Below are 61,547 nucleotides of genomic sequence, written 5' to 3'. Positions count from 1 at the left end.
AGAGACCCATGGCAGCCATACTTAGGGATATTCCCCTTATTCCTAGGATTAGACCGGGTGACACATTTTCCCTAAAGTGGGCTGAAGGAATGTCCAAAGCATAATGCCTTGTGAAGGTGTGTATCGATGACCAGGTAGCAGCCCGACATTTCTGTCATAGATGCTTGAGCCTTCCTAGCCCATTGTCGAGTGTGCTTTGACGACTTGAGGAGCTGGCTTTCCTTCTTGTTCATAAATGAAAGTAATGAGAATTCTTATCCATCTGGCAAGTGTCTGTTTAGATGGAACCATTCCTTTTCTTGGACCCTCTGGTATTATAAATAGATGCTTCGATTTTCTAATACCTTGTACTCTTTGAAGATATATAGAAATGGCCCTGACCAAATCTAGTGAGTGTAATTCTTCTTCTTCAGGAGTAGAAGGATCCGCATAGAACGCTGGTAGAATGATTTCTTGATTGAGATGGAACTTTGATACGACCTTAGGTAAGAAGTCTGGATGTGTTCTCAACAATACTCTGTTTGGAAAACAAATCAAGTACGGTTCTTCTGACCATAACGCCTGAATTTCACTAATTCTTCTGGCGGAGGTAATTGCGATTAAGAATACTTTCCAAGAAAAAAACTTCCAATCTGCTAATGACAATGGTTCAAAGGGTGGTCTCATCAGGCCATTGAGAACCACATTCAGATCCCAAGGCGCCACCATGGAATTCCTTGTGGGTCTGATCTTCTTAATAGCCTTACAGAATCTGATTACAATGTCTTCTTTGGCTAATCTTCTGTCAAGTAAAACACTAAGAGCTGCTATTTGACATTTTATAGTAGAAACTGCTAGTCCCATATGAAATCCTTCATAAAGGAAATGAAGTATCTTAGTAGAGACTTCTGCCATTGGGACCGAGATTCCATTCCAGGATAAGAACTTACACCAAGTTCTATAGTAAGCCATAGACGATACTTTCTTTCTAGCTCTCAATAGTATATCTATTACTTGTTCCGATACACCAGTCTGTCTTAGATGTTTCCTCTCAACTTCCAAGCCCTGAGACCAAATACGCCGGGAATTGGGATGACATATTGGCCCCTGTATCAGTAGATCCGATCTTATTGGTAATATCATAGGTTCTTCCACTGCCAATTTCAGGATCATCTGGAACCACGGCTTCCTGGGCCAGAATGGCAAGATTGCTATAACTGTTAACTTGTCTTCCAATATCTTCTTGAGTACTCTTCCTATCAGTGGGGTTGGAGGAAACAGATAACCTAGATGACAATCCCATTTGACTGAGAAGGCATCTGTCACTAGGGCTCCAGGTAGATAGAATCTCGCATAGAATTTTTCTACCTTGCAGTTCATGTGGGTAGCCATGAAGTCTATTTCTGGTCTCCCGAACCTCTTTGCTACCATCTGGAAAACTGCTGGATTGAGTGCCCACTCTCCCGGCAGAATCTCTCTCCTGCTTAGGTAATCTGCAATTTCGTTCTCCTTTCCTGGAACATATATTGCTGAGTGTGACTTCAGATTCTTTTCCGCCCAAGGAATAATCTGCTTCATTACTTCCATGATGGATCTGCTCTTGGTACCCCCTAGATGGTTCAGCTGTGCTACAACTGAGATATTGTCTGAGAAGACTTTTAAAATGTTGGTTCAAGTTTACTTTGAAGTGGCAAATTGCTCGCCACACTGCCAATGCTTCTCTGACATTTGAAGTTAGCTCGCTCTCATCTTCTGACCATCTTCCTTGTATTGTGAGTTCTCCCATATGAGCACCCCACCCTGATAGACTTGCATCGGTGGTAAGGTTGACATATTGGAACAGCTGCAGACTTGTCGACTTGACTTCTAGTTCTTGAGACCACCATCTCAGTGACTCCTTCACTTCTCATCCCAGAAACACTTTTACCTGATGTGTTCTTGACTTCTTCATATAAGGGAACATTTTCCATTGGAACACTTGCATCCTCCATTGTGCCCAAGGTATTATTCCAATTGTTGATGACATCATTCCCAGCAATTGTAACGCATCCCTGACCACTGTCTTTTGGTCTTGAATCGTCTTCTGTTCCAATTCTTGAATCCTTACACTCCTTTCTGGTGACAGAGATATCTGGAACTTGTAAGTGTCTATGATGACCCCCAGGAATTGTATTCTTTGAGATGGTATCATCTGACTTTTTTCAAAATTTATGATCCAGCCGTGTTTTGTCAGACACTTGATCACTTCTTTCAGATTGTATTTTACTTCTACGATTGAACTTCCTGCCATCAGGATATCGTCCAAGTATGGCCATACTTGGACTTTCCTTTCCCTTAATTGTGCTATGAGTGTAACCAGGACCTTTGAGAATACTCTGGGAGAGGATGTCAGGCCGAATGGCAGGCAAGCAAATTGAAAGTGACGGCCGAACAGATGGAATCTTAAGAATTTCCTGTGTTCCTGAAAGATCGGTATATGATAGTATGCATCTTTTAGATCCAAGGAGACTAGGTATTCGTTCTTTTTTTATTCCTATCAGTATAGCTAATAACGTCTCCATTCTGAAGCTTCTTATTTCTAGGTAAAAGTTCAGATTTCTTAAGTCTAGGATAGACCTGAACCCTCCTGTAGACTTTGTGACCAGGAATAGGTTTGAGTAGAAACCGGTCTTCCATTGACTTTCTGGAACCGGTTCTACTGCTTTGATCCGCATAAGATTTTTCAATATCTTCATTAGTTCTATTCTTTCTTCTTGGTTTGTTGGTGATCTTGATTTCATGAACTTGTTGTTTGATATTGTTGATTGGAACTCCAAACGATAACCTTCTTTTATAATTGATCAGACCCATTTGTCCTTCACTGACCTCTCCCACTGGTCTGCAAATTCTAAGAGTCTTGCTCCTACTTGCAGGTGATCTAAATAATCATTGCTTTCTATATCCTCTGGATGTGCCACGAAAGGAACCACGAAAAGAATTAGATCTTCTATTGTACTGTCTACCAGGACGATAGCTAGCCGCTTCTCTAAATTGGAACTGAAAACTTGTTCTTTTTATCTTGCGGAAGATGTAGGGACTTTCCACCGGTCATTCTATGGATAATTGTATCCAACTTTGTGCCAAAGAGAAAGTTTCCTTCAAATGGCAGAGAAACTAGTCTGTTCTTTGAGTTCGCATCTGCGCTCCAATTTCTTAGCCAGAGGGCTCTTCTGGCCACTATTCCTGCAGCCATAGCTCTGGAAGAAGACGATACCATATCAAGCGATGCTTCACATATGTAACTAATAGCCTTCTGCATAATCTCCAGATTTTTTATGGAGGTATTGGCGAGATATTTTCTCCTCCATATCTTTATGCATTTCCGTACTCCATAGTCTTAATGCTCTGGCTGAAGATGCTATTGCTATGCCCGCTTTTAAGGAAACATAAGATGCCAAATGAGATCTTTTTAATGAATTTTCTACTCTCTTGTCCATCGAATCCTTAAAGGATGCACAGTCTTCAAGAGGAATTGTTGTCTTAGATGTTACTTCAGCTACCGCTGCATCTACCTTCGGTATCTCACACCAACTTGTTAGTTGTTCATCCTTAAAGGGATACATCTTCTCCAACCTTGGGCTTCTACCAGTTCTCTTATCTATTGAAGACCACTCCTTGGATATTAGCTCTTTCATTACCTGATGTACTGGAAAGTGTCTTCCCAATTTTGCTCTATCTTCAAACAGAATATCTTGATTATCAACAGGTTTTTCTGGTTCCTTGAAATCAATTGCTTTATGAATGTTTTTCAATAGACTTTGTACCAATTCTAGGTCAAAAGGAACTAGCTTCTTTAATTTCTCCTGGTTCTTCTCCTGAAGATCCATCATCTATTTTTTCTTCAGCTGAAGCCACATTATCAAATCCAGACTAGTTAGAGATCTGGATCTTTTATTGGATTGTATAAACTCGTCTTTCGACACATACGATTTTCTCATCCATTCCATTAATTGGTTTAGAATCTCATTCTGAGGTGCTGCTGATGTCACAGGTTTAGCACATCCCTCACATGATGAGGCTTTATATTTGTCTGGCAAAACTTTGTCACGATACACATTTCTTTGTAGTATTTTTCTTCTTAGAAAGCTTCTTGCATGGTGATACAGGAAGCACACTAAAATATATATATTATTATACAAACTAAAAAAAATTCTAATCTAATCTCCCAAAAAAGAGAGCTTACCTCGGCAAGGGAGAACTTGGCTTATGGGGGGAAGGATCCATACTGCTCACAGGATCAGGGCTGCAGACTGAATGATTCTAGCCCAGCTACAGCCGGCCTATATATAGTATCAGCACCGGAAGTGACGTTTCTCTGGTCATGTGATCCGTGCCGGCTAAAACCCCCTTCATTGCGCCGCCCTCCGGGCGTCCCGGAAGTCTCCATATGCCGGAAGTACTGAGACACGCTGGATGCGTGTCTCACCCGGCGAGAACAGCGGCACAGTAACCAGGTCCAGCCGTCAGCAGGGACCGGACTGGTAGTTCCCGGCTCCACTACTCCCGCAACAGCAGTAACATACGTGAGTATCTCGGCTTCCTCCAGGCATGCTGACACGCTGAGTGAGTAAACTGACCGTCGCGCTCCCGTTTCTGCAACACTCTGCATGTATCTGTACATAACCAGGATGGAGCTTGTTTAAAGGCCAACCTGATTCCATTCCCCCCCGCGCAGCCAACCCTGAAGTAAGCTCTTTAAAAATAAAACAACACCCTACTCTGTCTAACCTTTTAGGAGACAGGAAAAAAAGACAGAGAGGAAGGCAAGGAGGTGGACCTATATACCCCAGGTGGGCAGAGCCTATTCAAAAAAATCACCCTGTCTAATCCTAGGAATAAGGGGAATATCCCCAAGTATGGCTGCCATGGGATCGTAGAAGAAAAATTGTTTTTACAAATGTCACTGTCCATCCACGGAAATCTAAAAAAATACATGAATGTATGTGTATATAATGTTCCTTCTATGAACAGGGCGGGAGCAGAAATAAAAGGGCGGACCTGGACCACCGACACCACCAAGACAGGGGATGGAAGCTGTACTGCACACCCTAATACTGAGCATAATGAGAGGATCTAAAATGTCGGTATCAAATATCCAGAGAGACAAATGCAGGTGCATACTTTAAGTACTAAACCCTGCTTATCAGAGTGATAAAAGCTCCAAGTTAAGTTAAACAGAGGTAGATAATTTCTGACCAAAAAGATTGCCCACCTACAGCAACAAGGTGACTTCATCAGGTGGGTTCCTAACATTCCTATAGTCCAGAGCACAGGGCCCAGTGGGCCCACACAACTTCCTGATGGCATTACACTAATCAGAAGTTACAAACATGCTGCATTAGTAAAAAGCAGCAGCTATGTGATGAGCGTTATATAGGGGATAGGTTATTATGCTGTTAAACAATGTTAATAAAAAAATTATTTAGAAGCTAAAAACTCCAAACCTCATCCTGACAGTATATATTTATCAACGGACATACTATTTCATAGTTCTTATTGCAACAGTCAGAGTTTATTACAATTATTCTGCTTAGCAGTGTTTAAGTACTTACAATTTGCAGTGCTTTTTTGGTATAGCCCCATTATATACCTACCTTTCCAGTTGAATAACAGACATCCTCTTTTTAAAGTAAACAGAGAGCGAATACATGCACCTTTCAGAATCAACAGACCTTTCCAAACAAAGATAATTATCAGCATAAACCTTTTTCCTGGCTTTAATAATAGTCCGGATCTTTGAATAAAAAAAAAAAGAAAGAAGAACTTGTTTCCCACAGCCCTAACAAAGAATTGTGCACTGGGACAGCAAATCCTGATGTAAAGGGAGTCTGACTCCCAGATCCACTATATCTGTGTAGCACACTCTTGGCCAGTTTGGAGCAGCTAATACTACTGGAATTTTCTCTTCAGAACTGCAGAAGCTTGTGGAAATAGCTATGCCAGCTGAAATTTATAAGGCACCACCATTGCATCTATTAGGAATGCTAAAGTATCCCAAATTCTTAAACAAAACTTGTTGTTGAAGAATGGTCTGCAACTATCATCTGCCTTCCTCTATCAGCCGCTCTAAAATAACATATCTACTGTCTATATCACACATACATACTATACGTCTATGTGTGTGTATGTATCAACCAAGCTAACGTGGTTGATACAGTACTGGATGAAAAACGGAGGGGGGTTGGAAGAGAGGAGCTATCATACCACTTAAAGAGGCAAAAAGAGATGGGGTCCCTCTGCTTGCTGTATAGCAAGGACGGAATCCCCTAGGGGCGCAAGGTGTGACCTGCTTTGCTCAAAAGCAGCTGCAGTACAATCAGGTGTGTCAAACCTGAGAATAAACAAGAGAGAAAAAAACAAATTTTGCAGCGCTAGTACAAATGAAAAACCAATAACTAGTTGGATTGACTTCACAATTTAATATTAAAATATTTAAAAGAAATATCACAATTTAATAGGCCCACATGGCCACACATGTATACATATACTAGTAAAAATGAAAATAAAATTGCATAGGTGCAATAAGCAGAAATCAGACCACTGTTTTCACTGTCCGTTCCTATAATGCCTGGAATTAAATGTATGGACCACCTCTGTAACCAGAGTGAATTTTATAGTTACCGTCCACCTTGCTCAATTGGGGGAGAATGGATCCTGATGGAATACAAATTTCCCTTGATGTGTCCAAAGTCCCTTTTGAGTAGAGAGTCCTTTAAGTAAGGAGTGGGGCTTGCCACTTGGTGTTTGACGGAGCTGGTATAGCAAATAGTAGGTCCTTTCAGGCTGGTTCGGGCAGTTAGAATGGCAGAGGATTGCTGGAGCCAGTAGTCCGCTTCTGTTTCTGAAGATAGGTATCCACCTAACGCGTTTCGCTTAGAACAAGCTTTGTCAAAGGTATAATCCATTATACCTTTGACAAAGCTTGTTCTAAGCGAAACGCGTTAGGTGGATACCTATCTTCAGAAACAGAAGCGGACTACTGGCTCCAGCAATCCTCTGCCATTCTAACTGCCCGAACCAGCCTGAAAGGACCTACTATTTGCTATACCAGCTCCGTCAAACACCAAGTGGCAAGCCCCACTCCTTACTTAAAGGACTCTCTACTCAAAAGGGACTTTGGACACATCAAGGGAAATTTGTATTCCATCAGGATCCATTCTCCCCCAATTGAGCAAGGTGGACGGTAACTATAAAATTCACTCTGGTTACAGAGGTGGTCCATACATTTAATTCCAGGCATTATAGGAACGGACAGTGAAAACAGTGGTCTGATTTCTGCTTATTGCACCTATGCAATTTTATTTTCATTTTTACTAGTATATGTATACATGTGTGGCCATGTGGGCCTATTAAATTGTGATATTTCTTTTAAATATTTTAATATAAAATTGTGAAGTCAATCCAACTAGTTATTGGTTTTTCATTTGTACTAGCGCTGCAAAATTTGTTTTTTTCTCTCTCACTTAAAGAGGTTAGCACATGGTGATGCCTCTAATCCTCCTTCACTACCCATGGTCATAAAGTGTCCCTCAGATGAAGGAAAGAGGACAAACTGAAAATAGATCACTCATAATAAAATAGTCCTTTTAAAATATGCATGCTTTGGCAGAAGTTTCCCTCAGGGCTTTTTGTGGTTGCCAGACGTGTGGATTTTATACTTTACATACTTTTGAATATGGTCACCAGCATTTACATCACTCAGCATAAGTATTAAATTCAGACAGGACCACTTCATTATAGAAGTAAAATAAGAGAATGCAAATAATAGGGTTTGACAGTAAAGCTAAAGTGGGTTTGATTATGGTACTTGTTTAGTTTCACTGATGCAGCGCGCACCACTTTCTGCTTGAATCTTGGCAGCTTGCCAAACTGCCTTACTTCTCTAAGCTATGTTATCAGCGTAGCGCTTGTTTGAATCCTGGCAGCTCGCCAGCTGCCTTACTTCTGTAATCTACGTTACCAGCGTCCTACGCTTACTCCGCGGCAGCCCATCGCTGACCGGTCATTGTGGCACTTGTAGTTCTCTCTAGCATCTAAATTTAGTTGGGTATAGGGGTACATAGGGGTGCAGTGTGCAAAACACTATTAAACCTGTTAACAATAACACTTGTCGATATAACAGCTGCCGACCTTGTTTATTCCACTATCCACGCCAGCCCGAAGCATTGCGAGCCCCGCTAGGGGACGTGGTACGCGTCACTCGTCCTACCGACCTTTTCATACCCCCACTATCCACGTCGGCGTGGAGTTGAATTTATATAGTGTGGCAAGCGCAGCGAGCCACTGAGCCCGAAGCGTGGTGAGCCCCGCAAGGGGACGCGGATAACTTCACATGTATTCTGCGTCCGCTCTCCATGCTTCGGGCTCATTGGCTCCCCATACTATATAAAATCAACTGGATGCCGACGTGAAAAGGTAGGTAGGTCGCGTACCGCTGCGCTCGCCACACTTCGGGTTGGCGTGTATAGTGGAATAAAACCAGGTCGACAGCTGTTACGTCGACAAGTGTAATTGTTAACAGGTTTAATAGTGTTTTGCACACTGCACCCCTATACCCAACTAAATTTAGATGCTAGAGCGTCTAAATTTAGATGCACCCTTTGTTAGCGTCTAAATTAAATTAAGATGCTACAGCGTCAAAATTTATCGTCTACTTTTTGACAACCTCTTTGTTAGCGCAGTGTGCCGGGGTGTCTATTTCTCTGTGGAACTACAAGTTCCACAATGACCGGTCAGCTCTGCCGGGGAGTCAGCGTAGGACGCTGATAACGTAGATTACAGAAGTAAGGCAGCTGGCGAGCTTCCAGGATTCAAACAGGCACTACAATGATAACATAGCTTAGAGAAGGCAATTTGGCAAGCTGCCAAGATTCAAGCAGAGTCGCGCGCTGCCGCAAAACTAAACAAGTACCTTGATTTGCTCTTAAATGCAAGCAAAACGTAGTCAAATTAAGAACAATACTAGTTTGACTGTATTGTGTTCTGAGGCCACTAAATTGAAGCATATTTCACTGTACAATAAACTGAATACAAGTAGTGGTGTTTGGAAACTTGCAATCCAATAAAAATGGTGGACATTAGTCGACGTGCATTGGATTGACCACGGATGGTCAACAGGCCTTTGATCAATACCTGAAATAGGTCAACAAGGGTAAAGTCAACAGGGTTGGAAGGTCAACACAAGCATTAGGTCGACAATGGAAAGGTTGACATGAGCTATTCACCTTTTTTATTTTTTAGAGCCGATAGGCGGTACGTCATGCCCTACTATCCACTGCAGCGACGAGGGAAAACAAAACCGTGTACCGAGTGCAGCAAGGGGATGCAAAGCACTTAGTGTCCAGGTCGACATTCAAGTAAAAAAAAAACGCATGTCAACCTTTCGACTGTTGACCTTATGCTTGCATCGACTTTCCGACTTTACCCTTGTCAACCTATTTCAGGTTTCAACCTCAGGCCTGTCGACCTTCAGTGGTTGACCCAATGCATGTTGACCTAAATTGGGTCTATCAAATGACCCATACCCGTCAAAATACACTTTAAGTAAATTGAGTAAAATGTTGGCAAGTCAAAAGGAAGCAGGCATTTCTGTCTGCATTAATACACTAATAATCATGCAAACCATACCGTGTCCGAGACCTGAAAATTGGTACATTGCTAAATGGGTCAAGGTGCCTACACATGGGGAGATTTGCTGAGCGTTCTGTACGATGCTAGATTTATGTAATATTTTGTTTTTTATATAGCTCAGCATATACCGTTGCACTGTACATTTAGAAACAGTGATAAAACAAACTGGGTAGTAACAAAGAGACAGAGGTAGGAGTGCCCTGCTCGTTAGCTTACAATCGCTCAGGATGTTCAGCAAGATTGCTCAGCACACAGCGATGTCTCAGAGCTGTGTGCTGAGCGACCTGTCAGGGACAGTGTTCTCCGGTGAGAACACTGGCCCTGACCGGTGATTAAGTAGATATATCCAGTAGCATCTGAGCGATGAAGGGGCATTAGAAATTGCTCTGAAATGGCAGAGAAAATGCCCTGAAAACACTCCGTTTGTAGGCCCCATAAGTTCTATTGGTTTCAGATCAGAATGCTATCTACAGAAAACATTTAAAAAGGTCTACATTTTAACAAGGCATTTTAGATTTTGTGGTGTTTGGGTATGACTCACAACAGCACAAAATGATCCATCACAAGTTGGGCCAGATGCACTAAGCCTCAAAAAGTGATAAAGTGGAGAGTGATAAACAGGCAACCAATCAGCTCCTAACCTATTTTTCAAACCTAGCCTGTGACAAGGCAGTTCGGAGCAGATGTCAACTACTTTATCACTCTCCACTTTATCACTATTTAAACTTTTGCAGTGCAATTGTTCTTTTTTGCAATTCAAAGTCTGGTTGAAATTAATTGTATTTTTTTTGCATAAAAAAATGGTCTACATTGAATGCTGAACAATGTTAATGTCCTTATTTAAAAGTGTCTCACCATTGGATCTGCTGTAGCGCTAGGGCTGTTGAGCCTGACTAGACGCTGGAGCTGAAAGGGTTAAAGCTTAGTGCATATGGCAATGTGTAGTAGGCACAACTCAAAATGAAGTAAAAACATTAAGCTACAGAAACATTGCCAATTCTGTTTCTCCTTTCAGCCCCGACATGGTTCATTTCCCTAAATACCCTGCTTTAGTTATTTCTACTTCTAATAAAGAATATAAGCCAATAAGAGATATGACATTAAAGTCTTAAAACTACATTTAGCTTTGGTTATAGCAAATGGAAAAATAATTGGGATAAACATGAGCAGTGCATTGTGTACCTGATGAAATAGGTCATGTGTAAATGCTGAGGTTTCATTAAAAGAATAACAAAAAATACAAGCTTGAGAAACATTGTTGGCACACCACAGCAGACACTTGCAAATCATTGAAATCTGTTCGATCTTCCAAATTCATGTATCCTATAACAAAATATGTGCTACATTGCTTCCATATTGAAGGGAGTAGAAACATTTCTGCTCACAGTAAGATGAAAAAAATGACAAATCTAGTTGTCTAAAAAGACAATTCACTGTACATGTTTTATTTACAGTTTTGTACACTGTCTTAATATGAATGGTGACTGCTTTGCTACTTGAGCCATTTTTCTTTTTTCCTTTTTTTTCTTTTTTTTTTTTTATAACCAAAAGCAAAAGTATAAGCTAATACAATGTGTTAAAATACGCCATAGCATACAAAATAAAAAATAAAATAAAACACGTACTATTTCTATTAAGGAATGTCATTATATGATGCACATAAAAAAAAAAAAAAAATCCACAACTGTGTTTAAGAAATCACAGAAACAGGTCACTGATTCTACTGAAATGCATAAACTTGCAGCAAAGCTCTGTAATGGCATACAAATTAAAAAAAAATTAAAGAATGGTTTCTAAACGCACAAAATAACACTTTTATTCAACCCATTAGTTTTTTCCCCTCCCACGGATTTATCACCAGTTACATGAGCTAAAAAAAGTAATCAGAATATCACTAATGTTATCAAGGAGGGAAACAAATAAATTAAACCTAGCAGCCAACATCAGCACAAAATACAGCCAGAACAAGCTGTTAAAATGAGAAAAAAAGCAAAAACAAAACCATGAATGAATCGCTAGAGAAGTTTGAATGCATTTTAATCCTCCGCCTTGCAAATTAGCAAACTACCGTAACTGCATACAATGCAAATGTGAAGATTCATATTCCTGCGGATAAATATTTCTGTAATAGTAAAGAACTTTATAAAAAAAAAAAAAAAACCTCTATTACAGAGATAACTTGGGAAACCACTGAGGATACTTGGAGGAAGGGCATTTGAGCATTGAAATGTTTTGATTGGATAACTTTTACCGAAAATGGGAGAAGAAACAAGAAAAAAAAAAAAAGTAAAATGTGAGTGAATTTGAACATAGCACAAGACAAAAAGGCGAATGACTTTTCACAAATCTTAGCAATATTGAGGTGGAAATCAAATTTAAATGCAGTCCACTCTGCTTTTGTAGAGGCTTTGGTACAGCTCCCAAGTCGCGATTGCTTGACGCAGTCTCCTCCTATGAAAGAATACTCAGAAGGCGTCTTCTTAAACAACAAACCTATTCTTAGTAGTGGAGCCGCTCTTAGTAGCCGTGTCTGCATGGGACTGATATCCAAGAACTACTTTCGGAGCAAGTCCTAACCTTTCCTTGTAAACTTTCCTATTAAAAAGAAAAATATTTAATTTAATTGAGAGCAGACATTTTATACAAAGTAAACATGTGACAATACAACATACTAGGATGACCTAATGCGCTATGCTATCAAGAACACTAAACTGTACTGTAAACCATACACTTTCCAGACAGGTCATCTGAGAGCAGGAAAAAACAAATATAATAAAAACCCATATACACTACAGATAAACTGTCAAATTATAATCCTCCTATTAAATAAGGTTCAGAAGTATTAGGTGTTGCTTTTAAATAAAGCTACTGATGGTATCATATAAATTACTGTGCAAAAGTTTTAGGCAGGTGTGGAAAAATGCTGCAATGCTAATGGTTTATTTTTATCAATTAACAAAATGCAAAGTGAATGAACAGATGACAAATCTAATTCAAATCAATATTTGGTGTGATCACACTGTGGGTGGTGGGGGGGGGATTCAATGTGGCCGGCTAAGGGGTTTGTACGACAAGGATGGCTTGTACAACGAGGATACTCACCTTCCCCTCGCCGTATTCAATGTAAGGGCCAAATCATCGGCGTGGGAGGATGGCGAGGATCCCCTTAAACGGCGAGGTTTGCCGCATTTACAGTGAGTCAGCCGTATTTTGTGGCGAATTCTGCTGCTTTAATGACCACATTCTCCATTTCCACCTTGCCTCAAGTAACAGGCGAGGTGAAAACATCAAGTTAAGGGGAGTGAATTGAATACGTGAAGGCGAGTTATCAGCACTTCTCGTTGCCACCAACTCGCCGTCAGAGCATTGAATATACCCCTTTTCCTTTAAACCATATCAATTATTTTACACATGCATAAAGTCTGGGATTTTGCAGAACTAAATGTATGATTCACCAATTGTACCAAACCTTTGATAATGACCATTTATGTAGTGTGAAACAGTGATTAAATTAGACAACCAGCTGTGTAGGAGGCTTAAAACTAAGGAACAGCCAAACTACTACAAAAGGTGAGATTTATTGCTACAGGTCACACACCATGGCAAAACTGAAGCTAGACACAAGTTAGTTAAACTGCATCAGCAAGGTCTCTCCCAGGCAAAGATTTCAAAACAGACTGTGCCAATCAAGTTCTTTTGAAGAAGCACAAAAAAAAAAAAAAAAAGTGCAACATTAAGGTTTGTAAAGGCAGTTGTCAGCCAAGGACACTTGCATCAGATGAAAAACACATCATTCTTACTTTTTTTTTTAAATCAGAAAAATGTCCATCATCTCAGAACTGCAGGTACATTCTTCTAATTTTTTGAGAAGTCTGACCAGAAGTGTTTTTCATGGAAAAAATGTGGCTAAAAAGCCATAACCTTCACGTGGAAACTAGGCCAGCAACTCAAAATGCACGAAAACATTGGAATTGGGGTGCAGAAATATAGCAGCAGGTGCTTTGGACTGAGGAGTCAAAATCTGAAATATTTGGCTGTAAAAGGAGGCAGTTTGCCAAAGGGCTACAATAATAAAGGGGGTAGTCAATGTTTGTCATGCTCCCGCAGCCATCTCCCAACAGGGGAGATGGCTGCGGGGCACTATTCAATGCTGTCTTCCCCGACAGCATTGAACAGGGGTTCTCGGCAGAACAAGCCCGACATCAGAAGCTGTCGGGCTCGTTCTGCAGAGAAAAGCCGGAAATAGGAGAGCTCCCAGCCGGAGCAGGTCTATTTCTGGCCTCAGCTCGCGGCCACGCCCCTTTCTAGCCGCTCGGCGGCCGGGACTTTGAATCCCGACCGCCGAGCTCACGTCGAGCAAAGAGAACGGGACAGGGGCATGGCTGTTGAGCTTGCTCGACAGCCGTGCCCCTGACATTGAATACCCCCCTAAGTGTTTACAGGCAACAGTGAAGCATGATGGTCCAATACAAGTCTGGGGCTGCATTTCAGCAAATGGAGTTCAGGATTTGGTCAGGATTAATGGTATCTTCAATACTGAGAAATACCTTCCTGTAGTTCTCAGTACTGATGATACATTAATAAATACATCATGTAATACTGTACTTTCAGGGATCTTCAGTCTGGCTTGGATAATGGGGGTTATTCTGATTCTCTCGGAAAAGCACAATCACTCTCTAATGGACAAAACCATATGCACTGCAGGTGGGGCAGATGTTACATGTGCAGAGAGAGTTAGATTTGGGTGGAGGTGTACTTCAAACGGATATCTGTATTGCAGCGTAAAAATAAAAGCAGCCAGTATCTACCCAGCACAGAAACAATAAAACACCCAAATCTAACTCTCTCTGCACGTTACATCAGCCCCACCTGCAGTGCACATGGTTTTGTCCATTAGAGAGTGATTGTGCTTTTCTGAGTGAACCAGACTAACCCCCACTGTATGCTCATTAGGGTATTCCAATGGTTCCCAACAGTTCACATTTCCCAGGTCACACTGCAGGTGCACAGGTGTACTCATTCACCTATACATTGTAAAAGATCCACAGATGGAGCTACTTATTTCACTTGCGATTCTACCTGGGAAATGGGAACTGATGGCTTGTATTGCTATTTTATATTCATATGTTTATAAGCTGTAAAAAGACTGGTTTGGGTAAATATATGCTCAGACTATCCTGGCCACTTAACCATTCATAAGCTTACAAACTGTGACTATCTTTAGATATTTAATTAAAGGACAAAAGCTGATGGCTTGTATTGCTATTTTATATTCATATGTTTATAAGCTGTAAAAAGACTGGTTTGGGTAAATATATGCTCAGACTATCCTGGCCATTAACCATTCATAAGCTTACAAACTGTGACTATCTTTAGATATTTAATTAAAGGACAAAAGCTGCAAATGTAAAGAAATGTATTTGAATACTTTTTCATATATTTTGTATTAGTGTATTTTATGTGATTTATATTGCTAAAATATTTAAACAAAACTTTAAGCATTAAGCCTAGGAGAAGCAGATACAGTATTTGTTTACAGCTACATTTATTTTTAGATACATTTTTTTTTATCTGAGAGCACCAAAGCACATTGATTGGGGGGTGGTGTTTGTAACTGTAATCAAAGTCTAGCAAAATGTGTTTACACACAGCTAAGTTCCCTCTCATATATTGAATTTTAAATATAGAATGTGAGGACAAAGGTGCTTGCACAACCTTCTCTATATAAACCATCAGGGAAGCGTCTCATTGCCCTGCTGCAGAATATATTTGTAGCGAATGACCCAAACATACAGCCAATGTTATTAAGAACTATGTTCAGCGTAAAGAACAACAAGTCCTGGAAGTGATGATATGTACCCCACAGAGACCTGCTCTCATCAAGTTTGTCTGGGATTACACAATGAAAGAACGATCTGAGCAAGCCCACATCCACAGTAGATGTAGTCAGTCATACAAGACTGGAACAACCTCCCTGCAGAGTTACTTCAAAAACTGTTTGCACGTGTACCTAGAGAAATCAATGCTCTTTTGAAGGAAAAGTATTGTCACACTAAATATTGATTTGATTTAAGGCCCCTTTACACTTGTCTGAGGGACAAGTTGGACCTGATTGACTCGAGATTTATCCTATGTGCAGGAGGATCAGGTGAACACACACCTGCAGATTTATCTTCAGATCTGGCTGGTTGGAACAAACACCTGGTAATATCTGTCAGTTTTCTAGCATTTCCAAGCAAATGGTCAACTGTCATTTGCTCTCATCCATAACCAGGTTGTTGTTCCAACCAGCCAGATCTGAAGATAAATCTGTAGGTGTATGGGCAGGTGTATTAGACCCAATGCGCACTGGGTCCTACAGCATCAGGCACATCAGATTTTGTCAGATAAATTGGCCAAATCCATCTGAATTGGGTAAAATCTGGCAAAATCTTACTAGTGTAAGGGCCCTTTAAATTTCTCTTCTGTTCATTCACTTGGCAGTTTGTTAATTTATCAAAATAACGGTACTTGTGTATTATCTGGGCACCAAATTTTTTCATTGCACGTTAAAAAAAATCGCATGCGACGCAATTGGACCCGATTTTTAATCGTACAGGCACCAAGACGCCTGATTCCTATGTTAAATGCCCACCCACCCCTCCCCCCGACCCGATTTTTGATTGTACACCGACCCTGATGGGTGATTACTATGTTAAATGGCCCCCCATTGTTAACGCCACCCCACTATCAACGCCACCCTGTAGTGTGGCGAGCGCAGCGAGCCCGCAAGGGGCGGCGGTACGCGTCCTCCGACCTTTTCATACCCCCACTATCCATGTCGGCGTGGAGTTGACTTTATATAGTGTGGCGAGCGCAGCAAGCCCCGCGAAATACATGTGAAGTAATACGCGTCCGCTTACCACGCTTCGGGCTCGGTGGCTCGCCACACTATATAAAATCAAGTCCACGCCTACGTGGATAGTGGGGGTATGAAAAGGTCGGAGGAAGCGTACCTCTACGCTCGCCACGCTTCAGGTTGGCGTTGATACTGGGGTGGCATTAACAATGGGGGGGGGCGCACATTTCACATTGTAATCAGGGTGCCTGTACAATGTAATATCGGGTAAAATCGCATCGCATGCCACTAGTTAAGGCATGCGATGCAACGCGATATAAAAATTGTACACTCCTCCCGGGAAAGGCTCAAAATCAGGTACAATCGCATGCATTAACTAGTGGCATGTGATGTGATATATCGGGCGCCCAGATAATACACAAGTACCAAAATAACCTTTGAATGCTGTATGACAAACTATCTGTGTGAGCGGTAAAACTTGCTAGGGATAGTCCAAAATCAAGGAAACCCCCAAAGTACAGTTGGTTCTTTTTCTTAAGGTGGCCATACATCAGCAAGATATTGTACCCAATCATACAATCTCAATTGATTGTATGATGGATTGTATGCAGTTTGTGTGCACATCTTGTATACACAACCATGCAGCAGATGGATTGTATGACTGATTGTATGATGGATTGTGTGTAGATTGTGTGTCCAAAAACCACCAAGGACTGCCAGGGATTTCAAGGGAAATTGTACACAATCATGAGCGCAATCGATCTTAAGATCGATCTTTCTGATGTATGGCCAGCTTTACAGGTACATTAGACACACAACATATGTATACAGAGGCACTTTTAGGAGCCAGGAAGGGTTGTTTCTGTATAAATTAACTGTGAATAGACCAGAATGGCACATTATATTGCATGCTGCATTTCATAAGGGTGAATTAACTTGGTATTGAGTGTACTCCTGCAAGTTGGTTTGGCCAATAAAAATTATGTCTGTGTTCATGGTAATTTCTCTCAAAAGCTCAATAATGGGCTAAATGTAGTAAATGTATGTACTGTAGGTGGTGCACTGATGGAAAAAGGGTTTTAGAACTTGCAGATTGGACCCATGTTTTCCAACACTTTTAAAACACTGAAGTGAAAGATTGACATTTTCATGTACCCTAAAATACTGTAGAATGTTATACTTGCTGAAGAATACTTTTTACCCACCATTATATACAAATTTAAATAAATGTTTAGCACCCTTCAAAATCTCTAACACTTTACTGGTCATTAACAACTTTCAATATGCTCCTGCAAATTCAGATGCCACTTTCTTGGGGCACAGGATGACTTTCCCACTTTTTGATGCACTTCTCCAAGTTCACCATTTGTAGTAAAGTCATGTGATCATGCCAAGTACTGCAAATTGCCATTTTGTGGACGCATGCATTGCAGTCATGTATCAGTTTTGCTCTTGCAAACTCATAATTGAATTAACCCCATAGTTACTCTAGAGCAGGCCTGGCCAACCTGTGGCTCTCCAGATGTTGTCAAACTACTGCCTTGCCACAGTTTTGCTATAAGGGAGTGTTAAAACTGTTGCAAGGCATACTGGGATTTGTAGGTTCACAACATCTGGAGAGCCACAGGTTGGCCTGTCCTGCTCTAGAGTATTTACCAATGGCATTGTATCTGTAGCATCAGTTCTGTGATTCCCACACAACAAAAATGCCATACATACTAAGCTTATTGAGCAGCTTTGCCATGGACACTTTTGTTTAAAGCAGGGATAATGAACCTCAAAGTTTACTCATGTTTTGAGGAATTCTGTCTGTGGATGCCAGTGGAATAAATACTAACCTGCACATAATTAAAAAGATCAATAAAACATGACTTTTTGGTGGAACTAAGGATCCTGGGTAAGAACCACTGGTTTATAGGTTTAAGTAAATTAGATGCATGTCTGTTGTAACTTTGTATTGGTAATGGCCCCAAAAAAATATTTCCAGAAAGATCAGTCCATAACAATGAGCTGGCGCATGTATAGCTATCGCAAGGTCCAGGAGTCACTAGACTGGCGGATCAAAAACTTGGAGGTCTACGTACTAAGCCTTGGAGATAAAGTAGTAAGAGATAAAGTACCAGCCAGATAGCTCCTGTCATTTTTCAAACAGCTTGCAACATAGCACATAGGAGCGGATTAGCTGGCATTTTATCTCCATTCACATTCTCTATCTCCAAGGCTTCGCACATCAACCAGTAACTGCATAGATGTTAAACCAAAATGACCCATACTAATTGAGTCACGTGCTCAAGCATGGATAGGCTTAAAAGCTGGACAGGTAGTTGGGTGCATTAACCTTTTGAGTGCTAACATCTGTGAGCGATGTGCAAAATATCAGTTAAAAATGCCAGCGTCGCTCACTTTTGTTATATAGATTCAAATAAAAAAAATGTGTAAAAAAAAAAGCTTATTTCCTGTATAAAAGGAAATCATTATAGGTCATTATGATTAATAAAAATGTTAGCTTGGCAAATTCCACACCAATTTTGCAAAATGTAATTGCCACTCAAACGGTTAATAGTTTGAGAGCCACTGAACTAGATGGTTTGTGTTTATGGTAAACTGGGAATGCTATTGCTTTCATTAATAATTCTCTGTTATTATAAAGCAGCAGGTATATATTAAATCTACAAAAACACAGAAAATGGTCAAAATAGGGAATTTGCTCCCATATTTCTCTACCATGTTGTTGATAATGGAATAATATGTAATTGTGGATGGCTGACATTCCATATTTTGGTCCGCTCCAATGCTGTGTAAACATAATTTATAATGAAATATCTTAAGCTATACGATTGTGGATTCTTAAAAATCCTCCTGGCCATATTTAAAAACAGGTATGTTTTGTATTGCAACATAATCCCCAATATTTTCTTAAGTTATATTTTTTATTGGGATATAAATAATAATAATAATAAAACCAGATAAACACATTTAACACTGAACAGTAATCTTCTATAGCTTATAGTCTTATGGTGTGTACACACTTGTACAATGTTCATGAGATTTTGACAATATAGTCAAAATCTAATCTGGATCTCATGCAGATTGTATGGGTTTTAACCCTTGTGATCCCGATGTGCGCTCCCGTATCGCAGCCAGAAAGTCTTGGCTGCAGAGACTATATAGTGCAGATCTGCACTATATAGTCTAAATTGTAATCTAGTCTAAATTGTACAAGCCCCGTACACACTGGTTGACTTGTGTGAAAGACGGTCAGTTTTCATGTCTGAGCGAGCGGATTTCAGCATGAAAGCCGCCCAATGTGTACAGGGTAGTGATGAGCACTGCTGCGTGCTCCTGCATCATTGTTGCCAGTTGCCGCTCATCTACTGGTATTACCAGCAAATGAGCGAGGATGGTTTTCCATAGCCTCCTGCTATGGAACGCTATCCATCCCGGGAAAAATGGCTGGTAAGGTTACTGAGCGTTTTTCAGTCCAGCTACCCTAAGCTGATCAATACTATATAATAAAATAATAAAAAGACCTGTCGAATCTGCAGCCCAATTTTAGCATGAATACGAGGCTGCTTTATGGTATTTTTTGTTGCCTGTTTCTGGCTGGTGAAAGAAAATCCTGTGTAAACCGCAGCACTCGTTGGCTTCTAAGGGCCCCTACAGTAATTTACTGTGAATAATTGGATACTCCCCTATATTGGAATGGTTTTAAAAAGGTTATTTATTTGGTCTGCAAATTCTATGATCATGTACACACTAGAAAGGAAAATAAGCTAAAATCACAGATCAAACGGTGTGATGTATACTTTTTTCAACAATGTTCAAAGTCTGATCACAACTTGCCTACCATGTACATAGTGATAATGGGGCAGATGTATTAAGCCGGGCGAAGAGATAAACTGGAGATAAAGTGGAAAGAGATAATGCACCAGCCAATCAACTCCCAACTGTCATATTTCAAACACAGCTGATTGGCTGGTGCATTATCTCCTTTCACTTTATCTCTTCGATAGGCTTAATACATCTGGCCCAATGCTCCTGAACTACTGAAATTAATCGGATCTAAAACTCATCAGAAAATATTTTTTTTTATTACCATCGGCAGTAAGATGTATTTAGAATGTTTTATTTCAATATGTATGCGCCCAACAGCGATAGCTGATGCCCATTTTTTCCTGCAGGTATGGAACCGCTGTATGAAAACCCCTAATATCCTGTGACCGGTGCAGGGAAAAACATGTAACATTTTCTACATCACTTATTTCATTCAGGTCCTTCTCATTTCACTAGACAATATCAAATCTATTTTAAGCTGCTTGAAATTAACCAAAAGTACAAGTATGTGTGGGCACTAAATAAACAAATTCAGACTAATCAGAAGCCTTAGGGCTTATTGTGGGTTACGGTATAGATCAGGGGTGGGGAACCTACGGCCCGGGGGCCGTATGCGCCCCCGTAGCCGATCTGAGTGGCCCACCCACTTGCCCAGAGGCTTTGCCGGGAGTCAAGTACAGGGGAATTCTCGCAAGAGGTTGGTAGTTATCATGAGATTCCTCTTAATCAACAGCAGCCGGAGACTGTCAGTCCTATCCAGCAGCAGCCGCTGGTGCGTGGGATGGCTGCAGCAGGACAATCTGTAAGAGAAATTTTTACATATGGCCCCCGAAGGATTTTTGTCCCATACAAACGGCCCTTGGCATAACAAGGTTCCCCACCCCTGGTATAGATGATAGACAATGTCTAGGTTGACACTCGAAACTAATGGTGGACAGGGACCAGGTCGACACCGAAAAATGGTCAACATACCCTAGGCTGACATGGTCATGGTCGACATGAGTATTTATGGTTTTTTTGTGTGCATGGTGACATGGGCACAGTATAAGTGTACCCTCGTATGGCTCGCTGCGCTCGGCACAATATTATATTTTCAAAATGCGCATTTGGATAATGAGATTAATGTCTTACCTGTTAAATCTCTTTCTTCGAGGACGCCAGGGGCCACAGGGCTAACGCTGGGTAGTGGAAGTGGTAAGAAAGGTTAAACTTCTTGCTGCCTCCAAGACAGCCAGGCTCCTCCCCTCATCTACCCCACCACCAGGCCAGGAAGCTCAGTTTTTAACAAGCCAAGGCCGGAGACGAGAAGGAAGAAAAACACCATACAGAAACACATTCTGAACATATGTTAGTTCACTCAACAGAGGAACTAATAACTTGAACATAAGCAGGCGCGCCAGGGAGGGATCCCTGTGGCCCCTGGCGTCCTTGAAGAAATATTTAACAGGTAAGACATAAATCTCCTTTTATTCTTCGGGACACGCCAGGGGCCACAGGGCTAACGCTGGGACATCCTAAAGCAGTCACCTAAGGGCAGGGCTATTTTTCTGCAGGCTCCAGCAGGAACTGTGGCCCTTATTCTGGTTCACTCTTTCTGACAAAATATTTCTTAGATTGACAAAACCATGTGCACTGCAGGTGAGGCAGGTGTAAAACCCCACCCAAATCTAATTATCTCTGCACAAGTAACACCTGCCCCACCTGCAGTGCACATGGTTTTGTCCATCTAAGAAATATTTTGTCAGAAAGAGTGAACTAGAATAAGGGCCACAGTTCCTGCTGGAGCCTGCAGAAAAATAGCCCTGCCTAAGGGTGAGGAGGTGCCTGTGCCGCAGCCAGTACACTCTGGCCGAAAGCCAAGTTCTGGGAGGCAAATCAATTAAATGTGTTAAAGCGCAGAAAGGTATTGGTGGTCGTCCAAGTTGCCGCCATGCAAAGTTGCTCTGATGTTGCTCCACCCCTAACAGCCCAAGACGGTCCCACAGGCCTCGTGGAATAAGCCCGGACCCCCGCTGGGACCGGGAGGGAGGTGCCAAAGTATGCCTGCTTGATAACAGATCTAAGCCAGCGGGCAATTATCTGCTTAGTAGTAGGCCAACTTGGCTTTTGAAATCCGTAGGGGACAAAAAAAAAAAGAGTCCAATATCCAAAGAACCTTAGTGCGATGCACATAGATGCGCAAAGCATGGGCCACATCTAGGGAAGACTTCAGGAAAGGCATCCGGTCGCCAAAAGGCAGGGACCACAATAACCTTGTTGACATGAAATTTAGACACCACCTTGGGAAGGTGTGAAGAAACCACCCTGTCAGGCTGGAAGATTAGGAAAGGGGAGTGACAGGACAGGGCCGACACCATCCGGGCCGAAGCAATTGCCAACAGGAAAACGGTTTTCCAGGTAAGCCAAGAAGGGTCCACCGACCTTAATGGTTAAAGCTGGGGGCCCTTAAGAGCCCAGAGATCCAGGAAAAGATCCCACTGAGCAACCGGGGGATGAAAGGGAAGTTGGATACATAGGAGACACTGCATGAAAGTGCAGACATCCAGCAATAATGTCAAACTCCTGCAGAACAGGATGGATACAGCCGAAACTTGTACTTTAAAGAAGACAAGCGCAATCCAGCCTCCAAACCCTTCTGCAAGAACGACAGAATCCTAGCCAAACGGTAAGTCCTGGGATTAAAGCGAAGAGTGCGACACCAGGAAAATTAAGCCCGCCAGATGCGATAAGCACCAGCCAAAGGCGGCTTGCGGGCCTTGAGCATAGTTGAGATGACCCTTGTGTTAAAGCCTTTGGCTCTTAAAAAGGAGGTCTCAGCCACCCCATCAAAGCCAGATGCTGCAGGTTCGGATGTAGACATGGACCTTGAGTGAGCAGGTATGGACATAGAAGCAGATGGGTCAGAGGTGCACTGTTAGTGCCTACAGATCCGAGAACCAAATCCGTCTGGACCAATGTGGAGCCGGCTGCCGGACGGGGTCCCGACAGTCGGGATCCCGACAGTCATTAACCCGACGTCGGGATCCCGACTGTTAAAACACTGACGGCCGGGTTCCCGACGGCTGTTGGCTAGTTTCCCTCGTGGGGGTCCACGACCCCCATAGAGGGAGAATAGAATAGGTGGCGATCGTAGCTCGCCACCGTGCCCGCAGCGTGGCGAGCGCAACGATCCCGCAAGGGGCTTTGTTGCACTGGCCACGCTGTCTGAGACCAGGCAGTCGGGATCCCGACGTCGGGATGACTGTCGGGATAATGACTGTCGGTGAATCATACCACACCATGTGGAGCCACCAGGATAAATGTGCCCCCATCAACTTGGGGATTACTCTGAGGAGCAGCGAGATCCGGGTAAAAGCGTACATCAGAGCAAGCGGCTACGGGACTGACGGGGCATCTACCATGCAAGCCCTCGGGGTCGTGAGACCTGGATCCATATAGAGTGACCTTGTGGTGTGATGTCATCATGTTCACCTTAGGTCTCCCCTCAACGATGTACCAACATCTGGACCACCTCCAGATGGAGAGCCCATTCGCCTGTCTGACTGCTTAGAAAGTCCACCTCCCAATTGAGGACCCCCGGTATAAAGAACGCTGCGAGATCAGGGATTTTCCCCTCCTACCATTGAAAAATGCAGAAGGTCTCTGCCATAGCTGCCCGACTGAGTGCCCCCCTAGTGGTTGATATAAGCCACCATCATCGCATTGTCTGACTGGGCCTGCACAGGGCGACCTCAGAGCCTTGGCCAAGGTTCTGCTAGGCCAAGGGCCTGCAAGACTGCCCAAAGTTCAAGGAAACTGATCGACAGCTGGGATTCTTGTGCATACCATAATCCCTCGAAAGATAATTGGCAAGTCACCACTCCCCAACCATGGAGGCTGGCTTTTTTTTTTATATATATATATATATATGTATATATATGTGTATATATATATATATATATATATATATATATATATATATATATATATATATATATATATATATATATATATATATATATATATATATATATACACACACACACACACACACACATACACACACACACACACACACACACACACTGATGAACAGTATCCAAATCTATCATCCAGCTGTGACGTTACAGGACTGTCACCACCGTGGCCAGATGAGCCTGGACAACCTCTGGCAATTGAGCCAGGATCAACAGGTTGCGCAGATATGGCAGTATCCAGATACCCCGATTGCGCAGTCTGATGCCCATCATAGCCATGACCTTCGTAAAACACCTGAGGTGCTGTGGACAGGCCGAAGCCTGAAACTGGTAATGACGGTCCTGCAGAGCAAACCGCATTAACCGATGTTCCAGTCTGATGGGGATATGCAGGTACGCGTCCTGGATGTCCAGGGACGCCATGTAGTCCCCTGGTTGTAAGGCCAGAACTATGGATCGCAAGGTCTCCATCCTGAACTTTGGGACTCAGGAATATGTCGAGCCCTTTTAAATTGAGGATGGGGCTGAATGACCAGTTGGGCTTCTGAATCAAGAAGAGGTTTGTGTAGAAACCTGTGCCTCACTGATGCGCAGGAACTAATGCTATGACCCGGACAACAGGAGCTTCTGTATGGCCTGCTCCAGAGCTCTGCGCTTTTTGGAAAATAATGAGCATGGTGGACGACGCCGAAAGATTATGGAGTAACCTCAGGAGAGACCACGTCCCGAACACATGCGTCTGTTGTGGATTCCAGTCAGACATCTGAAGCCGCAGCAGGTGGCACCCCCACCACCCTGGGATCCCCCAGGTGGAGCGCCACTCCGTATTGCTAAGGACTTATCCTCTGCCAGGAGCTTAGCCACAGAGACAGATGTGCCACCAAAGCAGATACGCGAGAGGTTAGGGTAGCTACATCAAGTGCAGCTTCTTCCAAATAGAGTGCGGCCTGATGCATGATGTCAATAGTAGGCAACAGGTCATCTGCACTCCCCACCTCTGCAGTAGTAGCCTCAAGGGCTTTCCAACAGGGCCTTAGCTACCTAAGCCGAAGCAAGGGCAGGCCTAGCCACCACCTCGGAAGTGGTATAAATGCGTTTTAAGAAGTTCTCCAACTTCTGATCCGCTGAGTCCTTAAGTGATGCGGTTGCAATGGGGAGTGTTAAGGATCGCACAATCTTAGCTACATGTGCGTCCACCCTGGCGGACGTTTTCCATCGGACCCCATCATCCTGAGGGAGGGAGTAAAGGGAGGCAAACCATCTAGTAAGTGTAAACTTCCTATTGGGTATCTCCCAGGCCTGTATTCTCCAGGAGTGTATCCTCCAATTCCTTAAACTTAGGAAATACAGCCAGGGTCCACTTTGGATGTTCAAATGTTGGGCCGGAGGACCCGGGCGGTTCAGCACCAACCCTCAATGCGTTCAGCACCAACCCTCACCCCCCCCCCCCCCGGGAGGGATCATCATCATAATCCTGGTCATCCACCAGTTGCCCCATCTCCTCCGAATCAGTATCCTGATGGAGGGGAAGGAAGGGCCCATCCTGACTGGAGGCTTGTGGCTATCAGTCCTACCCTGTAAGGTTTTCTGGATACCCTGGATAGAGGCAGATAAAGAACGCACCCAAGGGGGGCCCAATGCAAAAGATGAGGAAGGCCTCGCAGGCTGCAGGGACGGTGCAGAGAAGAGCTTATCTGCTAGCTGCGCCATAAAAGACTTGGCCCAAGCAGGCTCCTGAGAGGATGCTGTAGCTGTGGGCTGCGCCTGCACATAAACCCTTGTATACAGAGTCAAGTGGGGATAGGCCCGCATTATAGGATGTACAAGACATCAATGCAGGGGCCCCAGTGTCACTAATACTGCTATTACTGGAAGATATCAAAGTCGTTTTGCTAAGACAGGCAGCTAAAATGGACACAGTTAACACAACATACTTCTGACAGGCAGTGATCGTGTTAAAACAGTAAACAATATACAGCAAGGCAGACAATGTAAAGAAAAAATGACACTCAGCTCCTTTTGCAGCTATGGCAGACCAGAGCATTAAACTCTGTAACCTGTGTCTTTAGAGGAGAGGTACAGGGGGGATTTGCCCAAGTGTGCTGGCAGTGAAGGAATGGAACCCCGGATGGGTGTGAGCTGTCAGTGTCCCTCCACACGTGTCGGGAACCTGTCTGGGCACGCCTTCAAACTGTCTCTGGGGAGGGTCTGTGTGAGAGGAACCCAATCCCCCTGCTGACAAATGGCCACCAGGGAAGATGACCTCATCCGGTGCACGGACACTTACAGGCACCGCTGCCCACAAGACCCCAAGCGCTGCTGCCCTGCCGACACACAGTCAGTGTATAAAATAGAATGAAAAAATACAGATTTAAAAATTAGAAAGGCTGCATAATGCAGCACTCTCTAAGGTGCATGTTGGCTCCTGCCAGCACCGAAAAAACTGAGCATCCTGGCCTGGAGGCGGGTAGAGGAGGAGGAGCCTGGCTGTCTGGAAGGTAGCAAGAAGTTTAACCTTTCTGGTGCTGGAATACTCTCTCACCACTCCAACTACCCAGCGTTAGCCCTGTGGTCCCTGACGTGTCCCGAAGAATAAAGTATGAAATACCAGCAGCGTTTAAAAAAACAAAAAATATGGTGAAATACTCATTGACCTTAAGCTTGTGTCGACAGTCTGTCAATGTCGATCTAGGGCATTTCAACCATTCATAAGTGTCCACCTAGTTACAGTCACTAACTATTGGTTGACCTTGTGACTGTTATCCTAGACATTGTTGACCTTGGACCGGATAGTCTTCAAATGGTAGCACCACCTAATACTTTTAAAATTGTGTTAGTCCATATAAATGAAATTGTTTGGCTAAAGCCTTGTTGAATAAGATAAGGAGTCTGCTATTATATTTACTTCTAATATCCATGTCACACAGTATTCCCAGGTCATTGAACAGAGGTATTAATCCATGTCACTATGGCTTTAAACCTATTCACACTGCTGGGTGGACCTGGGATATTGCCTGGCTTCTCCAAGCACTGGCAGAGGAGGAGGAGAGGAAATCCTCATCAAGTGCCGGGGATGCAACATTGGACAGTAACCGGGTTACCCATTCCATTCCACTGCACTGTACCATAACCCAATCTAGGCCCTTACCACTTGGATTCCCGGGTCACAAGATGACAGTTTTTGCAGTGGTGTAAAAGGGGTCTTAGTGGTAGTATTGTAGGACAAAGACTAGCTGCATTTTAACACTTTTAAACAATTAGAGCAATTCCAGACGCCGAACACAAAATCCGTGTGATTCTCGAGAAACTTAAACGCATGATTAGTTGCTATAAAATTAAAACAAAACCTCCTTATAACCATCATCACAAATTGCAGAACTAATAAATGTAAAAGGAATGTTTTCATTAATGACCCTTGAAAACACAAAGCATCTTACCCTATATGTGTAACAGCGTCCCTGTTTTCACATTCAGTAGTCCAGATTGCTATTTTATCTCCTTTTGATCTAACATTTACAACAGCTCCACATACATCGTCACTGTAGTCATCAAAAGACTCTCCAATAAGGCACATGAGCTAAAAAGTTAAAAATAAAATCGTAAATGGAGCAATGTCATCTTGAACATATGAATGACGCCTTCTTCAAAGTGAAGGTATCCTAACCCCCACCCCCCCTTCCTCTGACTCTACCAAACCAATTTTCTGTAACACCTGGGTAAGAACTCCACAAAACAATCCCGGCATGGAGCTAAGGCATAGAATGGACATGTCCCAATCAAAAATGGAAATTAGGTAATATTGTATCTTTCTGATTTTTTTTTTTTTTTTACTTATAACCCCCTGTATAGTTTTGGCAGTCAGCCAGTGCATAGTAACCTAAATATCAAGTTGTATGTAAGGCTGCGTCTACACATTGCTTAACAGGGTCCGGTTCAACTGCATCCTGCTAAAAGGCAATGTGTAGACACAGCCTTAGATATGTGCTGGCTGCTTTACTATGGATCAGCAGCCACCACAGCTTTCCTATCTTGATGCTGCAGGACCTGACCCAGTGCTACAGGCAGCATCCCCCCGGCAGGCAATGTTGGAGGCAGGTTGGGCTCCTTTAAGGCAGCAGTGGCGGAGGGGACAGAAGGATGGCCACACAGTAGCTGCACCTACAGTATTATTATGCTGCCTTATTACAACTATAGCTTACAACACCTATTTTGCTGATTCTGTGAGCTGCATGTATTGAATGCAAACTGTTTGCATTCAATACATACAGTGCACAGAAAATACTGTAGATGCTGGTCCCGTGTGGCCAGGCTGCCGTCCTTCATGCTGCCCGCTTCCTCTGCTGCCAAGAGCCTGCCATCCCATCCAATGTTGCCATGGGGCATGACCTTTGTTTGATAAATTACCAGGCACTGTATCACTGCTTCATAAATCTACCCCAGTGTAACTGCACCTACAGTATTATTACGCACCTAACATATGCATTGGCCTCCAGCACTGCCCCAAGTTGTATTTACACTTATACCCCTCTTCCACCTACAGTACACATGCACCATTGCTAGGATAGTCTGATGTTGTATGGGGAACTCAGAAGCATAATGTGTGATGGGACCCAAAAACTTCTCAGTTACCCACACATTTTCATTGAGCAGGATTACTGACATACACACAAAAACAAATGGGTACTTGTGCACTAGCACGGCGCCCATAAGGCATACGATGGTATGTGATGCGATGTTACGCGATGGCATGCAATGTTATACAATTTTAAATTGTATACCATCGCATTGTATGCCATCGTCTCGCATATACAATGGTATGCGATTTTAAATTGTATAAGCACCCTAATGGGTTTTTCAATGTTAAAAGTGCCCCCCTATAAGATAATTAACCGTGATGGGTGCTTAGTATGTTAAAAGCACCCCCACTATGAACGCCAACCCGAAGCGCGGCGAGCCCGCGAGGAGCGGCGGTACGCGTCCTCCGACCTTTTCATACCCCCACTATCCACGTCGCTGCGCTCGCCACACTATATAAAATCAACTCCACGCCGACGTGGATAGTGGGGGTATGAAAAGGTCGGAGGACGCATACCGCGGCCCCTCGCAGGCTAGCTGCGCTCGCCACGCTTCGGGTTGGCGCTCATAGTGGGGGTGGCGTGGGGGTGCATTTAACATTGTAAGTCCCCATTAGGGTGCTTATACAATTAAAAATCATATAGGGAGGGCTTATACAATTTAAAATCGCATCGGGTGTATGGCATGCGATGCGATTATATATCGTACGACTTAATATCGTGGGCGCCGTGATAATACACAAGTACCAACAAATGCAATATGCACTATGAGGGTTATTTTGGTTCCCTCTTTCTGACAAATTCCTTCTTAGATGGACAAAACCATGTGCACTGCAGGGGGGCAGATGTAAAATGTGCCGAGAGAATTGGATTTAGGTGAGTTATTTTGTTTCTACTTCATTTTTACACTGCAATATAGATCTCACTTTGAAGTAAAACCCCACCCAAATCTAATTCTCTCTGCACAAGTTACATCTGCCCCCCTGTAGTGCACATGGTTTTGTCCATCTAAGAAGGAACTTGTCAGAAAGAGTGAACCAAAATAACCCCCTATATATTCTGATGTCATTTTAAGACTTTTTGTGCATGAAATGTGAACATTCCAGGTTTATGCTCTGCTCTAAGGTTTCAATAGTGTTGGTAGATTAAGTAGGTCTAACATACAACTTGTAATTCGACCTGTTCCTCTACCACTTTCTCTAGGAGGATAGTATCAGTAAAAGCCATAAAGCTTATATGGGTTTACTTTCTTAGTCCTCCAATTAGTGCAGCCAGCTCCAAATATATGCTGAATTTCAAATATCAGGACACACACATAAATACTTATGACATACATCCTATTATTGGTACACATCATTTTACTGCCATCTTATCAATGCCCTGTGTGCGGATTTGGAAAAGTGCATATGCGTAAGTGAACAAAACTTCTACAGAAATGTTCCAGCTGAACAGTTATTTTTTTCATGCTCTCTTGTATAAAACAAAAATACTTCAATTAACCAATTTACACTTATTTATCAAATAGATATTTCGGTACTTGTTTCCTAGCACGGCCACAAATCTTATGGATCGTGTACCTTTAGTTAAGGTACACGATCCATAAGATGGTCCATTTGGCCGGCTAGGATAAAATATCGGGGGCATCGCGTCGGTCGGGACCGTTAAGAATGGTCCCGACGCGACCGACGCGATGCCCGCGATTTCCCCATAGGCTTCAATGTTAAAAAATATTTTAACATTGAAATCGTGTCGGGAAAGGTAAAATATCGGGGGCATCGCGTCGGTCGGGACCATTAACAATGGTCACGACGCGATGCCCCCGATTTTCCATCGGGTTCAATGTTAAAATATTTTTTGACATTGAAATAGTGAAAAAATGTGAAAAATGTGAAATGGGCCAATATGACCCATTTCACATTATAGATGTCCCCGTCGTCACCCCACGATAGACGCCAACCCGAAGCGTGGCGAGCGAAGTGTGGCGAGCGCAGCGAGCCCGCGAGGGGCGGCGGTGCGCGTCCTTTTCATTCCCCTACTATCCACGTCGGCGTGGAGTTGAGAATAGAATAGTGTGGCGAGCGCAGCGAGCCACCGAGCCCGAAGCGTGGCGAGCGCAGCGAGCCCCGCGAGGGGACGCGGATACCTTCACAGTTATATGCGTCCCCTCGCGGGCTTCACAGGTGTCCGTGGCGACGCGGACACCTGTGAAGTCCGCGAAGGGACGCGTTTACCTGTGAAGGTATCCGCGTGCGCTCGCCACGCTTCGGGCTCGGTGGCTCGCCACACTATTCTATTCTATTCTCAACTCCACGCCGACGTGGATAGTAGGGGAATGAAAAGGTCGGAGGACGCGCGACGCGCACCGCCGCCCCTCGCGGGCTCGCTGCGCTCGCCACGCTTCGGGTTGGCGTCTATCGTGGGGTGCGGTGTACGCCGTTAAATTTGGGGGGGGGGGGGGGGGGGGGGGTTGGGAATATTTTTACATTGAATACAATGTAAAATCGGGTCCCAGGGACCCGATTTACATTTCATTAAAAAAAAAAATCGGGTCCAAAATCGGTCGGTCGCATCGATCGCATCGATCGACCCGATTTTTCCGACACGACCACCCCGATGTAAATCGGTGTGGCCGTGCTAGGAAACAAGTACCGATATTTCTTATACACAGTGTTATGCAAACGTTTATGGAGTTTCTCATTACTAATACATTTTTGGTTTGCTTAGAGCCTATTATTTTGACATCAAGCGCCCCAAGATGCTGGTTGGTAATCACTGACCTATGTTATCCTATGTTATATGTATAATCTCACATTATGCGGCAACAGCAAGCCTTAAACCTAGACTACAATAATTTTTAAGAGACATTTAAATAAAAGTATACTACATTATGAACAAATAAAGTGTTTATTAATCTGGAAACTGAAGTACAATTGCTACAACATATTATTGGAAAGCGTTAAAAACATACCGTCTCTAACCAAAACCGATCAAGGTCATTCTTTCTTTGTTGTTTGTTAAGAGTAATTAGCCATCTTCCTCCACGCTTATTCTTTTCATCTTCCCACATTGGCTCAATCCCATCCTGTCAAATAAAATCCATATAGCATCAACATCTACTTTGTGTTTTAAGTGTACTAGACACATACACACATCGGAGGTGTTTATTGTCTAGCATGAACTACTAATAATCCGCTAACTTCTAATGACAAGTGGGACTAGCTTTCGGCACAGTCAGGGGGTCAAATGGAAGGCAGGGGACCTACATAATCTGCTAAAGTATACAGATGTAGCTGATATTATTGCACTGGGCTGTGATATCATTGGGAGGGGTATTCAATCTGTGCCAATATTTCCTGAAATATCAGCACTCTCCTACCGTGTTTCCCCGATAAAAAAGACACTGTCTTATTTTTTTTTTTTTCGCTCAAAAAAGACCATAGGTCTTATTTTCGGGGGAGGGCTTATTTTAATAGACCTTGACAGCCCCACTGCTCCTTTAAAAATATGCCCTACTGCTCCTTTAAAAAAACGCCCCAGTCCACAATTCCCATCCCAGTCAACCAATCTTCCACATGCCCCCACCTGCACCACCTGTTTGTGTTTGTGTACCGGATCTCAGCCCCGCCGGCGCTGTGTGCACTGATCAGCAGCCGCGTGATGTGCGCAGCGTGACGTCACGCCGCGCCTACCGCAATGCATCCCTGGGAACGGGAGCCGCGGGATTACTGAACAGGCGAGGTGAGCGGAGGTGAGCGGGGCTGAGCGGGGCTACACTGACAAATGCAAAAAAATACATGGGAAATTTTATAGGTCTTAATTTCGGGGGAGGGCTTATTTTGGACAAATGGTCCAAATCTGGGGTAGGGCTTATTATCGGGGTAGGTCTAATTATCGGGGAAACACGGTATTCAATGCTGCCATTACCGACAACATCGAAGGCGGTCAGATCAGACTTTTTCTGTTCCGTCGGAAACGGTCATGGATTGACGAAGTCATGGCCGTTTTCACCGATTACAGGACATTCAGTCACTCAACTGTCTATACTTTGAATACCAACAGTCGAATTACTGACGGAAGTCGTCCGGAATTTCAACTGTCGGGACGTTCCAGCAGTCGGAATCCAGCAGAGAGAATCTGTTCAGAGATTCTAACAAACATGGTGGGGAACGGCGACACATAAGCCCCATCTCATGCACAACCTTGAACTAAAGCGGAGAGCCTCTTTCTATAAGTCAATGTTAGAAGTTATTTTTTATTGACCACAACACCATAAAATGCATTTCCTCCCAGAAGTTAATCGCGTGCAAAGCTATTCTGTCAGTCCTTCCCTTGGTTACCTGTATTCTATTAATAATTTTACTTACACACAAGGCCATAAAGCAAACTACACCAACGTACATCTCTTCTCTTAAAATATCTCCCTACTGGACCTCTTACCAAGATGTAAGTCTCTCATCCACACACATTACTAGCTCCCATTCATGGCTGCAGGACTTTCTTCAGGCTGCACCCACACAGCAGAATGCCCTCCCATGCACAATAAGAATCTCCCCTCCAGTCTCCAATCCTTTAAGCCAGGCATGTCCAAACTATGGCCCTCCAGCTGTTATGAAACTACAAATCCCATCATGCCTTACCATAGTTTTGCTATTCGGGAATGCTAAAACTATGGCAAGGCATGCTGGCATGTGTAGTTTCACAACAGCCGGAGGGCCACAGTTTGGACATGCCTGCTTTAAGCGTTTCCTGAAAACTCACCTATTCAGGTAAGCTCATCAGATACCAGAACCAGCCACATAACCTTCATATCCAATCACATCCCCACTGTACAGGCCACTCATATGCTATGTCTTTTTCCCATTTTTTATCCTCCTGACCTATGGCTAAACTGCTGGTCACACTATCATAAAGCCCACCAAGAACCTTTGCTTTCTGGTGGACTTTATGCAATAAAGAATGCATATCTTTTTGTATCAATGCATATTTCCCTATAGATTGTAAGCTTGCTAGCAGGGCCCCCTACCTTTTCTGACTATGTTCAAATACCCAGTTTGTTGCATCACTTTTTTCAATGGAATATACTCCGCTATATAAGAAACCGTTAATAAATAAACAATATAATTAAGAATGTGTTGAAACGTCCAGAGCTTGAAGATGTAGTGGTATAATGCCCAGATCGCCTCCTGGTATCAGTAAGCAAATACATCTGTACTTTTATTGTGGTGGGTTGACTACTGTATTTTCAAAATGCACTACATTGGGCTCGTGTTTTAGCTGAACAAACATGCACTATACTGCATATTTTACCCAAAATGGAGGACCGGGTACTCCCTTTTTCAGAATGGGTGTGTCAACAGTGACTTACTTCACTGGGATTGGCTAAAAATTTAATGATTGAGGTCTCACTTGCCTTCCTGCAGAGAGGGTTATAAAAGTGGAAGCGGAGCCAACTTTGTCACCTTTCCTGATGCAACTGGCACTACAGGGGCCTGGCAAAGCCAGCACTCGGCAGAGGATAATGCACTCCAGGAAGAAAGTGTATTAGCTGGGAGGGTAGGTGGGGATGCTTTGGTGCAGTGGCTTGTTCGGTTAGATTTTGGTGCAGTGTCTGCAGGTACAACCAATATAGGAGTGAGGGGTGAGGCACTGGCTAGGTCACTACACAATCAGGCCGTGTGGCTATGCTAGCAGGCAGGGGGAGGGTTGGTGCATTCGATCTAATAAGATTAGGGAAGAGGGTGAGGTTCAGGATGTAGCGAACTTTAGTGTCTCTAGAGCCAATTACAATGAAGACTGCTTACAGCAGGAAGGATCAAATAACTACTGCATGCAACATTGCCTGCCACTAGCCACCTCCTTGCCCCAGCTGCTTTCTGCCCTTGCCACTCCCAACCCATTAACTGCTGCCTGCCCCTAATTCCACTTCAACTCCTAAAACACTGCCTGCCCTTACTGCCAGGTCTAAAGCAACTTAACTTGTAGTAGTATCCACCACAGACACAAAACTATCAATAATAGCAATGGGAAACACCACAGGATGCCTACTGAAGTCCACTATTATTTCTACGGATTTTAATGGATTTAACTCCTTGTTTTTCCGACCGCACAAAACGGCCAACTGTGCTTTGGGCAAAATGGGCAAAACCATGTGCACTGCAGATGGGGCAGATGTAACATGCGCAGAGAGTTATATTTGTGCGAGTTATTTTGTTTCTGTCCAGGGTAAATACTGGCTGCATTATTTTTACACTGCAATTTAAATTACAGTTTCAACACACCCCACCGAAATTTAACTCTGCATGTGTTACATCTGCCCCACCTGCAGTGCACATGGTTTCGCCCAATTTCCAAACAAATTTGTACTGGGATCAGATCTGAATAAGGGCCTATCCGTAGAATCTGGCTTTTGCGATTTTGAAAGGTGGATTAATGCCAGACTAAAAAACAAAAAGTCTTTCTTGGAGATGGTGCTGCAGAAGACCAAAAACAAGCTACAGCTATTTTCTGGAAGTTCACTGAACAAAATGGATGCTGTCTTTGTACAAAGACAACAACAGATCTACTTTAAAATGCTCTCCAAGATTAGCCCAAAACTTACCTTAAAGAGCGAGTAGTCACAACCAGACATTAAGTTACTAGACAACTGGATATGATTGTAAAGCCTGAATGGAGAAAAAACAAAAAAAACAAACATTAAATAGGAGCCTTTATGATTACAAATGACATTTCAAATTAATGGAAAGAATTGACAAAATATGGTGATTGTGTGTTTAACATCCTACTATATTTTGGAAATATAAAGAAAGGCTACAGCTCTAACATGGTATGAGCATTGACACCTGCTCCAGGGGCATTATGATTTATTTCATCAAAACACCACTGTGCCGTTGCAAAAAAAAAAAAAAAAAAAAAAAAACAGGAGGTTCTCCTCTAACACAGAAGATATACTGCAAACCGCTGCAGAGAAGCAAATATATGGCAGAAGTATCTAGTATTTATAGTAGCTTTTCTAGTTAATTAAAATATAACCTGGAATTTTATACAGTAGCTCTAACGCGTCAAGCACAATGATCAGAAAGCAAAGGTATCTCAGTTGTGATCATAATATATTGGATTTCAGATAATATTTTGTATATGGGAGACTCAACACCGAATTAGATTACTTACGCCCAAAAATCTTCAACGGTGTCAACCTTTGAAATTAGACGAAGATTGGCCTGCCATGTTTTGCTTTTGTCATTTTTGAAGAACCACAGGGCCCATCTGAAATATAAATCAAATAAAAACAGGACAAAAAAAAAGTCAGTTTATATATCTTTATACACAAGGAAGTATATCATGTAATATACTGTATAGTATGTCTGGCTTTATAGTCCAGTATCAAGCAAAATACTTGGTACCATTGTAAAAAGGTCTTAAAATTCATTTTAAACTTCAGTCTATTAGAAAAAACATACAGCAGAAACATTACCACTACAGCACTGTGAGGGCTTTGCTTCCTAAAGTATATGCCTGATCTTAAGGTGCAAATACACTGTTCAATTCCTATTCGATATGGACTATTGGACCTGAAGTTTTTCTACTATTTTTTGATTTCCACTATTTTCTATTTGATTTTCCATTTGATTTGCTATTAGTGCAACACTGGCTTCAGGCAGGAGATGGACATCGAATCGAATGCTGCAGTGAACACATTAGATTTGCACTATATAGTATTGGCTGCCAAGACTATTTTTCGATTTGATTTACACTACACAGGAGCGTGCACTGGCATTGACTCTGCATCGAAGGTAAAGAAAGCATTCGATGCCCATTTGATTTTCTATTCGATTTTGCTTCTATAAGCAAAATCGAATAGAAAAAATAGTGCATCTCACTGTGTTTATGCTCTATTTGTCCAATCTATATGGTGGGGAAAAAAAAATCTGGTAATGTATGGGAGCATATGTGAATCTACCATTTGCTCCCCAGGGTGAAATACTGGCATTCAATGTCCACCAATTACCCATTAATATACCCCTATCACATTGCAAACGCCATGTCTCACCCAGGATTCGAACACATGTCCACAGCATGAGCGACCCGGCAATTAGCTGGGCCGCTTACATCAGAAAGAGGGCGAGGGAGGCGGCAGAACTTGGTGCAGACACTGCCTCCTCCCTATAGTGTGACAACCCGGGTTATTTGTACGATGTGAAAGGGGTATAAGAGGCATGGAACAAAATAGCAATAGAGTGAAATGTTGGCATTAACAGCTTTTAAAAGAACTGCAGAGAACCCCCAGTAGGAGATTTTATGTATACGTACAGTACATACAAGCTCCTGTACCCAAAATGGTATTTTTGGATTTTTCAATACTTTAATACCATCATATATAATGGGAATGAAAACCAAGTATACATAAAGATATATACATATACATCATATTTATCTGAGATTATATATATATATATATATATATATATATATATATATATATATATATATATATATATATATATATATATAGATATCTATAGATATCTATAGATATCTATATATATATATAGCCAGGTGGTATAGAAGTATATACTCTCAGACAGCGGCACTCAATGGGTGTTTGAAAAATGTGTATTCAAGCGGACCGCTTGAATACACATTTTTCAAACACCCATTGAGTGCCGCTGTCTGAGTATATACTTCTATACCACCTGGCTATCTATTGTATCTGGAGGGCACCTGGGGAGCTGTATCTGAAAGCTGGAGTGCCAAGCCGCAACACAACATACATACATACATACACACACACGCAGGGTAGAAATAAGCGGCACTCGGAGGCTGGAGTAACAGGTGAATTAGCGTGGAAATTTATTCCATGTGCAATTAGATTATTATTCTAATTGCACATGGAATAAATTTCCACGCTAATTCACCTGTTACTCCAGCCTCCGAGTGCCGCTTATTTCTACCCTGCATATAAATCTTTTTATCCACACTAAAAAGACACTGTAAAAAGACACTGGGGGGTATGCAATGTTGGATCACGGCTGTCGATAGCCGCCGACAGCCGTGATCCAGGCCCGTTTGCATTCAGATCGACCGCATAACGACAGACGGGATTCAATGTCCCGCCTGCCGATGGGCACAAAGGGGGCGTGGCCGCGAAAACGGCCGTGGATTGTCGATCTGCGGCCCAGATAAAGACAATCCATGGCCGTTATCGGCAGAACAGGCCCGACAGCTTCTCAAGTCATCCCGCATCAATGCTGTCGTCAATGACAGCATTGAATAGGGAGCCACCGCTATTTCCCACGTCGGAAATAGCGGTGGCAGATTGCATATCCCCCACTGTCTTCTGTCCACATCTAGTATCTGGTAAAAAGGTTTCCTATTCAGTGTTTTTAACAACTATGGTCACCAAACTGCTATCAAAATTGAGTGTATATGCAGAAATGTTTTGTACATTGAACGATCAGAAAGCAAAGGCGTCTCAGTTGTGATCATATTATATTGGATCTCAGATTATTTTTTGTATATGGGAGACAACACATTTCTGAATATCTTACTTGTTCTGTAGTGGATGTTTAATGTAGTGTTCAGGGTTTACAATCTCCTGACTAGTTTCTGTTTTCTCTTCTTCTGGAGGATTGACAGTTACAGTTTCCTAAAAAGAATATACAAGTTAAAACCCATACCAAAATGGAAAATGACAATGCTAAGGGCTCTGTAGAGATTTTATATATGAAAACAAACAGTCAGCACTCAACATGCTCGCTTATTTAACAGAAGGGGGCGCTTTAGATAATCTTGTTTTCTCATAACCCCCCCCCCCATTTTATACCTACCTCGTCCTTCGGTGTCCACGGCAGCCATCTGATTCCTCTTCAGCCGCATCCCCAGTCCCAAGGATGCATTGCGCCGGTGATATCACCAGCACACCCGCGCAATGAATCCTTGGGACGGAGATGCCACTGTAGAGAAAATAGGAATTTAATACCTACCGGTAATTCCTTTTCACGTAGTCCTTATGGGATACTGGGAATGGTCTTAAGACATTGGGTATTAGAGGGTATCCGCAGGAGACAGGCACATCTATAACTTTGAATCTGGGTGTACTGGCTCCTCCCCTCTGATTCCCCACCCAGGAACCAGTTAATGGAAAAACTGTGCCCGAAGGAGAATGTACATATGAGAGGAATAACTTATGTCACCTATGTAAACATAAGTGTGAATTGTGTGGCGAGATTCATGCCAGCACACCCGCATTCATCAAAATAATAAACAACTATAATACCACCAACTGGGTGGATTTTCTTTAACAAAGGTCACTGAACTAGACCTTAGAACCAGAAGACAATAAAGTGAACTTCTGAACTTTAAACAGCAGAATAAGCTGCAGCCAGACCCCCGCACAGGGCGGGCGCCCAGTATCCCATAAGGACTACGTGAAAAGGAATTACCGGTAGGTATTAAATTCCTATTTTCACTAACGTCCTTTATGGGATACTGGGAATGGTCTTAAGACATTGGGGATGTCCCAAAGCTTCCAGAAAGGGAGGGTACGTGCGGAGACTGCTGCAGTACTGCCTGCCCAAACTGGGTATCTTCTTTGGCCAAGGCATCAAACTTGTAAAATTTTACAAAGGTGTGTTGCCCCGACCATGTAGCAGCTCTACAGAGCTGCAGAGCTGACACACCCCGAGCAGCCGCCCAGGATGCGCCCACCGATCTGGTGGAATGAGCCTTTAAAACAGGAGGTGTCGGCATGCCTGCCGTCACATAGGCTTGTTGGATTGTAGTCCTAATCCATCTAGCAATGGATTGCTTAGATGCAGGGTGTCCCTTCTTTTGTGCGTCATACAGGATAAATAGACAATCTGTCTTCCTGATTCTTGAAGTCCTTTGGACATACACACGCAAGACACGCACCACATCCAGAGATACCGGAATATCCGGTGAACTAGACGCAGACGGGACTACAATTGGCTGATTAAGGTGAAAGGAAGAAATCACCTTAGGGAGAAATCGCGGGTTTGTTCTCAACTCCGCTCTGTCTGAGTGAAAAATTAAGATAGGGACTCTTACAGGAAAGAGCACCCAATTCAGACACTCTCCTAGCCGAGGCTAGGGCCAAAAGGACCACCGCCTTCCAGGTGATATACCGCATTTCTATCGACTCCAAAGGTTCAAACCAGGAGGATTGAAGGAAGTTTAGGACGACGTCCAAACTCCAAGGAGGTGTAGGAGGTACAAAGGGAGGCTGGATGTGAAGCACTCCCTGAAGGAATGTTTGTACTTCCGGGATGACAGCCAATTTTCTTTGGAAGAATATGGACAGGGCCGAAATCTGGACCTTTAGTGAGCCCAGACGGAGACCCAAATCCAATCCCGCTTGTAGGAAGCACAATAACCTGTTCAGGTTAAACTTTGCTGGAGGGACCTTCTGCTCCTCACACCAACCCACGTACTTTCTCCAGATCTTGTAGTAGTGGGTGTTTGTTACCGGCTTTCTGGCCTGAATTATCGTGGTGATTACTGATGAGTGCAGACCTTTCTGAGCTAAGATTTGCCGCTCAGCCTCCATGCCGACAAACGTAGCCGCCCTAAATCTTGGAAGACGCACGGGCCCTGTGTGAGTAGATCTCTCCTTAGAGGAAGAGGCCAAGGATCTTCGATCAGCAGGCTCTGTAGATCCGCGAACCAAGCCCTTCTTGGCCAGTCCGGAGCCACCAGAATGGCTTCCACTCCCTGACTTCGAACCCTTTTTAGCACCCTTGTCAGCAGTGGTATGGGTGGAAACAGGTACACCACGGGAAACACCCATGGAATTGTCAGGGCGTCTATCGCCAATGTGCAGGGATCCCTGGTCCTTGTGCAGTACCTGGGGACCTTGTGGTTTAACCGGGATGCCATCAGATCTATCGATGGCTGGCCCCAACGGTCCACGATTGCTGCAAAAACCTGTGAATTCAGGCTCCATTCCCCGGGGTGGAGGGCGTGACGGCTCAGAAAGTCCGCCTCCCAATTGTCCACACCCGGGATAAAGATGGCCGACAGAGCCACCACGTACATTTCCGCCCAAGCCAGGATCTTGAAAGCTTCCTTCATGCAAGTCCTGCTTTTCGTGCCTCCCTGGCGATTTATGTAGGCCACAGTTGTGGCGTTGTCGGACTGTATCTGGAGCGCCCGACCTTGGAGGAGATCCTGGGCTTGTAGCACTGCATAGTATACAGCTCTCAGCTCCAGGATATTGATGTGGAGTCTCGCTTCCCACCGAGTCCACTGACCTTGAAAGGTTCTGTCCATGGTCACAGCACCCCATCCCAGCAGACTCGCATCTGTCGTTAATCGCACCCAATCCTGGATGCCAAATCTCCGACCTGCAAGCAGGTTCGACTCCTGAGTCCACCATAGAAGGGACTGCCTGGACTGATGCGACAGAGAAATCCTCTTGAACATCAGGAGATGGGAGCCCGACCATTTTGACAACAGATGGAACACCCTGGTGTGAAAGCGTCCGAACTGAATGGCCTCGAAGGTGGCCACCATCCTGCCCAATAGCTGGATGCATTGGTGAACCGACACCTGAGGTTTTGCCAAAATCACCATCACCAGGGATTGTATGGCTTCCATCTTCTCCCGAGGGAGGAAAATCCTTTTCAACTCTGTGTGCAGGAACATTCCCAGAAAGAGGATGCGACGCGACGGCGTCAGGGAGGACTTGGGGATATTTAGGATCCACCCATGCTCGGATAAAACCTGTCTGGTTTTTGCTATATCCTGCAGCAGGACCTGTTCCGACCTTGCTTTGATCAGCAAGTCGTCCAGGTAGGGGATAATGTTGACACCCGACCTCCTGAGCAGTACCATCATTTCTGCCATCACCTTCGTGAACACACGCGGCGCTGATGACAGGCCGAATGGCAGCGCTCTGAATTGAAAGTGCAGATCTTTCAGCACAAACCTCAGGAAAGCCTGATTTGGACCCCAAATTGGTATGTGGAGATAGGCGTCCTTCACATCCAACGATGCTAAGAACTCTCCCTCCTCCAGGCTTGCTATTACTGCCCGGAGGGACTCCATCTTGAATTTGTGAACCCTTAAAAAGGGGTTTAGTGACTTTAAATTTAAAATGGGGCGTACCGAGCCGTTCGGCTTCGGCACGAGGAACAGGTTGGAGTAGTAACCCCTTCCTTGTTCCTCCAATGGGACAGGTGTGATAACCTGTGACGTCAGCAGGCGTTGTATAGCCTGTTGCAGGTTCACTCGATCTGCCTGTAGGGCCGGCAGACCTGATTTGAAGAACCTGTGAGGGGGAGGTTTTTCGAATTCCAACCTGTAGCCGTTGGTAATAAGATCCCTCACCCAGGAATCCAGGTGAGAGACTGACCATACTTGGCTGAAGGCTGACAGGCGACCCCCCACCTCGCAAGTGACTCCAGGGTCGGAACCCGAGTCACGCTGCAGGCTTAGAGGCGGAGGCATTAGCGGCACGATCCTGAGATCCTGTGCTGGCGGGCTTTCTGAACCTACCGCGGCCCCCTCTGGCGGCCGAGCTGGAGCCTCTCGCCCTCTGCCTGGGCCTGGAAGGCCGAAAGGACTGAGATGCCTGAAAGGACTGGGACATATGGCCCTGAAAGGGACGTTTAGCGTGAGTGGCAGCCGTCGGCAGAAAGGTCGACTTGCCGGCTGTAGCCTTGGATATAAGGTCGTCAAGTTCGCTACCAAATAACTTTTCTCCCTTAAAAGGCAAACTCTCCACACTACGCTTGGACTCTGGATCAGCTACCCATTGTCTTAACCAGAGGGCCCTGCGGCCTGAAACCGCCATTGCGGAAGAGCGAGCATTTATAGCTCCAAGCTCCTTTTGAGTGTCACATAGGATCTTTGCAGTATCCTGGATATGGCGAAGTCTCTCTCCAACTTGCGCCAGTGACATATCGGCCAGCATGCCTTCCTGGATTTGAGAAGCCCATGTATAAATGGACTTTGCCATCCAACAGCTGGCGAGGACAGGTCTCTGAGCTGCCCCACTCGCTGTGTACATGGACTTAAGGGTAGTATCCAGTTTTTTGTCTGTACTATCCTTTAGTGTTGCTGCCCCTGGAACGGGGAGAACCACCTTTTTGGACAGTCTGGACACTGATGCATCCACAACCGGAGGCTCTTCCCACACCCCTCTAGTGGCGGGATCAAAGGGAAAGTTGGACTTAAACCTTTTAGACATTTGGAAACGCTTTTCAGGTTGTTTCCAAGCCTCCTTAAACGTCTCATCAAGGTCAACTTGTTCAGGATAAACAATTTGCTGTTTCCTTTGGGACCCAAAAAACGGGTCACCTTCCTGCATGTCTGCTAAAGGAAGGTCTAAAACTTCTCTTATTGCTATAATAAGAGGTTCTGGGCCTCTAAGAGATGACTGTGAATCAGGGATCAGAGCCCCGTCGTCCACATTATCATCCGTGTCGTCACCCGCCTAAAGATCATCATCTGAATCAGGCAACATGGCGGTCGCAGCACGCTTCCGTGACTGGCCCGTGGTGGTATTCATATTATCCACCCGTGCGGCTAGAACTGACAAGTCCTGCTGCACCTGTTTGGTCTGCACTGTATTTGCAGCCAATTGCATTGACACAGCCTGCAGCATGGTTTTAATGCCAGCAGCCCACTCAGGCTCTTGTGAGTCTGATTGAGGAGTACCACTGATCTGGGGTGAAACCCCTGTTTGAGTGGACATGCATTCCTCACAGGTAATCTGTGAGGTGGACTTAGGCACAAACTTGCTGCTGCAAATGAGACAGGTTAACTTCCTCACCATGTTGGAGGAATAAGTAACCTTTCTTCCACAAACACACCACAATGAACTTAAAAAATATATAAAATCAATGTGCAGTGTATAGCAGCTATATATGTGTGAGCTCTATCACTGGAAGTGTGTAGCTTAACAAGCACGTGGGGGAGCGCTCAGATTACACTGAGGAGACCAGCACACCCTGTACAACCTGAACTCCTATTTAGGAGTTGGTAACACGCATAAACACAGAACAGTGTGATCAATTAAGCGATCTAAGCGCTAAATACACTTGCTGTTTTCTGCAGATTTCCTCTGTCCAACACCTCACCGCTGAGGAGTGATCTGGAGGCAGTAATGGCGCCCAGGGAGAAGCAGGAAGTAGTGTATGCGCACTCAGAGCTCTTTCCTCGCTCCGCTGAAGCCCCGCCCCGCCCCCTGTGATGGCGCAGGGGCTTCACTGATCTTTATACTGGCGCTGGCTGTCAGTTTTAATGGCGCCCTTTACACTGAACAGCGTTTTATGGTGGGATCTGCCCTGGTAGCCCAGGGACTGTCACCCGCAGCCAGTCTGTGACGGGGGGTCTGCGCAGCCCCTGTGCAGGGTACCGCGTCTGCCGCCGCCGCCATCTTGCCGCACGATGAGCCGGGGTACCCCACTGTGGGGACCCCGGTTTTTACTCACCACAGACGTCTTCGGACTGTGTCAGGAGTGTGCGGCATGCTGGGGGTGAGTATCACTGCAGCGCAATGCCCGTGAGTACAAACACCCTCTCAGGACAGTGGTCCTGCAGCAGGGACAGCTCGGTACCTTAAGAGGCCTGCAGCTGAACCCTCGAAGCAGGGATACTGTGAAGTCCAACACAGTAACCCCAAAATAATAAAAGAAATAAAACTGAAGACAAACTCTCTGGAGCTCCAGCAGTGTGCATCCTCTCCTGAGGGCACATTTTTCTAAACTGGTTCCTGGGTGGGGAATCAGAGGGGAGGAGCCAGTACACCCAGATTCAAAGTTATAGATGTGCCTGTCACCTGCGGATACCCTCTAATACCCAATGTCTTAAGACCATTCCCAGTATCCCATAAAGGACGTTAGTGAAATATGATGCCCGCCGTGGACACCAGGGGACATTGGGACAGACAGGGGACCAAGTGAGTATGTAATATAATAATAATAATAATAATAATAATAATAATAATAATAATAATAATAAAAAAACAATATTCCCAAACCTGCAATAATCACTTATCCAAAATGACAGACAGGGTAGATGATGATGCTCATTTAGGGCTAAGCAGCAACAATATTCTTTAGCCACTAGAGTATTGAGAAACAGTGCTGTACATAGAACTCGTACATCTGCTTTTTCTACATGGAGTGTAGTATGAAAATTTGTAAACTTTGTAAATGTATTAATCCTGTAAGGAGTGATTTTTTTTGAACAATGCAGTAGAATCCTTTATTTAAAAACAGACAAATGTATAGAAAGCCTTGCTTCACAAATAACCTGTTTGACAGCATCTACAAATGCAGACTTTACGGTTTATAAACAATGCTTTCACCTACAACACTTTGAAACCCATCCAGAAAGGTCTTTCAGTGGTATCAGCTACAATCCAACAATTCCAACCATGTCTGATGACAAGCTCACCAGACATAACTAATGCAAATAAAAATGAGTCCCCACTTGCTCTGACATACTCTATAGCAGGCTAGCACAAAAAAAACATACAGAAATGTTGCCATAGAACTATAAGTATATATATTTATGCACGTTAACTGGCTCCGACAATGTGTGCACTAGTAAATGTGCTAGGCCAGTGGTTCCCAAACTGTGTGCCGTGGCTCCCTGGGGTGCCTCAGGACACTTGCAGGGGTGCCCCAGGTTGGTGGTCCAGGACCAATTCAAACTATTTATGGTTAATTTTTATGGGCAAAACCAGTGCTGGTGGCTGCCTATCATGAAATATGTGTACAAACAGATGCAAATCCTGCCCTTTACCACATAAATGACCCTAAGAATCGCATATAAACCCAATCAAATTCATTTTTGGGGTGCCATGAAAAAATTTTGATACTCTAGGGTGCCATGATTCAAAAAAGATTGGGAACCCCTGTGCTAGGGAATATAGATTGTAAGCTGCACTGGGGCAGGAATTGATGTGAGTGGCCAAATATTCTTAGTAAAGTAGGAACTACTGGCCCAGACTTGAAAGCTTTATTTCTGACTGCTACTTTTGATAACATACTGTATTTGTCTACTTGCACCACTCAAATGTGAAAACACTATTCAACAGTATGTAGCTGTCGCTGTATCCAATCACCGGAATCATTGTGGGGTATTCAATGCCACAGCGAGCAGCCGGCGAGGGGGTTAAACAGCGAGGATTGCTGAAAACCAGCGATCCTCGCTGTTTAACCCCCGCGCTGGCCGCTCGCTCTATTCAACCTTCTGGGGAAATCCTCGCCGTCACAGGACGGCGAGAATTCCCCAAAACAGTTTTTAGCCGTGGGTCTCGCTGCTTCTGGAGCCGCATCCGCCAATTCCCCCTCGCTCAAAAAACGGAGCGAGGGGGAATTGGCGGATGCGGAGGCTGTGTTGAATGCTGTCAGGGTGAGTGGTGACAGCGAGCAGGAAGCCCTGCTCGCTGTCACCACTCGCAAACAGCATTGAATACCTGCCATTGAGTGTATAGTATGTACTCACCAAGGTGCTCCACTTCCCCCCAACACGGGAATTTAGACTGTAAGCTACAGTGGGAAGGGACTGATGTGAATGACATTACTGTATAAATAGGATGCCTATATGAAAAAATGTAACCTGCACAAAAATCTGTAATTAATGATGTGCAGGATATAGACAGTGCAAAATACCAACACTGCCATGTCTCTTATTTGCAACCCTCCTGCACACAAGTCTTCCGGGGCATAAAATACCAGGGCCGTAGTGAAGGAATTTGAACCACTTTAGTTATTGGGCAAATGATCTGAAGTCAGTTAATTAAAGTTTAGTTAAATACTGCACTCCAAAATAACAGTCGCTGTGAGCGAGACTGGCATTTTAAGCAGATTTTGCACATCTCTAACAGCATCATTGGCACTCGATGGGTTAAAAGGATTTTACAATATTATTTAAATTCCCATGCGATAACAAATCCTTTTGAGTGAAATTCTGCATGATATGGCAAATTCAACAGCAATTCAGTTCCTCTGTTAAGATTGTTTGACAACCTTTCTCATCAGAATTGTTTGATTGCATTGTAATATGGTAACCGTGTATGCATTATGTCCCTTGTACAGCACGATTTATAAACACCATTAGGTAGAGCTGCACTGGCAGTATGCATGCATCCCACAGCGCCATATACTGCTTTAGAAGTAAAAAAAGAGGGGGGGGGGGGGTCCATGTGAAACCCAATTAAAAATGTGATGTGTTCAGAAAGGCAAAGACAGGATGGTACTTATACAGTATGTTAGTTAGCATGCTCATACCCTTACTATCCATGTCGGCATGTAGTTGATTTTATAAAGTGTGGCGAGCACAGCGTAAAAATAAGCAAATAGCTTAGTGGGCGCCCAACATACATAAGTACCGACAGGACAAAGGAGGTCTTTCTCTTGGACCAGGCATTCCCAACCACGGTCCTCAAGGCACACCAACAGTGCAGGTTTTGTAGATATCCAGGCTTCAGCACAGGTGACTTAAATAGTATCTGAGGGATTCTGATTAAACTATCTATGCTGAAGCCTGGATATCATTAAAACCTGCACTGTTGGTGTGCCTTGAAGACTGTGGTTGGGAATGCCTGTCTTGGACAGTGCAGACAGTTATGGATTAGGATGATCTTGTCGCAAAGTGGAAAATGTTTGGATGCTGGGGATTCATGATGCTTCTATTGTGCCATGGCGAATACTAACAACGATTGGGGAGATCCTGTGCTCAGTCCCATGCCCCGGGCAGAGAAGTGAGAAATGAGGCTCAGCAGTAAGGATTACACATCAAAGTAACTGGTACAAAGTCAATGGCGAGGTATAGGAGTGTGTCATTTACACTGTAGTGACGCATCAATAACAATGTGTGGTGTTTGTTATATGTGATAAACATGTTTTTCTTCCGCCCACTTTTGCCAAGGGTATTCAGGGGGAATCAAAAAAGGCTAATCTGTAGGAAGTTTCCAAAGCAAAAAGAGGTAAAAATTATCCATATAGCCTCACACCACCAACATTCAATCTATTGAGCACTTATATTTAGTTTAGACCTCTACTGGGAATGTTTGGTAACCAGACCTCTCTGAACATGAGACATGGAACTTCTAATTGGAATCTCATGGTACAGAGCCAAGGAGGGCCAAACTTATAAAAAAATAAGTACAGGGAAGAGCTTGTAAATAAAAGTACCCCTTCAAAGATCTTAATGCCATCGGACAAATTGTAAACTAACAGATCTCTATATATTGAACTGAAAGTAAAATGATGCACAATACACGCCATCCAATGGTACAACTTATAACTTCAGTAATGCTCGCTGGGTGCGACTTGGAATAAATGCTTATGGACAGTAACAAAAATTGTATACTGCACATCAAATTGTGGTAAGTAAATGTATGTACAGTTGAGCATACATTGAAAGTGTGCCCTGTCAAGAAGAGAAGGCAGACCTGAACTTATCTTAAGATACCGTGAGTAGGCATGATATTTGCAGATCCCTTCGACCATGTGAAATATACTAGATTTACGAAGCAACAACAGACTTTTTTGGCACTTTGCTTATTGACCCTTCAAGCTGATCTCTTACCAATAGTATATATACAGCAACGTAACTGCTTTAGCAGAGAACAATGGGTTCTCCGCTAAAGCACTTAACAACATTTGAGATTGTGTTTAAGGATATAACTTTGGTTGATATAGAGATTTTTTTCTTTAACTATGTTGTATTTTTTTATTATTCAATTGTTTTTATTGAAAACATCTGCAGGTATACCAGTTAAACCATAAACAGTAAACTCTGCCCAGAATAAGGCAAAAAAAAGGACACACCCAAAGCAAGTGCCAGAATTAGATGCATTTTGGGCACCTTGCGTCGTCCCTACCTCCAATTTTACCAGCCACTCAGGGGTAATATATACTTGCTGTAGCACAAAAAACAGTGGTTGTAGATATATCGAGGCTAATTGGTGCAGAACCCTACAACTCCTGAGAAAGGGGTCCCAAGTCCAGTCCCCACTTTAAGTTGTGGGGTGGGCGGCATTCATAAACTGAACTATACAAGCATTTGTCTATTTTTTCAGCTACCTCCAACTCAAAGATTATAGGAAAATCTACTTGTAACTGTTGAAGTCTTAAACACGTCTTGTTGGCATAATTGTACAATTGTGAATACACCCTATAGTTTGCATAGCTGTAGCCTAGACAGTTCCCTAAACTCTTTGTTGCCATCTACCCCAGGTAGAATGGCGGCAGCATGCCTCCTCACAAGTATAGCCTGTTTCACTATAGGTAACTTTATTAACCATCCTAGGGTGCGCATTTCATATGGATTAAAAAAGACCCAAACACCCTTGGAAGGTTAAAGTTACATTGCCGCTTAATCTCAAATGTAGAGGGGTAAAGCCAGGGAGATTCAGACACTACCAGGGCTTGCAAAGTGATGTCAGAGCCATTAGCAATCCATTTCACTAAATGAGCCAGTTGAGCAGGTATTCCAGCTGAGGCATGATATGGAGATCCACATACTGATACGGGTCATTGGAGAACCAAACACCCAGGTATTTAAAAGTTTCAACCCATCGTAGTGGGAGAGCTATATGGGGGCTGGGTGGACATGGACCACTGAAAGAGAGGATGCATCTATTAAAAGGCCGGAGTAAACTCCAAATTTAGTAATAGTGACCATTAGCATGGATGTTATATCTTCATATAAATAGCAATATATTGTCAGCATGCAGGGCGATTTTATCAGTTTTCGAACAGTGTAAAACCTGAGAGTTCAGGGTTAGCCGTTATAAGGAAGGAAAGTGGCTCAACCAGCAGGGCAAACAGGGTGGGGAAAAGAGGGCAACCCTACCTGGTGCCCCTGGCAAGCAGAAAGGAGGAGGGGACATATCTGTTGACAGACAACTGTATGTTGTATTTATTTTAATAATCTACATATTAAGACATCGACAATTCTCAAATTTGGGGCTCTATACAGCACCACAATGGATTCGACAAACACAATATGCTTTAACTGCAGACTTTCAGCTTTAGTTTGACGGTATTTACATCCAAATCAGGTGAACAGTGTAGGAAGTAAAACAGGTTCTATATGTGCCTTCCACTTTAAGGGACCAAAAGTGATGGAACAAACTAAACAATCCTAAACCAAACTTTCACTTTTTAATACTTTGTTGCAAATACTTTGCAGTCAATTACAGCCTGAAGTCTGGAACACAAAAGCCCCGTACACACGGGGGAGATATATTAGTCAGCAATATATGGCTGAGCAATATCTCCTTTTCATCAGGGACCATAGATGGTCGCTGATGAAAGGGAACCTCTGCCGGCTGTGCCGCAGAGGTAATCAGCTTGTCGCAGGAGCAAGCTGAAAACGGGAGCGCGCACCCGGCGATTTATCGCCAGGGGAAAATACCCATCACTGGCAATATGGTCGCCAGCGACCATATTTCAAGCGATTCCAGCCCCTATCGCCCCCGTGTGTACACAGCTATAGACAACACCAGACGCTTGGTTTCATCCCTGGTGATGCTTTGTCAGGTCTCTGCTGCAAAGCTCTTCAGTTCCTGCTTTTTCTCGGGGCATTTTCCCTTTGATTTAGTCTTCATCAAGTGAAATGCATGCTCAATCAGATTTAGATCAGGTGGTTGATTTGGCCATTGCATAACATTCCACTTATTTGCCTAAAAAACAGCTCTGGCTGCTTTTGCAGTATGCTTCGGGTCATTGTCCATCTGCACTGTTTAGCGCCGTCCAATGAGTGCTGAAGCATTTGACTGAATACGAGAAGAGAATATTGCCCGAAACACTTCAGAATTCATTCTGCTGCTTTTGTGAGCAATCACATTATCAATAAATACAAGGGAACCAGTTTCATTAGCAGCCATACATGCCCATGCCATGAAACAGATGAGGTGGTATGTTTTGGACCATGGGCAGTTCCTTTCCATCTCCATACTGTTCTCTTCCCATCACTCTGGTACAAGTTGATTTTTGTCTCATCTGTCCATAGGATGTTGTTCTAGAACTGTAAAGGCTTTTTTAGATGATGTTTGGCAAACTCTAATCTGGTCTTCCTGTTTTTGAGGCTCACCAATGGGTTACATCTTGTGGTGGTGAACCCTCTATATTCACTCTTGTGAAGTATTTTCTTGATTGTTGACTTTGACACATATACACCTACCTCCTGGAGAGTGTTCTTGATCTGGCTAACTGTTGTTAAGGGGTTTTTCTTCACCAGGGAAGTAAAGGGGTTTTTCTTCACCAGGGAAGTAATTCTTATGTCCTCCACCACAGTTGTTTTCCGTTGTCTTCCGGGTCTTTTGGTGTTGCTGAGCTCTCCAGATCGTTCTCTCTCATTTTAAGAATATTCCAAACAGTTGATTTGGCCACACCTAATGTTTTTGCTATCTCTCTGATGGGTGTGGTTTGATTTTTCAGCCTAATGATGATTTCCTTCATGGATAGTTACAGTTCTTTGGATCTCATATTGAGAGTGGACAGCAACAGATTCCAAATGCAAATGTCACACCTGGAATCAACTCCAGACCTTTTACCTGCTTAATTGATGAAATAACGAGGGAATAGCCCACACCTGCCCATGAAATAGCTTTTGAGTTCATTGTCCTATTACTTTCGGTCCTTTAAAATGTGGGAGGCACATATAGAAACTGTTGTAATTCCTAAACCGGTCACCCGATTTGGATGTGAATACCCTCAAATTAAAGCTGAAAGTCTGCAGTTAATGCACATCATGGTTCATTTCAAATCCATTGTGGTGGTATATAGAGCTCAAAATATGAGAATTTTGTTGATGTCCCAATATTTATGGTCCTGACTGTATATTAACAGATTTCAGGATGGTCTTATCTATACAGATTTTTAAAAAGTCATGCAAGATTAATTTACACACAGGAAAATGCAACTTGCTGTGGAAAAGATCCAAAACAAGACAAAAAAAAAAAAAGAACAGATTTAATGAAGAGTGTAGGGGTTTGCACCTTTACTCAGGTAATAACTATACTTTTTACACATTAAGTGGAATATGACTGGTGAAAACAGATGGAAAAGGATCTACGAATATGAACTAAAAAAGCATATTTAGTAGTATAGGAGTAAAAAAAAATATAGTAGTAGAGTAGGAGGCACATTTTCAAAGGCAACCAAACCTGGGATGCAAAAAACATGGAATAAATACATGTAATGCAGACATGGCATTACCACTATATCAGCAACAATTTAAGGCCCCCATCCATTAGTGTGATATGGCCAGTTCCCGGGTAAATTGGCGGGTTATCGTATGCAATACCTTGTGCTAGGGGATGGGGGGGCCTTTACAAGTTAAGCCTAATCATAAGCCACATAACTAGGGTGGCCAATCCCGGGATCGGCGGGATCTGGCCCCCAAAAGGCCGGGATTTCAATCCCGGGATTGGAGTTTCCAATCCTGGGATTTCAGGATTAGACTGCACATGCGCAGTCTAATGCCAGACAGCGTCTGAGCACCCGCTTAGACGCTGCCCGGCTTCCCCCGGCACAGCATACTGCGCAGCGTGACGAGGTCACGCTGCACAGGCAGGTCACTCATGTCATGCCCGGCAGTATGAAGCCGCGCCGCTCGCCCGTCTAACTAGCCAGCAGCAGGATTAACCACCCATCCCCCCCAACACGGCTCCTGGCTCGTTAAAATGACCTTCCATCCACCCACCCACCCGGCAACCCAGGCACCTGCATGTAAGTAAATGCAGGGCAGCCAGGGCATTTTTCTATTAGGAAAGCCAATCCCAAGATTGAGCATTTTTCAATCCCGGGATTGGCTTCCTTACACATAACTAGATGGTTAAGGGTTAAGAAGTCAACCTCCTAATTAAAGATGATGGTTGAAAGGGCACATTGTATCAAGCAAAATTGCTACTTTTCTCTTGCACTATTTGAGAAAAGTGGTGGGGTACTTTAATGGACAAATATTTGCGCAGCCAAAATCTGCAATGATGCTCTGAAGTACATCACCATGAACTGAATCAGCCACATAATGTTATAAAACTAGAAAGAGAATTTGACAGTAGGTAAGAACCACTTGGCCCATCTAACCTGCCCACCTACATACTAGAGTTGTTAATGTGTCCTAACGAAACAAGATTGGAAAAATTTACTTTTTTTGTTATTTTTTTTTACCAAGGCCATAAATAGGACAAGTGGTCAATTGAAAAAGATGGTTTGCTTCACCACAAATCACAAGAAGGCAATCTATAAGTCTCATACACACTAGGAAATATTGTGGACAATATCACTCAGAAAGGGCTTTGAGCGATAGTGTTCACAATACCGTCTAGTGCCGTGGTTCTCAACCTCGGTCCTCAAGGACCCCCAACAATTGATGTTTTATGGATCACTTGGCAGGTGCACTCGTTATTCACTTACACATTTTAAAAGATACTCAGGTGAAGCCAATTCTTTCACTTGTGATTCTGTGTGGAGACCTGGAAAACGAACTGTTGGAGGTACTTGAGAACCGCTGGCCTAGTGTGTACACGCAGTATCTTTAATGATGCACTCTACCGTCAATCATTAAGGATCCCATCCCACATCCTGCATGTTCAGGCGAAGGAGGTCCTCTTTAATGACACCATGCTTTAGCATGGCCATCGTTCCCTTCCTCGCCAGCATCATCAAGTGTGTATGCACTTACCGATGCCAGGACACAAGGCCAATATTGGCAGAGACTCATTTAGTGTGTATGGTGCTTAACTGTAAAGCCGGGCAACACACCAGGGTTTCTCAAACTATTTTGCTCTGGGACCCCATCAGAGAATAAAAATTATGACAGCACCCCAGAAAGTTACTGCAGAATGGTCGCCACCTCAGCACATGCACAAGTGAAGTAACAGCGTATGCTAAAAGTAGGCAGTGGGTTATGGGGGGGTGGAAGAGGGAGGCATTAGGTGTTTATGTATTTAGCTTTTCCTTGCCACCCCCCCTCCACAGAGACATACCATAAAGTTTGTGCTTGGTGCTCTACTCACTCCCCTTCATGCTCTCCAGAATCGCCCCTCCTGCTGCCCACAGATGAAACCCCCCATGCTGCACTTAAGGCCCATACACACTAGACAATGTGATCACTGAAAGATAATGAACAAGCAACAGTCCAGTAATATGCAGCTTTTTGCGAATGACAGCCAAAATTGAGCTGTATGTACAAAAACCCTTGTTAACAACACGCAACGTTCATTGCATACACATTGGCCAATATTTTGAAAGCTATTGTTCAGAAGGACCAAAACGAACGATATTGGTCAAAATATTACCCAGTGTGTACAAACCTTTACTTACAAGAGGTTCATGACAGATGCACAGTCCTGCTTATAGAGAGCTGCCTTCTCTGAGTCCGACTGCAGTCTGCCTGTTTTCCCACACAGAATCCCCAGTACTGCACTCGCTGCCAGCCATGTACACCCTGTGGATATCTGCATGTAGATGAGGGATCCATGGGTACAGCCCTCTTGTGGCAATGGCGGCACTGTTGCTGGGTGGTACAGCAGAGGCGTTATGGCTCCTAGGATCTCTAAAGCAGTGATTCAAGAAGTCCGAAAATACAATTCTAATGTTTTTTTCAGACCCCTTAACCCCTTCCCGACATATGACGTACATTTACGTCATATGTCGGTTGAGGGGGAATCAAGCCAGCTCACGGAGTGAGCTGGCTTGAAAGAGAGCAGGTAATGGCTGTATATTACAGCCAGGTCCCTGCTCTCACGGCCACGAGCGGCGAGTTCGCCGATCGTGGCCGTTTAACCCTTTAAGCACCGCGGGCAAAGCGACCGCAGTGCTTAAATAGCTGATCGGAGGGGGGGCGCCCCCCTCCGGCGCCGATCGGGGCCCCCCGCAGCGAGATCGGAGGGTGCCGATCGGTTGCCATGGTAGCCAGGGGTCTAATGTAGACCCCTGTGCTGGCCGTGTATGGATACCTATTATATCCTGCCTCAGGCAGGATGTAATAGGAAGTGCATAAAATCACTACGTTCAGCCATAGAGCTCTATGGCTGAACGTAGTACAGGCGATCGCGCCCCCTAGTGGTCAAGTACACTAGGGGGGCTTGTAGTAAAAGTAAAAAAAAATAAAAAATTAAGTTTAAAAAAAAAAAAAAAAAAAAAATATTAAAAGTTCAAATCACCCCCCTTTCCCCATTTCACAAATAAAAATAAATAAAAAATAAAAAGATAAACATATTTGGTATCGCCGCGTTCCTAAAAGTCCGATCTATTAAAATATAACATTAGTTATCCCGCACGGTTAAAGGCGTAAACGGAAAATAATTCCAAACGCCAAAACTACGTTTTTTGGTCGCATCGCGTACCCAAAAAAAAATAACTAAAAGAGATCAGAAAGTCGCCCATATCCCATAATTAAATTAATTAAAAAGTACACTTCAGCCCGCAAAAAATGAGCCCTCACCCAGGTCCGTAGGTGGAAAAATAAAAAAGTTATAAGCCGCAGAACATGGCGACGCAACGCAAATTAGAAAAACCGTAAAAGTTGTGATTTTTTTTTTTAGTGGTAAAACATAACGAAAACTATATAAGTTTGGTATCACCAGAATTGTAACGACCCATAGAATAAAGATAACCCATCATTTTAAACGAACTATGAACTCCAAAAAAACCGTAACCAGCACAAAATTGTGGAATGGCGTTTTTTTTTTTTTTTACCCCACATTGAATTATTTCCTGATTCCCCAGAATATTATACGGTATAGTAAATGGTACCATTACAAAGTACAACTTGTCCCGCAAAAAAAAAGCCCTCATGTGTCTATATAGCCGGAAAATTAAAAAAGTTACGCTTATTTGAACGCAAGGAGGAAAAAAAAAAAAAAAATTAGCATAAAAGGCAATGTCGGGAAGGGGTTAAATCATTGCCTGAGAGATGAGAGGGTTCAGTAAAGTGACTATCAGCAACAGGTTATCGAAATCCCATTCTGAGATGGTCGGAAGACACTTTGGGGTTTGCCACCCACATTTAGGGAACTGCTGCACTGTTTATCTGGACAATATGCCATACCACAGGACCCTGCATACAAAACTTGCCAATGCACGAGATTCCATGCTGCATTCAGAACCATGACATTGTTAGCAATGTCTTGTGTTTGACCTCACAGCAGTGTCGATATTGACATTGAGAGCGCACAAATCACATGTACACAGTGAACAATCTGGCCGTTAAGACATTCTGGTTTGGCCAGAAACTATACATTGGGCCGCAATTGCTCTAGTGGGCTTAAAAGTTTTCGAGATGGGAAATTGCTTAATATATAAAAGGAGATAATAGCAAGTCAGCAGAATCTAGAAATGGATTAAACCAGGCATGTCCAACGTTGGCCCTCCAGATGTTATGAAACTACACATCCCAGCATGCTTTGCCACAGTTTTGATATTAGAGAATGCTAAAACTATTGCAAAGTATGCTGGGATGTGTAGTTTCAAAACATCTGGAGGGCCAACGTTGGACATGCCTGGATTAAACTATAAATTATTGTAGAATAGTGTGCTGGTGGATATGTTTTCTGGATTTTTATTCCAGAGACTGTGTTGACTCCTCTGGATCAACAATATTTATGACCTGTTCAAAGCTGTTGACATGGACCATTTTGTCAATGTTACAAACCTGCTACTTCGTTTTATTCACTAAACTTTACTTTAAATTTAGTGTTCCCACTAGGCTGTTTTAGCAGGGCGCTGCGCCCTGCCTGATTTCAAAAGGTCAAAATGCGTCCTGCCCTTCTGGCAGTACCCTGCTAAAACAGCCTGCCTCCGACCCCTCTGGTGTGACCGGGGAAGCATGACACCGCTGTAGATAGCGATTCCCGGCAGTATAGAGCCTTCGGGGGGGCTGGGCCCACCCCCTTCAGTGACGTCAGTGGCCGGGCCCGCCCTTATCTTGATGCTGGTGGCCTGGGACCGCCCAAAACAGTGATGTCTTCAGCACGGTCTGCCCCCCTTACGCTAAAATACAGTAATAAAAAGGCATGAGCGCAAAACATTACCCCCTTGTCACATTGATGAATGCATAAAATGAAATTAAAAAAGTGATCATACCCCTATATTTTTATTGTTTATTTAAGGTCATCTAGCTTAATAGTTAATAACTACAATTTCATTACACCAAAAGATCTAAACTGCTATTACATTATGGATTGCAAAAAAATATAAAAATTATGTATAGTGTTATTATATATGCAGTAATGACAGCAAATTCACAAACTGAATGCCTATCAACTAACAAGTACACCTAACCCGTTTGGCGATTAATCATTATTACCTTACATGTTTCCTCCTATAAACATTTTAATGTGGAACCATTTACATGGGCAGTACGAATGGTATTACTACCTCACAGCACTGAGGTCATGGGTTTGATTCCCACCATGTCTCTAACTGTGCAGAGTTTGTATATTCTCCCCGTACTTGCGTGGGTTTCCTCCGGGTACTCGGGTTTCCTCCCACAATCCAAAAATATACTGGTAGGCTCCTAACAAAATTAACCCTAGAATGTCTGTGCGTGTACATGTGGTAGGGATTATCAATCCCTTTATTGCCAAGTATATCAATGTACAGCATACATAATACACAGGGATTTTTTTTTCAGATAACCACTGCTCCCACACAGTGTACATACATAACAGACCAATACAATACAAAAAGGATCATTTCAAGGGGAGGGCATCAAGGCTGTATTTAGTCATGTGTCGAGTGCCGAGATTAGCGCAATGGGGTTGAATCGCTGACTTTTGGCCTTTGAGTTTATTATGGAAGTTGCTTGGGAAAAAAAAAAAAAAGAGTGTTTCTTATACATTGTAAGCTCCATTGGGGCAGGCACGGATGTGAATGTTCAAATATTCTCTGTAAAGCGCTGCGGAATATGTATGCGCTATAGAAGAAACTTAATAAATAAATACTAAAACGCTTGTACTCTGTGCTAGAGTATTATAGCATATATAGTATTATAATTGTATTTGCTACCAGGTGTCAAAGCTTTCCTCATAACCCAGTGTTCTATATACTCGATTAGTTACCAGCCCATCAAAATAGCGGACCATCATAACATTAATGTCAGCACCCAAATGGTCAACGTTTTACTTGCTCCACCAGACAGCATCTAGTGGCCACTGCCAATGTAGGTTAAGGAGATCTGCAATTATCTTGCCATACTGTGCAGTGAACTTGTCAAAGTATACAGGTTTCTTTAATATACATGGATCAGAATGTGAACCTGAGCAGTTACATTAAATGAATGCACATTCCATAGCTACATCATTAACTATGATAATAAATGGTTAGGTAGAAAAGGTTTTTTTCGGGTTCCTGCAGCTCAAATCTAAATTTACGGGAAATAGTCAATTGTTTTTGTCTTTTGGCCACCTCAACTCAGCACTTCACAAAGGGGTTTAGCCACTTCATACTTCTAAACCAGATGCATTTGGGGTGCACAAGCGAGATGGGAGCATTCAACACTAACGCAACACCGATCTTTTTTAGACACAACCACAAACTATTGACTACCACTTTGGTCTGAAATGAAACGGATAGCTATTCGGAACGGAATGCAACTGTTTTGGGTGCCTGATAAAGCAATTTAACTGTTGCGCAGATAGGGCGAGATTACCATTGTTGCCCACATTCCTGCTTATAGACCCGAGTTGGTAAGCAAAAGTGTGCCAAAAGTCTAGTTTGACCACTCTATACAGAACTTTAGACAGGTTAACCCTGTCCAAAGTGGCAACTAGGATAACAGGACAGTATAGAAAGAGGTTAGTGACCATCCGTAAAGTATTTAAGTTGCATCAGAAAGTGTCAAATGCCTGAATTATATTTTTTTATTAATGGTGGAAAAGGATATATCCAGTGCTTATCTCACAGATTACATTTTTGGAGAAAAAGGTCTGCTAAATGAATTTTAAATATTTTAAACCAATTAGAAAAATGTTGTTTTTTTTTTTTTTTTATTACAATATTAAAATCCTGTCAAACTACAGCATTTTACATACAGAGAGGTGTAGCAGAGGTTGTGCACAGTTCCAACATTTTTACCATAAGATAGGTTCTCTACCTTTTTACCTGCCCAGGAGACTCTACAAATGTTGAATTACAAATGGAATTTGAGGTGCAAATTTAGTGTGAAAATGGTTTGCACGACATAGCTTGCCCCTCAAACCACACGATTTGGCACTGCAAAATAACCCTAACTACCAACTACATTAAAATCAATGCAATTAAGTCACCCCACAAGCAAGGAGGGCAAGTTGCTGTGGCATCAGAGCTCAGCACTGACGTAATGGTCAGCATTACTGTCTCACAGCACCGAGGTCATGGGTTTAATTCCCACCAGGACACTATGGGCAGTTTCACACGCTCCGGCTCCTGGCAGGTGGGGAAACCCCGCACTACTAAATGCCGTGCCGCACACAGTAGTTGTTAATAGACACTATTGTGTCCGGCCGCAGCCCGATTCCACCACTGGAAGGGATGGCTGCCGGGCTGTGGCCATCCCTACCATTGTAAACTGCTGTGTGTGGCACAACTTCCTGATCGTGCTGGGCTTCGCCGCCCGCAGGAACCGGAGCATGTGAAATAGCCCTAAGGGCTATTTCACACGCTATGGCTCAGCACGGATGGCAAGATGCAGAACGATCAAAAGCGGTGCTGTACATGTCAATCATAATGGACAGCAGCTTATGTGTCCTTTCACACGGTCGGATCTATCCACTGGAAAGGATGGCTGCCGGGCCGCGGCCGCCCCGTCCTAATACGCCAGTGTGCGCAGAGGGAGATGGGGGCCTTTCAAAAACACCAGCTGTTTTGTGAAAGGCACAACTGTCAGGCAAATAGCTGGGCAAACTTTGTCTTTTTTGCTGTCTGGTCAAAACCGGAGTGTGTGAAATAACTCTAAGGCCGGTTTCACACACTCCGGCTCCTGCCGGACGGTGAAATCCCGCATAACCAGGGAGCCGTGCTGCACACATTAGTTGTGAATGGACACGGTTGCAGCCGGATTCCGCCACTGGAAGGGCTCCCTGGCCGTGCGGGATTTCACCGTCCGGCAGGAGCCGGAGTGTGTGAAACCAGCCTAACTGTGCTTGCGTGAGTTTCCTCCATCTACTCTGGTTTCCATCCACAATACAAAAATATACTGGTAGGTTAATTGGCTCCCCCCCCCCCAAAAAAAAAGTCATGGATCAAATGTGTATGCGTATACATATGTTAGGAAATATAGATCGTAAGCTCCCACTGGGTCAGGGACTGATGTGAATGTTCAAATATTCTATGCTACCTAAGAACCTACACTCACTCAGACAGAAACTGTGATGAAAAATCTACAAGAAAAAAATTAACTTCGAAATCGTGTTTGCGCACGGGAAAACGAGAACAGTTTATCAGTAGGTTTCCACGAATGAATCAATTGTTAGGCACAGGAAAAAGATTATGTAAATAACCTTTATATGCACTGTGCAGATTTTTGCCAGGAGCTAAACCCCATGAAAACTCCCCAAAAAGTTGCAAAATTAAGCGCTACCATGGGCCAGGCGAGAGGTCTATTTCCATGTTATTCAAACATGACAGCTGTATAGACACATCTGTAGGAGAGCACAATGTGAAAGTGAGACTCATTAAAGTCACCCAGGTGGCAACTACACCAAAATGGCAAAACTAGCCCCAAACTACTAAGTTGTTCTGTAGAGAGCAAGGTTACAGCACAGTCCTGGCCGGGGGCATGAGAGCCGGGCACAACACGCACACTGACAGCTGCCCTCTTGGTAACACGTCTCTGCCCTCGGCCGCCGCCAGCCCGTATAAGGCCGGGGATGCCGGGAGCACAGCACGCTGCTGCCAGTGTCAGGAGGAAGAAAGGAAAACGAAGCAGGTGAGTGACAGGAGAGGAGGGCGAACGGGGGCATATGACATGGGGGGAGGAGGGGGGATCCGGGACACCATATGCCTCACAAGTACAACCCACCCTCACCCGGCGCCCTCCACCACGCGGCCCTCTACCCGCGCCCACCGAGGCCGCCGCATGACAGGCGCACACACGCTGCTCGCGTAGCAGCGGCGTGCAGCAATGGGGCAGTACCGGCACGGCGGGCGCTATGGATGGCAGGCCCTGCACAGCGCCAGCAGCAGCACCTTCCGCCTGCTACACCGCAAGTAGACACGCTGCACCGGGCTCCTCCTCTTCTCCCAGCGGCCGCACCACGGCACTCCCGGGCTCCTGCACACCGCTCCCAGCGGCCATTACACGCCGGCTCTCACCCCTCAATCCACCCAGCCGTACGTATTCTGTATCCCAGGTCACTGATCCACTCACCGGTTCCACGGTCGCCATTTTAGATAGATGTGACTGCACAGCAGCCGCTGGCAGGGGAAAGAGGAGAGGAGGAAAAAAAAAATATTCAAACCCGGTTGGTTTGGGGCGTGTCACGTGATGTCCGGCCTAAGCTGGTCCTGCGCGGCCCCGCCCTACTGCTGCCGCCCGTGAGGCCGCCGGGAGTTGTAGTTCAGACGCCCGTGTATGCGGTGGCGTCACTCGGCAGGTGGGAATGCTCAACGCTGTCTGCACGGTGACACCAGGAGGAAGTGTTCCCAGGGAAGGCTGGAGATGAGTAGTATCTCAGTGGATCTCCTTCCCGCACACTGCGTGTGCTCCCTGCAATAATCCCCGCACTGC

At 43.8% G+C, this 61,547-nt stretch overlaps 1 protein-coding gene and 1 non-coding gene across 2 annotated transcripts; both read right to left on the bottom strand.

Moving 5' to 3' along the window:
• Nucleotides 1-11,668: 11,668 nt before the first annotated feature.
• Nucleotides 11,669-61,333, bottom strand: EIF4E (eukaryotic translation initiation factor 4E). The gene is made up of 7 exons (XM_083179059.1): nucleotides 61,188-61,333; nucleotides 38,396-38,493; nucleotides 36,018-36,113; nucleotides 35,449-35,512; nucleotides 31,819-31,932; nucleotides 27,714-27,853; nucleotides 11,669-12,243 (listed from the first exon to the last, which is right to left on the bottom strand). Exons 1-7 carry the CDS (start codon nucleotides 61,203-61,205, stop codon nucleotides 12,129-12,131), a joined length of 645 nt encoding a protein of 214 aa, XP_083035185.1. The 5' UTR covers nucleotides 61,206-61,333; the 3' UTR covers nucleotides 11,669-12,128.
• Nucleotides 29,983-30,112, bottom strand: LOC146045634 (small Cajal body-specific RNA 15). Its single transcript, XR_014465534.1, has one exon.
• Nucleotides 61,334-61,547: the final 214 nt, after the last annotated feature.

This window comes from Crinia signifera, chromosome 1, assembly GCF_055691185.1.
Source record: "Crinia signifera chromosome 1, ASM5569118v1, whole genome shotgun sequence".
NCBI lineage: Eukaryota > Metazoa > Chordata > Amphibia > Anura > Myobatrachidae > Crinia > Crinia signifera.
The sequence above is the reverse complement of the archived record's forward strand: the minus strand, read 5'-3'. Positions and strand labels throughout refer to the sequence as shown.

What these genes read in the sequence shown, in the direction of transcription:
- EIF4E (XM_083179059.1), bottom strand. An exon ending in ATCGGTTTTGGTTAGAGACG is followed by an intron (nt 27,854 to 31,818) that starts GTATGTTTTTAA and finishes TTAACTTTTTAG; the next exon opens with CTCATGTGCCTTATTGGAGA. An exon ending in GACGCTGTTACACATATAGG is followed by an intron (nt 12,244 to 27,713) that starts GTAAGATGCTTT and finishes TCTTTTTAATAG; the next exon opens with GAAAGTTTACAAGGAAAGGT.